The sequence below is a fragment of the Cynocephalus volans genome, chromosome X (assembly GCF_027409185.1).
Source record: "Cynocephalus volans isolate mCynVol1 chromosome X, mCynVol1.pri, whole genome shotgun sequence".
Taxonomy (NCBI): Eukaryota; Metazoa; Chordata; class Mammalia; order Dermoptera; family Cynocephalidae; genus Cynocephalus; species Cynocephalus volans.
The window spans coordinates 96,430,387-96,502,475 of NC_084478.1; positions in this window are offsets into that span (position 1 = coordinate 96,430,387).

The window sequence follows — 72,089 nt, forward strand, 5'->3', positions numbered from 1 at the left end:
TCATTTTACTGACTTTCTTGTTTCTTAAGAAATGTGTTGAAGGCTATAATTTTGCTTTTGAGTGCATAAAAATATTACAATCACTAAATAATTTTGGTGGGATTTTTCTTTTATTTTTCAATACTGTCTCTTTTCATACATATTAATACTTATTACCAGATGTTCAATTTTGTCTGATATTGGTATTGATACAACAGTTACTCTTGGTTAGCATTTGCTTGATATTTTTTCTAGATCTTAATTTTAAAATCTCATTTAATTTTAATTATTTTTTTTCTAAAAGTATATACTTGGATTTTGGGTCCAATATGATTATTTTGTCTTTTAAGTTTGTGATTACTGATTACTTTGACCTCTTTTATCTTTACCATTTTTTAATCCTCTTACTTTACTTTTGTTTTGTTTCTTATCTTCTATTTAATTTGTAAAGATCCCTTCTGCTGGTTTGGAAGCTAAAAGTTAGATATATGTTACTTTAATTGTTAACCTGTAATTTTAAATACATGTACTTAAATATCCATTTTTCAATACATTGTAAAATTAAGTATTTTCTCTCTTCTTTCTGAAAGTAACAAGTACCTTACAACAGTTTTACCATCATTCACTCTTCACTCCAATCTTTCTATTTTGTTTGTAATTGCAATTTTATTTCTTCTTAAAAACACTTTTAAAACATTCATTAGTTACTTAACTGTACAAATATATTTTATCCATATTACTCTTCATTATTATTCACTATTTCCTATGTTATCAAATAAATTCACTTCTTTTTCTGCTGAAATACATTCTGTAGTGGTTCTTTTAATGACCATCTTTAAGTGGTGAACTTGCTTTATTTTGATATGATTGAATAATTCTGAATTCCATTCTTACTCCAGAATAATAGGTTAGCTGGTTATAGAAATGTGGGTTGGTAGTTATTTTTTTCTTAGCATTTATTGCTCTTAGCATTACTGTCAATAAAAATTATCATTCTTTGAAGTTAATCTGTCTTTATTAACTTTTAAGCTTGTCCTGTTTTGCCTTGATATTATGCAGTTTTGCTGCCATGTGTATAGATGTGTAGACATTTGGTTTTCGTCAGTTTTGGTGCTGGTACTGTTTTCTTCACTGAAAGACTCATATTGTATTTCATTTTTATAAAATTCTCAATTATTGTGTCTTCAATTAATGCTTATATGGAATTTCCATCTTTCTCTTCTACACTGGCACTTCACAGCCAATTCTCTATTTTTCTTAACTATTTTCCCCCACTTTATTTATTTTTTCTCTACGTGTGCAGCTTAAAATTTTCAGTCTTTTTCTTTTACATTATTTCCAGTATTCTTCTTTTTCAAGTTTTTTTCACAACAACATAGTTTTTATTTCTGTCAGTTTTTTAAAAAATTTTTAATGAATATAATTCTTTAATTTATCCTCTTTGTGCATCTGTATTTTCATTTTAAAATCTTTACTTTAAAATTTTTGTCAGACTGTAACAGAAAATTAATTTTTTCAGGAATATATCACGCATATATATTTTTTTGTGACCTGTCTTTCTTGATACTAAATTTATTAATGTTTTTAGAAATTTTAAGTTTTAATCTCTTTTTGAGACTACAATATAACATCATTAACAGAGCGTGACATATTACAATCAGAGGGGCTTCTTATTCTATGTTTGCATTTTATGCTCTGTAAACCTGACTTTAAAGTTCTTTAACTGGTCTACACTGCTTTCCTTCCTCATTCTGTCCCTTATCTTTTCTCTCACTATCTTCACAGCTTTTTGCCACTGCTTTTTGTAATGGCCTGTTATGAAACTCTTCTTATCCACTCTCTTCTTTTTTGCCATATCTGTATTAAACCATATATCTATGCAGATACCTTACTGCTGCTTTGGTGAAATTGCCTTTTTTTTCACCACGGGAATAATTTACTGTTTATTTTCTAAATCCTCAAGTCTTAACACCTATCATGACACTTGTTATGTCTGTCTCATATCAAAAAATTATACGGATATTCTATTCACTAGAATCCAGGTCTCCTCCTTTCCATTCTTATACACTTATTACAGTGGACCATACTGCATTCCTAGTACAATAATTAAGAATTTCCTAAACTGCTGCTCTGTGCAGTGGCATGCCTACCTAGGATATTTGAAACCTGGAGTAAATCCTGTTTCATCACCTCTCTCCTCTACTTAATAAAATCGATTAATAAACAGGGAACAAAATGCCAGTAAAAAAAAAAAAAGGAATATGATACCAAAGAGAACAAAAGTAATACATTAATACCCTTTTATTATATCCATCTAATTTTTTTTGGGGGGGGAAGGGAATCTTGTAGTAAAATTGTCACCCTTTAAATTAAAAAACAAACAAACACACACAAAACTGTCCAGTTAGGTCAGTTAGTCATAGCTCAGGCTTATAACACCAAGGTCGAGAATCCCCATGCTGGCCAGCCGCTGCAAAACAAACAAACAAACAAACAAGCAATCAAAAACAAAAAACCCCACACTCCAAGTGGTCACATAGAATGACAGAATTGAAAAATGTTATATTAAATATACTATTTAATTGCAGGAAAATGCAATATCACATGGGGAAGATGTGTATAATGAACCCCTTTAATGTCTGTCCTCCAGTTCAACTTCTTCCACTATTGTTGCTGTGACATTATATTGTGCATAATTTTCTGGCAACTTTTAAGAAGTGTATAAAAAATATCTCTTTCTGTCTGTCTTTCCTTCTGTCTATCTTACTTTTTCCTTTTATAGTTATTCCTTAGCATATTAAAGCTCCTGATGAGACCTACAGTAGGTAAAACTATTTAACTTTACATAATCAATCTAGTTAATACTTATTGCTGTACTAACCAACTGTCATGAAATATGATATTTGATTCTCCCAATAGCCCTACTAGTTAGATACTGTTGTTACCAACCTTTCAGTGATGAATAAATTTAATGTCATGAAAGCTAATTTAATATTCCAAGATCAAAATGCTAGTAATTGTTTTGACTGTAGCATTTCTTTTCCTTTTTTTTTTTTTTTTTTTTTTTTAGCAGAAACAGTTCTTTCTTTCCCCCCACAGCTGATCTATTAAGAGCCTGTGTCAATCAGGATTAAGTCATGATTAAAGAGACACTAAAAGACTTACAGGAACAAGATATTAGAACTAACTAGTGTTAGTGTTAGCAGACTTGCATGAGAATTTCTGGAAAAGTGAAGTTATAAAAGAGGGATGAAATTATTAACCATAACAGTGTGAAGCAACAGCCTGAGTGGGCAGGTCATAGTCTGTAGGAAAAGCCCAGACATTATGTGTGCCTGGCTGCTGAATTGGACCTACGAAAAAAAGGTTTGTGGAGAGGTCAATCCAAGATATTGCCTCTAAGAGAATTGTAGAAAAGTCCTTGGTGTTTGGTTTGGAGCCACTCGTAGTAGGAAGGCCCAAAATTTGAAAAGAGAAGTTAGAAGATGGAGCTAGACACTAATTTCTGTTTATCACCTGTCTTACTTCCACTGTTTTCAAAAGTATTGGCTGCTGCTTTATTTTCACTTTCCAAATCTCACACAAGGTTTCTATTAAGCCAACTATAATCTGGAATATTTGGGGAAGGTGAATCTGGGCAAAAAAGTTCTTAGCTTTATCCAGATTGACACAAACAATCTAGTACATGCCTAAGTAATAATTTTCCTTGGAACGTTTGTTTGAGGGAATGTATAGTATCATAAATGTTTATATTGTATATTAATTTTTTAAAAATGTTTTTTGGAATCACAGATTTAATTCTAGGTGCTATCAGGTAAGTGTATTGAAATTAACATCTTAGCCACAAGTGAACCTAAGTACTTGCCCAACATCTACATTTCAATGAGGTTTGGGTTTTTTTTTTTTTTTTTCTCAATATTTACATTATCTTTTTTGACATAATCCTTAGAAAAAAACTTCCTGAAATAAAAACTAACTACTAGTATATTTTATTGATAGATAAACTACTACAGTGTAACACGAAAAAGCTTTCTTTGACAGTTAAAGTAAGTAATATAAAGAGAATATGTCTAGAATAAAATTATATCTAGAAAAAAATATGTTTAGAATGAAGAACTACAAGGGTTGCAACCTGTTTTTTTTTTTTTTTTTTTTTCATTCTGTTCATCAGAGGAGAATTTAATAAGAATCTTCTGAAGGGATTATTCAAATTTTTCAATAATAACTTTATTATATTTTATGAAAGAACTTATATGCTATAAAAATATTTATAAATTGGAAAACTCAATAAAATCTCTGGACTTATTATACATAAATACCAATGACCTACTGGAATTCCCCCTTTTTGTTATGTTGAATATAAAAGTTCCACATAGAAAGAAGTAAAAATCTAAGACCAGAATTCTAATACGGAACTCTAAATATATTAAAATTACCACTTCCCAAGTCACATTTGAATAAATTTTTTGTTATATTCTCTCAGCAAAATAAATTTTTGATTGTTCCTGTGTACCCACAATATCATCTTATTCAAAAAATTGTGATGCTGCAATGATTTCCAATTAATCAAAATTGAAATTATATACTAAGAAATGTGACCATGCAGAATATATGACGAAATGGAAGAGAATATATGATGTAAAGATAGATATTTTCTAAACCTTATTATCAATATAAATAATGTCAGCAACAATAAAGTTAAAATTTAAGAATTTAAAAATTTGTTTTATAGCAGAGAAATATATTGTACTTAAATGGTATATCTAACCTATGCCTGCTCTATTATTGTAATTTAAAAGTAGACATTTGATCCCACAGGCTCACTGCTGAAGAGAAATTTGCCTCAGGATGAATCATGTATTGAGCCTCACCCATGTAATGTATGGATGGGACTTTGGACTTTTGAGTTGGTGCTGGAATGAGTTAGGACTTTTGGTGCTATTGGGACAGAATCAATGTATTTTATATGTGAAAAGGACATGAGTTTTGCGGTATCAGGGGCAGAATGCTATGGTTTAAATGTTTGTCCCTCCAAAACTCATGTTGAAATTTAATTACCATTGGAACCTTCATAAAAATCTCAACTTATTTTATATAAATATTAATGGTCTACTGGAATTCTCACATCTTTACATTGAATATGAAAGTTCCACATAGGAAGTAATAAAAAGTATTAATTAAAAGTAATAAAGAATTAAGGGGTGGGACCTTTAAGATGTGATTAGGCCATGTATTAGTCCAGTCCATGTCTGTTGCTTATAACATATATACCTGAAACTGGGTGATTTATAAGAAAACAAAATTTATTGCTTACAGTTTCTGAGGCTAGGAAGTCCAAGTCCATCTGTTGGTGGCAATAGTGACCCAGGGGTCTCATGCTGCAAGATGGTGGAAGCATAGACAGCAGAGAGTAACCTCCTCATTCGCTTTCTTTTTAAAGCCCTCAGAACCATGCCCATGACCACCATTTTTAATCCATTCATTATGGCATGGTCCTACAATCTGATCACCTCGTCAAAGCCCCACCTTTCAATCACCATAATAGGATTTCCCACTCTCAACAATTACAGTGGGGAATAAGCTTCAGTGAGGTTGGGGGAGGGCACCCAGTCTATAGCATTCCACCCTGACCCCCAAAACTCATGTGCTTCTCACATACAAATACGTTCATTTTGTCTCCAAAGTCTTAACTTGCTTCAACTCAAAAGTCCAAAGTCTCAAAGTCCCATCTGTGAAATCAAAACAAGTTAAGTATTTCCAAGATACAATGGTACAACAAGCATAGGGTAGGTACCTGTTCAAAAAGGGAGAAAGAGGCCAAAAGAAAGGGGTAACAGGTCCAAAAGAAGTCTGAAACCAAGGAGGGCAGGCATTAAGTCTTACAGCTAGTAAATCATGTATCTTGACTCCATGTTCGATGTCCTCTGCACACTGGTGCAGGGATTGGGTCCCCAAGCACTTGGGCAGCTCCGCTCCTATGGCTTTCCTGGTCTCAGGCCACACTTCTGCTCTCACAGGGTGGTATTGCACACTGATAGCTCCCCAAGTCTTGGGTCTCCATGGTGGTCCCACTCCAATGGCTCCACTAGACATGGTTCTGATGGGGTTTCTCTGCAACGACTCCAATCCCATGTATCTGCTTGACATTGCTCTAGTGAAGGCTCTATGCAGTGAATCTGCCCCTGCAACTCATCTCTTCCTGGGTACCAAGGCTTTTCCATACATCCTTTGTAATCTGGATGGAGGCTCTGAAGCCTTCTCAGCTCTGGCATTCTGTGAGCCTGCAGACCTAACACCACAAGGACTCTGCCAAGGCTTCTGGCCTTTGTTTTCCAAAGCTGTGGGTCCAGCCACACCAGGGGCCAATTTAGCCATGGCTGAAGGAGTCAAAGCAGCTGGGGTTCTGGTGCTGGAAACAGCTTCCCAAGGTGGCCCTGGGCAGTGAGCCCAAAGAAGGTGCCTAGAGGCTGTTCCCTTAGACCATTTTGTCTCCCTAGGCCTTTGGGCCTGAAATGGAAGGGTTGGCTCCAGAGGCTTCTGCAATGTCTTCAGGGCCTTTTCCGCCTTCTCTTGATAATCCCTTTCTTTTGTATTAATCTTCTTAGCACCACTGCATTTTTCTTCTGAAAATGCTCTCTGTTTCTTTCTCACATGGCCAGGCTGCAAATTTTCCAAAGCTTTACACTCTGCTTCCCTTTTAAATTCTGGCTTTACATCATGCTTTTGCCACCATAACTCAACATAGGCTGATACAAGTAGCCATGCAGCCTCCTGAGTGCATTACTGCTTAGAAATTTCTTCTGCCAAATGCTCTGGGTCAGCACCTTTAAGTTTCACATTCCATAAAACTTTTGGGAATGGACAGAATGCAGCCAAGTTCCTTGCCAGTTCGTAGCAAGGGTGATCTTCACCCAAGTTTCTGCAATACTCCTTCTTATTTCTATCTGAGACCTCCTTAGAAAGGTCTTTACAGTCCATTTTTCTATCAGCATTCTGCTCACCACCACATAACCAGTCTCTAAGACATTCCAAACTTTCCCTCATCTCTTTTTCTTCTTCTGAGTATTCCTAGCTCCTTCAACCTTTGCCTAACATCCAGTTCCAAAGCTGCTTTCACCTTTTCAAGTATTGTAAGAAACACCCACTTCTCTGGTACCAATTTTCTGTATTAGTCTATATATATAAACATATATACCTGAAACTGGGTTATTTATAAGAAAATGAAAATTATTGCTTACAGTTGCAGAGGCTGGGAAGTCCAAAGTCCATCTGGCAGTGGCAACAATGACCCAGGGATCTCACATTGCAAGATGGTGGAAGCAGAGAGAGCAGAAAGTAACTTCCTCGGGCCATGAGGGCTCTGTCCTCAAGAGTGGATTAACGTTGTTATGGTGGGAATGGGTTCATACCAAAAGGGTGAGTTCAGCCCCCTTTTCTCTTTCTCTCCCACTCTCTCTTTGTCCTTCTGCCATGTGGTGCCTTCCACCATGTTATATACGACACAGCAAGGAGGCCATTGCCAGATGCCAGCACTTTAATCTTGAACCTCCAGACTCCAGAACTGTGAGAAATAAATTTATTCATTATAAATTACCCAATCCCAGGTATTCTGTTACAGCAGCAAAAAAAAAAAAAAAAAAAAAAAAAAAAAAAAAAAAAAAAAATGGACTGAGATATTGTATAAACAAAAAGTATATTCTAAAATAGAAAATTAAAACAGTACATTTCACAAAATTGCATCTCACATTGGTTCAGGCAACAAATTTTTCCCTTATCTTTTTTGCATATGCAATTTCAAATAGTGCAAAGATTCTGAATTAATGCACAACATATTCTTCTTCAAGCCAGGAAATACAATAGTCTCTTTTAATTGACACACAGTAGGGTATTTTTACACAATAAGGAAAGGCGAAGCATGGATCTATGAACATAATCTACATGGGGACATCAAATGATAGTGGGGACACAATATTGATGTCCTGAATTTATTTCCATTAGCTTCATTGATAGTTTTGCAAGAAAAGGAAGAGATATTCTCAAAAACCACTAAATGCAATGACACTTTTGCAACTCCAACTTGATTACTACAGTGAGTTGAACTATTTATTATGCACATTAAAGATAGTACACTTCTAAAGTTCACGTTTGTCATTTCTCTTCTCAGCCACTTGACGAACATCATCATCTTGTATAGCTTTGCTATAGCTTCCACTTTAAGCCAAGCTAAAACATTAAATTATTTCTGTAATATAACATAGTTTGTCATATTTATGCCTATGATTGTACATGGGATTTTCTAAATCTATAAAAAACTCCTAGCCCAACAAAATCTCAGCATCTATTTATATCACATCTTTTTACTAATGGGCAGTCAATGATCACTTTTCAAACCCTTCCAGCAAACAACAAATGTATATGTGTGTGTGTGTGTGTGTGTGTAATCTCTGTTTTCAATAATATTAAAATTTATTAAAGAAAAGACAAAGAAGGAAAATGAATCATATTTTAAAATTAATTTAATTATTATGAAAGTTAATTCAGGACGAACAGGTCAGTAAGCACGCTGAAGAAATGAAGAACAAGGTAAGAATTAATTAGAGACTTTTTGAAGGAGGCAGTACTTCTATTATTTAAAAGGGAGTAAATTCATATTTAAAGAACAAATGTGTGGCGATTTTAATTTTAACTTGGGATGCCAGATTGTTCATGGCCTGAAAATGTATGGGTTTGTTTGGGAAACTGTTAGCAAAGTGATGGATAGAGTTCTTTACAAGTCCATTTGAGTAGAAGTACTAAGGAATATCCTGGGATACATGTTTTGAGGGAAGAGCAACTAGATATGACTATCCTGGTCAAATAACGAGCCTTTTATTATCAGGATTAGGGGGACTTTATAAGAACATCATATTATTTGCCGTTTGGCTTAATTTCTCTGCCCAGTTCTCCATTAGACTTAGGGATGAACCTCTAGAGAGTAAGGAGACTCTAAGACAAAAAAGTGATAGTCATCTAACACTAATTATTCTACAAAATACTGCGATGCAAGAAGAAATGCATTGGTACCACTCCAACACTTTTCACGCTAAAGGAGAAAAAAAGGTATTCTCCCCATGAGACACTGCAGGATTTCTTTCTCCAGGACTTTATTGCTTCAGGCACAGCAGGAAATAATCGTGACCAGCAGATATATATTCATAAAGAATGAGTTGAGCAGGAGAAATACCTTGTGGAAATAGATGTTCTCATATGCGTATTAGACAATTCTTCAGATTCCATAAATATTTGTGGGGCGATTCTCGGGTTATTGATATCCTGTGTGAATAAGTGAGTTCAATAGCTATTGAAATTTGGTTTATTGCTCTTACCATGGTCCTTATCTGTAATATATAGGTTGCTGAGGTCCAGGAACGATTTGATTACACAGGAATAGAAAACAATTTAGTTACCACAATTATGTGTGTGTGAATATGTGTCTGAGGCAAAGAGATTGAGTACAAGCATGCACAAGAGTAAACTCTAGGAAAACATGTATGCTAGGGCCTAGAAAATCAGAGAAAGGCAGAATCTGAAATTAGATACTCAAAGGCCTTGCTACCCAAAGTCTGGTTCTCCAGCCAGCAGCATTAGCATAACATCACAGCTTGTTAGTAATACAAAATCTCAGGTTTAATGCCCGAACTCCTGAATCAGAATCTGTATTTTATCAAAATTTCCAGGTGATTTGTATGCTCATTAAAGTTTGAGAAGCACTCAAAAGGCATTATAATTATTGCCAGAAATTTGTGTTTAAAATAATTGTTATGAATATGACCTCAGGATGAGGAAAGGTTTAGTCATGTCAGAAGAGTGAAGAATTAGTGGAATTTGAGTCAGAGATACTTTGAAAGAGATAGCAGTTGGTCAATTGGAATGTGGTACATAAAAGACAAATAGTGAATACATTAATGTTTATTTCCTATTCAGTCAATTTGTAATAATCTGAAATATGTGTGCCATAATTAGTATGGGTAGTTTTTGTGACTAGCTTTGACAAAACTACAAGAAATTGAAAATAGAGCTATGCTTAATTAGGAACTACTGAGTTATTGATTATAAATGACGGATCTGGATAAAGAGACTACATCCAAACAGAGAAATCTAACTCAGACAGAATTCTTTAGATTTTTCAGTAAGTTTGGTTCTATGTGACATTTTAGCCTTCAGGGATTAAAACTTCTTTTCATTAACATTTCTCAGAAGAGTTATTTCACAAAAACTTGCCAACTTTCTTTCAGTTATTTTCAATATCTGTTTCTTCCAGGAAACTACATTCACTATAACTAGGGGGAAAAAAGGGTACACACACACACACCCTCACCCCTCCACACGCACACCCCCGCAGATAAATCTCCCCCACACCCACACCCAGTTATGACATTTTATTTCATCTCTTATAAACTTTCCAAACACCATTTGAATTCTGAACTTACTTGAGGCCTGAAACATCTTTTACAAAATGACAGAATAGGCTATTTCAATTATCTATAAAGCCTGTCAAGAAATTATGGCATAGCTACAGTTCTGTCTTACTTCTCCTCCACAGGAATATGACAGTTTTAGGTAGCTAAATCTCTTGAATTGTACAGCTGTTAAATGTAATTTAGCTATTTACTGCCTTTTCCAGATATTTGGTTGATGTTTTATTGAATTCACTGATTAGCATCTGTTTTATAGCTACTGAAATGTAGTCATAAATAATCACAGAATAGCTATAAAATAATGATGAAAGATACCTGTCCCATATTCAGCCTTTTGAAACTATTTGTCATATCAATGACTAGGACCAAGGGAAAAAGAAAGACTCACATTTCTTATTGTTACTTTAAATTTAAAAAGTTGTATTTACAATAAAGAGAGCACATTCATTTCATTCAATTTAGGAAAATAACTTTACAGTCCACATAACTGGGCAGAGAAGAATTTCTTTATAAAACATTTGCCCAAAGTCATTCCAAAGGCCAGAAGATATGGTCTTTAGGTAAGACCCTGTTTATTATAAGTTTCTGTTTTTTATAACCACAGTACAGTGTTGCATATTGAGGCCATTAGCATTTATGATATCCCCAAATTCAAGGGTGTCCTAATTCCCTATACTCATTGTGTTCTGTTAATGACTCCAGCAGAGGGCCTTGGTAATCTATACAGTACTTTTTATAGAATTTTGGGAGAATATAGAAATTTGCTTGCCCTAAATTTTAAAATTTAATTTTAATAAGGAGCTACTTTTTTAATTTTAGAAACTAGCACTTCCTTATTGTAATCATTTTGCATTTACATTGCTTATTGTGGAAAACTTCTAAAAATAGTAGTCTGCTAAATTTTAAATTAAAATTAAAATGAATATGATGTATTTTTCAGTTTCAGTTTCAAACCTACTCTTCTATACTCTATATCCTCATGCTCTGGCTGGGATTCTGCAAACCGCATTTCTCCATTGTCAGATGGTTCCTTTACAGTCAATGTTAATAGGAGATGAGACAAAGAAAAAGAGAGAGGGAGGCTGAAAGTCTGGAGGAGAAAGAAGGGTCAAATTATTTTGCCTCCTGATAACACAGCAATGGTTTTCACCCTGGCAGTGGCATTGATTATAATAACATCAATTGGTTCCCAGCTGTTGTTTTCAAATATCTGTAACCAGGTTTATAGAGCTCTTTCAGGGGTACCAGCACCAGCTGAGGATCAGCCCATCCTTGGCCATCTGATCCCAACTTGATGGGGACACTCCTCCAAGCTTCTAGGTTTTAATAATTTCAAGCGCTTCATTCTGTTCCCTAAGTCTCGGAATGGTAGTTGCTCTCTGCAGTTACTACCTCTGTGATACCTCAGAATCCTTTTACCTTTACAGTTTTCTGATACCTAACAGTTCTTTATATTTTCACTTTTAAAATAATTGGTACAGTATGTGTCTACTGATTAGATTCTGACCAACATATGGAGCCTGTATTCCAGTATCTAGTCCCTTTTGGTGGTTCAAGTAGAAATAATTGTTACTCAACTTAATTTAAATCTTTCAACAAGTATTTGTTGAGTTTGTTCTCTTAGCCATATATTATGCTAGTTATTTGAGAAATTAAAATCTTCAAACAGTTTATAATTTGCTGACAAACCAACACTATATCACAACAGTTATGATCACCAACTTTGGAATCAGAGAGGCTTTGGTTTATTTTCATTTCTCCTACATATTTGCTGTGGTATGATCTTGAGTACTGACAATTATTTTTAAAAAGATAAGTGAGAATATTAGGCAATATATAACTAAAGCAAGGAAAGATCATGGAGTACCTAAAGAAGACAGATATCTGTAGCAAAGTGGATTGTTGATCCTAAGTCTTCATTTCTTTGTAATGGGATTATATATTTATACCTTTTGACATGTAACTTTACAGTGTTCTCCCACTGTGGGTGGAGAATACCCCCCCAGCCCATTGACACTGGGCTTAGCTCAGTGACTTGCACTGGTCGATAAGATGTTAGCATATCAGATAGGAGCAAAATCTTTGAATATGCTTGCACAATATGGCTTGGCTTCTTATGTTCTTTCCCTTTTCCATGACACCTACATGTCCAGGGTAATTGCTGGTGCAAGGATAAGACATGTATTTTGTAGACCTAAATTCAGTGCACAACCTGAATCCAAACCCAGCTGTCTCACAGCCTTAAACAGGGCTATCTGCTCTGAAGAAAAGCCACCCAATTGGCCTTGCCTGGAACAGCCAAATAACAGCACTATAATTGTGAGAATGTTTGTTGTAGCAAGCCATTAAATTTAGGGATGATTTGTTACATAACATTATTTCAGAAATAGCTGACTAATAAAATCACCATTGGGGAAATATCTGTGAGGCAATACAAGGAGGAAGCCTGAAGAGGCTGGTAAAGCTTGCAGACTACTATGCAGAGCTAGTGAGGTTAGCTGTCCTGCTCAGGGATTCACTGTGTAATACTTCCAGTCACCTGGAAATCTGGAGAGAGTTCCCCACAAGGAGAAGGCTCTCATCAGATGTGTTCCCTGGACCTTGGACTTCCAAGCTTCCAAAATTGTAAGAAATAAATTTCACTTCTTTATAAATTACCCAGTTTCATTAACTCTGTTATATGCAACACAAGCAAACTAATACAACATGGTTTGGTTATCTTGGAAATAACGCAAGTGGTGGAATTCAAATAAGTTAGTGAATTTCAAGCAGAGTTCGTACTATATTTAATTTATTTATTTTTCTGAGTATGAGGGGTCTTCAAAAAGTTTATGGCAAGATTCATATTATCTTTTAATTCCATTTTTTTTCACAAACTTGTTGAAGTACCCTCATATGCTCAGTTTCTTCAATCAGTCAATAACCCTCCTATAGGGCAGGAACTTTTGTTTACTCTTGGATATTTCAGTGAGCTGTTAACTAAGAATCAAGAGAATTGAATTTTAGTATCCATTTTCCAATTGACTAGTTGAATGACCTTATGACCTCAAGCAAGTAACTCAGTCACTCTGGGCTTATATGACCACGGAATCCACACAGGCTCTTTCCCCATTTCAGTTTCTTTTTCTTTCTATTATCCTTTTTCCTTTTTCTTTCTTTCTTTTTTAATATTCTCCACCCACAGTTGGAGAATACTGTAAAGTCACATGTCAAATGGTATAAATATATAATCCCATTACAAAAAATTTTTCTTCAAACAAAATCGTGCTTGAAGGGACACTTCAAATCTCTAATTTCCCCCCAAAAGCCCTCATCCATGCTCATTCTGCATCTTAAATTTCTACTATAAATATAACAAGGCAGAATTTCCAGGAAAACCGTGCAGAAAATAAGGTCATTATCTTAATCATGGTACTAATGGTTAAGTTATATTTCTGGTTTTTCCACTTTTTGCCTACAAAAACAATTTCGCAAGGTTCAAAGTAATGTTAGACAAGATCATTGTGGTGGGATAATCTAAGATGCAGTGACGATGTTTTTTGCTTCTGGATAAATCTATTTTGATAATGGCATAGGTGACCTGTAGCCACTTATATAAGTGCGTATTTTTACATTAGAAATATAAAGAAAAAAATGAAATTTTGGAAATAATATTTTGAGAAAAAAATCAGAATATCAAAATCTGTGATTTTGAGTATCAAAGGGCAAGGCCCTAGAGAAATTGGCATAAAATTTTGGCTTAAACAACATATTTTGAAGAAATCATGATAATGTAAGTGAGTTTCATTGCTTCAGAAAACATAAAATTTATCTAGATTGGGGAAAGAGGAGGAATAGAAGGGAACAAGTTTACTCTGTTGTTAGTGAGTATCCTTGATAAAAAATGCTACGTCCTCCCACTGTCCAGATGAAGTCTTGGTAGAGGAGAATTAGAAACAACCAATAGGTCTGTGAAATTCTACAGTAGAAGAAATCTGTGTCTTTTATTTTTGAGTAAAGCCAATAAGAGTTTTCAAGTCTTATAGCATTCCCTGGTACACAGCAGAAAAAGAAATAAAAAGAGAAGAAATGTCTTTTTGGCTTTGTTTAGGATGAGATGGCTTAAGGTCAGTGGGTAGGACTGAAAGTTCCAGTCTTCAAATCATGTGCTTGGTTTTTCTAGCAACCAATACTTCATAGTGTAAACTCAGATATGGTAGAAAGGGGTGCATTACGAATAGCAAAAAAGACTCCTATCACTCAAGGGTTTCAGGAGATCGATACCAGGAATATATGTAATATTACAGCTACAATCACCTTGGAAAACAAAGAAAAAAAAATTAGAGACCAAGAACAAAAAGGGTTCTAAAGCACTAATATTTCCTATGGAGGATGACTCAGTGGGTCCTATGGTGGAGGAAACCAAAAGTTCAGGAGGCTGCATGAGGTCAAGTGTTAACTATAAGGGAGCACCAAAAAGGAGAAAAAGACTGCTGAGTGAAATGTGGTCTTCTGAAAACAAATTTGATCTATTTCTTATTTTTCCTAAGATTGATACTAGCTATTCACTATATGGGGGCAAATTTATGAATGGTGTTGGGAAGAATAACATCCATGTTCCCCTCGCTAATTTAGCATGATAGCTGGAATTTCCCATTACAGAGTAATTCTTTTAGCTTCTTGTCATTTTTTGGAAAAGAGAAGAGGGCTAATAGAAGAAATGGAAAGAAATCTACCAAATAAAATTTATCGGGATTTCCAACTATCGATGAGGGTTTTCTTAAGAAGAAATTACCCGAGATTCTGAATCGTCCACAGTCCCACTCCAATAAAAAAAATCACAGGCAGAATTCTGCCTGTTTAAATTTCATATTGTAATAATATTTCCCCTATGCTTTGATTTCTGTAATAATATGTATTCAAGATGAGTGAGACTCCAATTCTGTCACTTAAAGTTTAAAAAATTAACAAGGTCATCTCAATAGCTACATTTTTACACACTTTATTTTTATGATTTCCATTTAAAGTAAAAACTCTGCACAATGTCGAGATTTGGTTTCCTTTACAAAACTTATAAAGAATGATTTTCTCTTCCAGAATTCTAAGTAGCTCAGCTGCACAGTAGGCTAACTAATACAATTCAACTGCTACCAACAATAACAGGAAAACAGATTTTTCTTTGTTCCTTCTCTACAATGATAGACTGCTGCATAAGTCCAGCAGACAAGACTAGCTCTGTCGTTAAGGTTTGCAATGTTTTTCTAGTTAAAGACACACACACACACACACACAAGAGGCATAACATCTGAGAACTACATGGATCATCAAGTCCCCCCAGAGTTTATCCAGAATGCAGAGAAAATTTCAGAAAACATTATCTTCTTTTCTTAGAATCTAGCAAGACACCATCTAATACCATTTTACTAATAAACCCAGAAGTGAAATCCTAGTGGGGCATTGACTGTAGTTCTGAATCATGATCTCTTAGACAATATAATTTTTAAGAGTAAGAGAAAGAAAATCAGAATGAAAGGAATTGAGTAAAATAAGAGTATGTTAGTTCAGGGTTTTTGATCAATAGATGCTAAATGAGATTGCCAAATCTTACATATAGTGAGATTCCACTATATGTGGAAGCATTTAATTGGGGAAACATCTGTGAGTCAATACAAGGAGGAAGCCTGAAGAGGCTGGTAAAGCTCCCAGACTACTATGCAGAGCTAGTGAGAAGGTTAGCTCTCTAGCTCAGGCATTCACTGTGTAATACTCTAATCACCTGGAAATCTGGAGAGAGTTCCCAGCAAGGAGTAGGCCCTCATCAGATGTGTTACCTGGACCTTGGACTTCCAAGCCTCCAAAATTGTAAGAAATAAATTTCATTTCTTTATAAATTACCCAGTTTCATTAATTATGTTATGTACAACAGAAACAGACTAATACAAGTAAGAAGAGTCAGACTGTATCACATTTCTAAAATGGTTTCATTGAGGCCCATGGGAAGTCCTCCAGGAAAGCCACCTGTCAGAAAAATCCCATCTCATAGGAAAAAGGCTGTCTTAATATGTCTCCTGCTCTCAGTCATTGCCTGGAAATCATAGCCATATCTCATACTTGGTTAAAGATTCATAGCTCAGTAACTGGGGCTGTCAGTAATTTATGTTCCCCACGGTAGGAGATCTAAAAGGTGCATTTTGATAGCTGCTCTAAAGGGCTGTGTTAATTTGTTTCAGTGTATTCAAGTTTACTAGACTACTCTCACATTTGCTTAATTTCATTTGCGAACAAACTTTTTTAGAATTTTAAATTATGAATAATTTTCTGGTTTTATTTTATTTACTGGCATTTTTATTAATGTAAGCATAAAATTTAGGGCTTACTTTGAAGAAAATGCTTGGATTAAAAAGAACAAAGATAAATTACAAAATTTCCCCCACTGCCATGAAGTAGGTACACAGCCAGTTATTAGTTTTACAGGAATGAGGGGAAAAAAAGTGATAAATTTTCCTGATAAAACTACATTATTAGTAAAAACTAGAAAATATTTTCTCTTTTTTTCATCCTTTTTTCTCCCTTCTTTTTTCTCCCTTCTTTTTTTTTTGTTCTCTCCTTCCTTTCTTTCCCGTCCTCTTTCTTTCTTTCTCTTTTTATTTCTTTCAAGTAATGTTTATGTTTCAAAAGGGATGCCTTGGCAGAGTTAGTTATATCAACATTTATTAGTGGGAAGCTAAAAAAAAAAAAAAGGGAATAAAGCAGTGGTACAAGCTAGCATCAAGACCATTGGAAGTTTTGCCTCTCCAGTGTAGGAGAAAAATTACTCTCACACTGATAAAAACCTAAAGTGGATTTTGCTACTCAACACGTATGAGGAAAAGTAGAAATCTAGGGGTAATTTAAAGGAGGTGATAAAATATGGCATGGATAGAAAAAATTAATATTTGCTCAACATCCATGTAATAAAAGTGATTTGCATATGGCATTTGAACACATGAAGGTAATTTCTGCACATTCATATGTACAAAAATGTATACCTCAGAATTTTTTTCTTTCCAATTCAAGGAACTAAAAGACTAATTATAAGTATTGAATTACACTATATTTAAACACAAAATATTTTTTAATACAAATCCATATGTGGTGTCTAGAGGCAAAACTGTTGTTAGAATAGGTAGATGTGGTTATTTCTTTGGATAGTTAACTATAATTTTATGTTAATTTGTATCAAAAGAGTAATTGGAATCTTTGGGATCCTAGTTTTGCCACATATACTCTCTAGACATAGCTGTCGAAAGAGAATTAATACTGTGGTACTTTATCCTGAAGAATTTAAAATAACACATTTTTTACATGTGAAATATAATCTTCTATCTAATTGAAATATTAAAGCAACTGACTTACAATTATTCTATAATATAGGAACTTACTTTGTTTACAAATTTGTTAAATTTTCATGGTTGTGAATTGTATCTAGTTGTCATGGTTTTATTTTTAGTTTTCTTTTTAGGATAAATGTAACTTTCTGACAGAGCCATATCATTTCTTTAATAAGACTTGATAAAAATAAAAGACATGATGGACTTATTTAATTCAAATCAATGGGGCAAATGAAATGTGTATCTACTTTCATTGATTTTCCCCAAATTAACACACCTGCTTAAAGCAAACAAACAAAAGCCCTGCAAATATCATATGTCAAATATTAAAGCCTTATATAAATGACAAATATTTTGAAATTCAGATTAACAGATCAGTTCTTCAGTGCTACATGACATGTAATACGCTGCTGTCTTAAATTTCAAAACTTTATTGATTCTCCTTTTATTTAAAAATTCTGTGCTGAAACATTTCCACGTAAGGGTATTCTAAATACCTCAACATTACAGACCCATCTAATCACTCCCCCATACTCAAACAATTTATGTTTTGTAGAAAATATTGTATTTAAAAAACAATTACAGTGCTTTCACTTTCTGGTCCAGCACATAAGGAGCTTAGAAGTTACCATTTCATCAAAACAATAAGTAAAAAACTAAACAAACTGAAATATCAAAAATTCCAGCCCATTCTAGCCATTTGTTTACACCTAAGAAGGGGAAAAAAAATCTTTAGAAACACTGGTGAAGTTCACAGTCCAGCAGCTCAGGCTCACCAAAAGATTGAGACCTGATCATGGGACTGTAGAACACTTCAACTCCCTTCACGCCTTACCACTACATTACTAAAATTTTATTTACCTTAGTTTATCTTACCCAGTACATAATGTCCATCATTCAACAAAAAATTATAGGGCATACTAAAATGCAAAAAAACACAGATCATAGAAACTGAGCACGAATAAGAAACAAAGTCAGATACAGCAGAAATGTTGGAGTTATCAGACCAGGAATTTTTTTGAAAACTATGATAAATATGTTAAGGGCTTTAATGGAAAAAGAAGACAACATAAAGAATAGATGAATAATGTGCAAGTAGACAGATGAATATTCTAAGAGAATTCAAAAGAAATGCTAGAGATCAAAAATACAATTGAAATGAAAACTGCCTTTGATGGGCTCATTAATACTCTGGCCATTGTTGAGAAAAGAATCTCTGAGCTTGGGGATATAAGAACAGAAGTTTCCAAAATGGAGAAGTAAAGAGAGAAAAGACTACAAAAAAAAAAAAAAAAAAGCCTTGAATATCAAAGAAACTTGGGACAATTACAAATGGTGTTACATATGTGTAATGGGAATACCAGAAGAAAAAGAAAGAGATAAAGGAATAGAAACAATATTTGAAGCAATAATGACAGTGAATTTCCCCAAATTCATGTTAGGTACACAGATCCAGAAAACTCAGAGAAGACCAAGGAGGATAAATGCCAAAATAAATACACCTAGGCATATTATATACAAACATCAAAAATTCAAAGATTAAAAAAAATTTTTTTTTTTTTTTTTTGTCGTTTTTTCGTGACCGGCACTCAGCCAGTGAGTGCACTGGTCAGTCCTATATAGGATCCGAACCCGCGGCGGGAGCGTTGCCGTGCTCCCAGCGCAGCACTCTACCAAGTGCGCCACGGGCTCGGCCCAAAAAAATTTTGAAAAAAGCAAAGAAACCCCCCCCCACTTTACCTGTTAGAAAAGCAAAGATAAGAATTTGCTTAATTCTCCTGCCCACTCAGTCAGAAAGTATGCAAGCAAGAAGTGAGTGGTATGAAAAATTTAAAGTGTTGAGGGAAAAAAACACCAACCTCGAATTCTTCATCCTGTGAAATTATCCTTTAGAAGTGAAGGAGAAATAAAGACTTTCTTAGAAAAACAAAAATTGAGAGAATTTGATGCCAGTAGACCTTCCTTGCAAGAAATGTTAAAATAATTCTTCACAGAGAAGAAAAATGATATAGGTCAGAAATTCAGATCTACATATAGAAAAAAAAAAGAACATTGAAAAATGAATAAGTGGAGGTAAAATTAAAACTTTTATTTTTCATATCTTTAATTGTTTTAACAGTTAACAGTATGTTAAAATAGCAATAATGTATTAGATAATGTATGCTTATGTATATACAAGAGTATATAGAGAATCATGCACCTGGTTAATGGTTTGGTCAGGGATGGACCACATACATGACAGTTGTAAGATCAATAGTCTATACCATATAGCCTAGGTGTGTAGTAGACCATACCATCTAGGTTTGTGTAAGTACATTCTATGATGTTCACACAATGATGAAATTGACTGATGACACATTTCTCTAATGACACATTTCTCAGAATGCATCCCCATTGTTAAGTGATGCATGACTATATATACACAAGGGTACTTTAAAAAGTTCATGGAAAGATTTGTATTATCCCTTAGTTCTATTTTTTTACCAGCTTTATGAAGTATCTTGTACATATATGTCTGCTTATACACACAAACAAACATCTATGCTTATGTATAAGTTAAATGAATGACAGCAATAATACAAGAAATGAGCTGGAGAAATTAAGAATATTTTGTTAGTACTTGTAAAACCAGTGAAGTGGTATAGTGTTATTTGAAAGTGGAATTAGATTAGTTGTACGTGTATGTTGCAAACTTTAGGACAACCACTGAAAATACTACAAAACAAATTATAATCGGTATGCTAAGAAATGAGAGGTAATGGACTCTTATAAAATGCTCAACTAAAACTACAAAAGGTAGAGTGATGCTAGCACAATGGCATAATAAGAGTTCCCCAGCTCTACTCTCCCTCACAGAAAGTCCAACTACTAACTATCCATAGACAAAAACACCTTAATGAATATCCAAGAACATGGGAATGAAAAAGATCTTCTCTTGGGCCACAAAAGTGAGAAAAGCCACCTAAGAAGGGTAAGATGAATGGTTTCAACTTGACTGCTTTGCTCCTCCCCCAAGCCACAAACAAATAGAAAGATATCCCATGTTTATGGATTGGAAAAATTAATATTGTTAAAATTTCCATATTACCCAAAGTGATTTACAGATTCTATGTAATTCCTATCAAAATTCTGATGTCATTTTTTCACAAAAATAGAAAAAAAAAATCCTAAAATTTGTATAGAAACACAAAAGATCCTGAATAGCCTAAGCTGTTGTGTTAGTCCATTTATCTTGCTTATAACAGAATACCTGAAACTGGGTAATTTACAAAATGTGTCCCTTTGCAGGACACATTTAACACATAGCAGAAATCCTGAGCAAAAAGAACAAAGTTAGAGACCTTACATTTTCTGATTTTAAATTATATTACAAAGCTATAGTAATCAAAACAGCATTTTTTGGCATAGAACAGACACATCAACCAATGGAACAGGATAGAGAGTTCAGAAATAAACCTACACATTTATAACAATAGGCTTTTGATAAAGGTCCCAAGAACATAAAATGAGGAAAGAACAGTTTCTTCAATAAAAGGTGTTGGGAACACTGGATATCAACATGCACAAAAATTAAATTGGACACTATATACAAAAATGAACTCAAAATGGGTTAAAGCCTTAAATGCCGACAACTGTAAACTGCCAAACTACTGAATGAAACTTAGGGAAAAGCTTTATGGCATTGGTCTGTCAAATGATTTTTTGGATATGACCCCCAAAAAATAGGCAACAAAAGAAAAAACAGACAAATAGGACTGGGTCAAACTAAAAAGCTTCTGCAAAGCAAAGAAAACAATTAACAGAGTGAAGAGACACCCATACAGTGGGAGAAAATATTTGCAAATTGTACATTTGATAAGAGGTTAATACCAAAAATATATAAAGAACTTAACTCAATAGCAAGAAAATAAAAAACCTAATTTAAAAATGTGCAAAATACTTGAATGGACAAAGTATGAAAAAAAAAAATACATTTTTAAAGATGAAAATGGGCAAAGTACTTAAAAAAGGGGGGGGCTCAAAAAGGGCTCAACATCACTAACAATTAGGGAAATGCAAACGGAAACCACAATGAGATATCAGCTCACACCTGTTAGAATTACTGTTATCAAAAAGATGAAAGATAAGTGTCAGGGTGGATGTAGAGAAAAATAATCTCTTGTACAGTGTTTGTGAGAAAATAAATTAGTACAGCCATTATGGAAAACAGTATGGAGGTTCCTCAAAAAACTAAAAATAGAACTACTATATGATTTAGAAATCTCACTTGTAGATTTATATCCAAAGGATTTGAAATCAGTATGTTGAAGAGATATCTGCACTCCCATGTTCACTGCAGCATTATTTACAATAGCCAAGATAAGACAAACACTAAAAACTGCATGATCTTACTTATACATGATATCTAACTCAGAAATAGAGTAGCGTGGTGGTTACCAGATGCTGGAGGTGGGGAGTGGGGGCGGGGTGTGGTGGTGAGGAGATTGGGAGATACTGACCAAAACATATGTAGTTTTAGTTAGACAGGAGAAATAAGTTTTTGAGATCTATTGCGTGGTGACTGCAGTTAATAATAATGTATTGTATATTTTATAATTGATAAAAGTAAATTTCAAATGTCTCACCACAAAAAATGATGTGATGCGATAAATATTTTAATTAGCTTGATTTGATTATTCCATATTGCATATATATCTTAAAACATCACATCTTATTCCATATATATTTACAATTATTATTTGTCAGTTAAAAATTTTTAAAAAAATAAAGAACACAAATGGCAGAAAAATTATGAAAGACAAAAATAGGAACAAAGAATAAAGTCAACAAATAGAAAACAGAAACACACATGGTAGACATTGATCCAACTATATCAATAATTGCTTTAAACTTCAGTGGTCTAGATACATCAATTAAAAGATGGAGATCGTCATAGTGGATTAAAAAACAAAACCCACCCATATGTTGCTTACAAGAAACCCACTTTAAGTATAAAGACACATGTAGATTAAAAGTAAAGGGATGGATAAAACAATAGCATACTAACACTAATAGAAAGAAACTTGGAATAGCTATACTAATTTCAGATGAAGCATACTTCAGAGCAAGAAAAATTATCAATGATAAAGAGCATTACATAACCATCAAGGGGTCAATACCTTAAGACATGTATGTCTAATATCAGGAACAAGACAAGGATATTCACCCTCACTACTCCAATTCAGCTTCGCACTGGAAATCTTAGCCAATGCAATGAAAAAGTCAGGTAAAAGACATAAAAGTCATAAATCATGAAAAAAAATCTTCACAAATAACATGATATTCTCTATAAAATAACCCAAGTAATCTACAAAAAAACCCAAATAACACCCACCAAAAACAAATAAATCTAGAATTAGTGATTTTAGCAATGATACAGCATACAGGGTAGAAACAAAAAAATCAATCATTTTTATATAGGAGAACCAGCAATTAAAATGTAATACCTTTTATAATAGCTGCCCCCAAATGATATGCTTAGTTCTAAATCTATTAAAATTTGTGTTATCACCTATATGCTGAAAACTACCAAACACTAATGAAATATCAAAGGTTTAAATAAGAGTCCTACCATTTTTATGTATTGAAAGACTTAAAATGGTAATCGTGTCAATTCTCCCCAACTTGTTGTATAGATTTCATGCAAATCTAATCAAAACCCCAACACGATTTTTTAAGACAGTGACAAGCTAATTCTAAAGTATATGGTGAACATACCCTGGCTTGATCATTACACATTGTATACTTGTATCAAAATATCATTCTGTACTTCATAAATATGTATAATTTTTGTGTGCCAATGAAAAATTTAAAAAAGAAAGTTAAAAATGTTTATCAGCTTTTATCCAGGATATACACTTCAAAAATCTACTCTGAGAACATAGCAAAAACTTAAAAACGTTTTACACACAAAGATGTTCATTGAAATACTGTTTATAATATTGAAAAACTCAAAACAACTTGGATGTTTAAAAGGGAATCATTAAGAAAAAAATAGAGTATGATGCAGTCATTAAAAAAATAAAATATATGGCAAAGATACTATAACAGCTAAAACAATTTTGAAAAGAGAATACAGTAGGAGAAATCAGACTATGCAATTTTAAGATGTTTTACAAAGTTACAGTAATCAAGATAGTGTGGTATTTGCAAACGGATAGATACATAGATCAGTGCAGTAGAACGAAAAATCCAAAAATAGATCCATACAAGTACAATCAACTTTTTAAAGAGAGTATAAAAGCAATTTTATAGAGAAAGAAAGTGTTTTTAAAAAATGCTTTTGGAACAATTGGACATACATTTGCAAGAAAAAAAAAATCGTGACCTAAACTTTTCACCTTGTATAAAAATTAGTTTATAGTTGATTATAGTTCTAAATTTAAAACACAAACCTTTCAAACTTTTATTATTTCATTCTAAACTTTTCTTAAAAACATGGGAGAAAATATTCATTATCTGGAATTAGGTAAAAGAACTCTTAGACATGGCACCAAAAGCATAATACTTGTTAGAAAATGTAGATAACTTGGTGTCCGGAGCCATAGAGCCCGGCTGTTGCCTCGAGGCCTCAGAGCCTTGTTTGCTGTTATCTTCCGTCCCTTCCCCTCCTGTGCACTATGGGTGTGGGAGACTTTGCAACTTGCCATAGATAACAGGGGAGTTTTCTGTTTACTTGAACAACCCACCCTACAGTTTTCTCAGTAAACCATCTGCTGCTCACTTCCTTATCTGCTGATTGCCTCCTAATGGCTATATAAGCTGTGACCTTCTGGCTAATAAATGAGACTTGATCAGAATACTGTCTTGTCTCCATTTCTCTCCTCTCTTGTCCCATCCAATTCCCACTCCCCCCTCCAGGGTTTGCGTTGAATATCCCGTGGGTCGGGACAACTTGGATTTCATCAAAATTAATGTCTGTTGCTCTGTGAAAGACACTCTTATAAGAACTAAAAGAGAAACCACCAATAGTGAGAAAATATTTACAATATCAGACAGTATCTGTCTGATAATGGCTTGTATCAGAAATTAGAAAGAATTCTCAAAACTCAGCAGAAAAAAAATCAAACCAATCAAAAAAATGGGCAAAAGACATGAATGGAAACTTAATCAAAGAATATATATTAATGGCAAAAAAAGCATATGAAAATATGTTTAATATCATTATTTACTAGGGAAATGAAAATTAAAATGAGAGGTAACATTATACACTCACTAGAATGTCTAAAATTAAAAAAGGGTAGTAATAATACCAGCTGCTGGGCGGGATACAAAGCATCTGGATTGCTCATAAATTGCTGGTAAAAATATAAAATGGAACAGCTGCTCTGGAAAATAGTATGGCTGTTTCTTAAAAAGTTAAATATACACTTATCATAGGGATCTACCCAAAGGGGGAAAAATATGTCCACACAAAGTCTTATATGCGAATATTCATAGCAGCTTTATTTATAATAGCCCCAAACTGGAAGCAATCCAGATGTCTGTAAATGGATAAATGGATCAATAAACTGGTATACCCACACAGTAGAATACTACTTGACAAACAATAAAAAGGAATGAACTACTACTGATAAGCACAGCAACCTGGATAAACCTCAAAGGAATTATGCTGAGCTAAAGAAGCCATTTTCAAAAGTCACATACTCTATTAGACACGTACACATGGCATTATCAGAAACACAATACTGTAGTAATAGAGGTTAGATCAATGGTTGCCAGGGATTAGGCATTGGGGAAGGGTGTGACTAGAAGAAATAGCACAGAGTTTTGGGAAGATGATGGAACTTTTGTGTATCCTTATTGTGGTGGTGGTTACACAATATATGTAAAACATTAATTTTGCTCTATGATAATTTTATAAATTAAATTTTAAAACTTATGTTTATGAGAAACAACATTAGTAAATCTGGATATCCTATTTGTATTTCCAAGGATGAATAATGCTATCTGCTATAGTGAGTGAGACTCCTGGCAATCCATCAATTTAGTACCAGAAATGGTTATTTTGGTGACTGAAGAAATAAAGTGCAGACTCTAAGAATCATGAACAGCACTACAGTACCTGAAAAGAGCCTTCTGTAAAAACAGACGATGTCCGGGTCATACAAGGAACTACTTTTTCCATTCCAGATCTGTTTGGTGTTACAGATTATTTCTATGGATGTTAAACTATTACTGTTTGTCAGGCTACGACAAAGGCTACTGTCTGGAACCCTCACAGTGCCAATTGTCTAGCTCTTAATCCCATTCCTGACGCCAATTGTAAAGCTAGGCAACCATACTAGTTGTCATGGCTCTTTTACCTGCTGATAATCCTGCACCAACTGGGCCGATTGTCAAGCTAGGGCTGTGTCTGGAGCTACCAGACCCCTCAAGCCCATTCACAGACTGGGTCACAAACCCTTCACATGCCAGGTTAGGTCACCAGACTCCACACACACCGGGCTGGGCCACCAGACCCCTTCACAAGGTCTATGAGCTAGGTAACTGGCCACATGGTCCTTGGAAGCTGCAGGTCTGGAAAAAACATGGCTGCACAGGGTGGGCACCGGAGGCAGTAAAATACCAGCCAAAGTGGCCACCTTGCAGGTGCACTAATCCACCCCCACACACAATGTTTTCCAAACTACCCTGAACCTGCTCCAAGGCGAGGGGAGCCTGACCAAATTGTTCCATTTTGCCAACAATTCACCCCTTCAGGGTCCCTCACCATACAACCTATGTGTTCAGAATCTTCTGCAATGTTCCCTTAGGGAGGATAAGTGACCCTTACATTTATATAACCTATTGTCCATTCAATATGCCTTAAAGCTTGTAGTTCTGTCCATTTAACTGTTAACCACATATGTCCAATTAGTGGTCACCATTGGTATGATCCTCCACACAAAGCCTGCAGTCATACTGATGGGAAGTTCGATGCATATTCAGCAGGCTGACATGTTGATCACGTGACTCTGGTGCAGTGCCTGCAGCCAGAACACTATGGGTGAAAAGACAGAAGAGCTATTGGTACCAATAGGGGAAGTTCTTGCCCCTCTGGTAAGATACATGCCAGTTTGCATGAGTAGGTATCTTACCTGGCTTATGATACCATACTTTATCTGCTAACACTGTTGGATTTGTAGGTTCTACATGTAACAGTATAGGGGAACTCATAATTGGCCATAATGATAATACAAATGTGCCCATGGTTTTACTGCCAGCATGCTGCATTCGTTGATGTAACCACTGGGCTACATCAGCAGCTGGGGCTCTCTCCAGCCGTCTTACTTTAGCCAAGGCATCAGCTTCATCATTTCCTGGACTGGCTAAGGGGAAGTGTCCTGTGACATGGAATAGAGTTACTTCTTTCTCATGTCCCAATTCCAACAATTCTTGCCACGTGGATTGTCCGCACAGGGGATGGTGGCCTACCATCCACCACTGATATTTCCAAGTAGAAATCCAAAGGGTTAAACCTTTGTACACAGCCCAGCTGTCAGTACAGATGGTTAATGGCCCAGGCTCATTTTTTATCACCATCCGTACTGCTCTTAGTTCAGCCCATTGACTGCTTTGCCCTGTACCATTTTCATATCACATGGTTAAGGGCTGGACAGCAACAGTTATTCATGATGCTAAAGGTCCCATGCTAGAGCCATCTGTATACCAAGTTTGCTCTGTAATAGGTGCCTGTCCCTCATGGAAAGGTGTAGCCTCCACCTCCATGGGTAACAGTTGTGTCAAAGTTTCCTCCACAACTTCTACTGGGCCTAGCACAGTTTGCAACTCTTTAGACAGAGGACTCGTTGACACATTGCTCCTTTGTTCTATATATGCTCCCCATTTAGACAAAGTGGGAGTCTGAGCTACACCCATTTTAGGGTTGTTGGCCCATGTGCACAGCCAACCTATTATGGGGTAGGTTGTCCTTACTAGGACCTTGACAATTCCTGTGATAGCTTCAGTGGCTATCAAGGCAGAATACACGGCTGCTAACTGCTTTTCTATTAGGGTGTAGCCCACTTCAGCACCCTTCCAGAGCTGAGACCAGAATCCTAGAGGTGTGCGGAATCAGCCTTTTCTTTGCCACAAACCCCATCCTAACCCCTCCTGGTTTACATGTACATCTAACTCAAATGGCTTAGTGGGGTTGGCCACTTGTAAAGCTTGTACTTGCTGTATTGCCCTCTTTGTAGTCCAATAAGCTTGTTCTACTTCCTCAGTCCAATCCCAGAGGGCTCCTTTCTTTGTCAGTGCATATAGTGGGCATGCCATTTAGGCCATATGGGTTACAAAAGCTCTCCAATACCCCAAAAGTCCCAAATATGTCTGTAGTTGGGCTACAATTGTGGGCTGAGGGTATGCCTGTATCTTATCTATAATAGCTTCAGGGATGACCCTCGTCTTACCTGACCAGACCACTCCCAGGAATTTGACTGACAGCCCAGCTCCTTGCACTTTGGCTGTGTTCACAGCCCACCCACATTGTTCCAAATGACTTAGCAGCATTGGAGCTGCCTGAGTTAAATCTGCAAGAAAATCATAGGTTAGTAACACATCATCAGTGTAGTGAAACATTGTAAATGTGCTGGGCCTAGTTCACTTGGCTAGGTCCCCAGCCACCAAACCACAACCGGCCACACAGTTCTTTGAAGCTGCAGGTCTGGAAAAAACATGGCCACACAGAGCAGGCACCCAAGGCAGTAAAGCACCAGCCAAAGTGATGCTGCCTTGCAGGCGCACTACTCCACCCACACAAACAATGTTTTCGAAACTACCCTGAACCTGCTCTGAGGCGAGGGGAGCCTGACCAAATTGTTCCATTTTCCCAACACTGTTGCTTATGTCCTCAAATCTTAATGAATAATTAAGTTGATAAGTGTAGGTGTAATTGATCTGAAAAATAACCTCATTACCTCTTGATTTTTCAACCCTACATTTTCCAAATCAACAGAAATATTTTTCCTTACTCTTATAAAAAAAATACAAAATAGTTGAAATGTATTCAACTTTAAAATAATTAAAATGTTATCATTACTTTAGTAACTCAGATTTTGCTGTTTAGCTGACCTATTAGCCTACATTGTAAATCAATAGCAAAAATAGTTGATAAAAGATATGACTGAGGCAATTCATTGATTTTCACATGCACTTTAATTAATACAGGTATTAACTGGTCAGTTTACATAGTTATAATTAAACATTGTTTAAGTTGCACAGAAGACTGTTTTTCATGCAGGAATTTATGCTGTATTTCATTTCTACTCTTGTTATATGGTTGAAGAAAAATGGTTGAGGAACTACAATCTCTTGATTTTTTCAAATCTTTTGTAACACTGTGCTTAGAAAGTTAATGAGAATACTCAATTTAACAAATGATGGCTCTACTGACTTCTCTGTTGTAGCAAAGAAGGTTGTCTTTTTTTTTTCAAATCACTTCTGCTGAAATTTTATGTGTTTAAGCCACTGTGAAGGATTTCTCCTCTTCAATGAGAAGGGCTTTGTGTCTTGATATTTTTGGAATTACATACCAGTTTTTAAACTCCACATATAATTTTATTTTTCTCACAAAACCAAATTCACAAGCATGGAACATAGATATTTTTAAAAGATACTTAATTGAAAAATGTTATCCATGATCTCAAATATGTTGCTATTAACAAAACACAATGTGATCTCATTACTACCTAGTATCCATAATAGACAAAATATGTTTTTATGAATCTTTTGTAGTTAAAATACATTTATTTAATTTTTATTGAAACATAATTGGTTAAACATGCCTGTGAGGCGCAGAGTTGACTATCAGTATGTGATGATAAAATCAGGATATTTGGTATATTCATCATTACAAAACATGCACATTCTTTGTGTCCATTAACCGATTTCTTTCTAATCCCCTGCCCCCTTTCCATCCTCTAATAATAACAGTTCTGTTCTTTCCTCCTGCAAGTTCAACATAAAATACATTTATTTTAAAGACAGATATTGATAAATTAAAAAATTAAAAAAAATACTAACATACCAATATTGGTTCCTTAGTTGTGACAAATGTACTATTGTAGTGTCAAATATTAACAATAGGGGAAACTTTTGGGGTCTGTGGGAACTCTGTATTCTGCAACTTGTCTGTAAATATAAAACTACTCTAAAATAAAAAATGTATTTAAAAAATAAAAAATAAAGATAGAGATTCTCAAAATATGTGGGCGTAATCTTCATATTTTTTTTTATATCCAGGCCCAATTAAAAATTACTATCTTGCTTTTGCACCTTCCATTTATAGCCACTTAATAAATGGTAAGTACTCTACATATTCTTGCCAAGGTATTTTAAAAAGGAATTATTAGCAAGCAAAGTCACATCTCATTTAAACCATGTCTTAAATGGCAATTAAGGCAATCAAATTCCTCAAACTGGAATCATTCATAGTTTTAGAAAATTTGTGTTGTAAAACCAAAATGTGTATTACTATCTCAGACATTTTCAACCAACTGTGATATATCTAAAAGTATGTAGGAATCTGAAGACCATCCACTGCAATCCTTTGGAAATAATTATATTTTAAAGCCAAATAGAACTTAAATTTATTTCAGCCACTTTTTTTCTAGAAAATCAAAATCAAATACAGGTCTTAATTTCAAAGGCTTTTTTTTATTCACAACTAGGAAGAAACAGAATTGCGCTTTGGCTATGTAGACAGTCGCACACACAGGTAAAGCATAGAGAAAACTTTACAAACAGGCGGGGCAAGTTTCTGTGGTAGAAATAGCAAACCAATATGGTCTCCAAGGAGAATATTATAGACTTTCTTGAATCACCTTGCATATTTAAAGTATCGGTCTATAAGACAAAGTTTATAAGAGAAAGAGAAAGTTTTTTTGTGTGTATTTTAATGTTTTTAATAGATTCTCACTCATAAATGAAATTTGTAAATGCTTTGACCTTATTTTTACAAGTAAATTCTTAGAGTGTAAATACATTTTATTATGACTTCAGTAACATTAACTCCTCTGCCCTGCAAATTCAAACCCATGGAATAATAGTTAATAATTTTCTTATTTTCATGTGGTGCTTTTGGGAGAAAAATAAATTAACTCTGATCATATTACCATTAAAAGCACTGTCCTTTAGTTTAATAGGGATGTTACATTTAAGTTTTGAAGAGGTAAATTGATACAAAGGCTATTTTGAGGTAGATTTTCAAAGTTAATTTGATCATTTATAAAATTTAAAGTTTAAATATGTTATGAGTCATATTAGGAAAATAAGTTATCTTCTTAAGGAAGAAAAAATTAAATGAGATTATTTTTAAAAATCATTTAATTGTTTCTTCACATCTCTTTGATGATAATAAAGGTAAAATATTAAATACTGAGAGTCAAAATTGCTTTGCAAAGTGATCTGACCTTATCTACCTGCAGGAGAGAGTAATTAATCCCACCTATACAAAAATGTATTCTGTTATGAAAGATCTATAGAGCTTTTACCATTTCCTTCATATCTCATTTAGATGTTTAACAACCTTTAATATAATAACCAATGAAAGATCAAGTTTGAAAGGATAATTTACCTCACATGTGAAGGAAATAGTATTGGAATATCAAATAAGAGGTAAGAGTCTTAGTCTTATTTTGGCAATTCTCTTATCATGTGATCTCTGGCAAATCAGTTTAAATTGTCTGTACTGTGGCTCTTTCACCATAACTTGAAGAGTTTGGCTGAGAGATTTTATGGCCTCTTTCATCCTTGAATGAAATGATATCATGAATTCAGTGTGATTTTTATCATGCCCTAAAGAGGAGGAATGGTGATATGAACATGAACACACCCACATGGTTAGAAACACAAATGTAATAAATTCAGATATGGAGAAGAAGGTGAGAATACCCTACGAAAACCATTATCTTCTTTACCTGTGAATAAATTAATGCATTTGTTTTCTATCTTAATTTCTTATTTCCATAAATAAACAGGCCACTTTTAGTTGGAATTGGAAAACGCATCTGGTAGGTTTTAGTTAACACAAAAGGGAAGAAAAGAAGAAAGGTGTGGAGAAGCCAAAAATCACTAGTAAGACTAATGTGTGTGTACGTTCCTATGTGATTAAATCACTCAGTTATGCTTCATAGACTGCTTATATTTTTCAGCTCTTATTTTCCACTTAGAGACATGTAAAGCGAAATTCTCTCTCCAGTAATGTTCAACCGTTGCCCTTCCGCCTGCCCTTTATATAGATGAATTGTGAATGTCTTGATGAGAATACAGTCTTTGTTTACATGTGTACTTCAACTCTTTGTGAGAACCAGGATTGAATATACGTGAATTTCTGTAATTTCCACAGAACCTTGCATATAGTAAACATACAAGAAATATTTGTTGAATGGTGGATGATCTGTCTAAACCAAAGTTAGTTTTTAGGAGTTGCCTTTTTTGGATAATTCTTTCAATTTTTCCTTTCACTTAGAATGTAGGACATTCATAGTCTTCTCTATCCATAGCCTGACATGCTTGAATCATACGTAGATTATGGCTATTCTTATTCATCCTTTAATATCTCTGAAATTTCATTATTGCAATGAGGCATACTCATTACATGATTTTGGGAAGCTGAGACTTTTTATTCTAATAGAATTTTTTTTAGTCTTAGACAGTATTTTTCTTAGGACAGGTGCTTTAATATTTATTTGGCAATGTTTAAATTACATATATTTATTACTATGTAAATATTAATAAAACCTCATCAGTGTGTTTTGGTCTGAATTGAATAAGTGAGTATTAATATAATAACTGAGATGTATAAAATAATTAGAAAAAACTTTTATGTAATTGAACCATCTGGAAACACCAAATAAGATTAGACTCCAGTTACTAAACTCTCAGGGGTTCGTTCCAGATGGGGCGCATAAAAATTAGAACACTGTTATCAATGCTTTATGGAATTGGGGGATTAAAGCATATAACATTTGGTGAACATATTACGGCTTGTGAGTTTCACATCACTGCATTATTTCCATGAGGAAATACAATGATAGAACTGAATCTTGACCTTGATTTTATTAGTCAACAGTAAAATGGCATTTAATGGACCCAGTGTGAAAACTAATAGGTCATGTAGTTATTGTGGCTTTAGTTTGGGGATCGGAGGTAATATTTCCTGTTAGGCGCTAATGAAATATCCATTATTACACAGTGCATCTTAGATTTAATTTTACGTAAACTCTTGCTAATCCACTATGTCAAGAATCCCCCGGACTTTATACACCATGATTTGTGCACTTAGTGAGGCTGGTGTTGGATGCAGGTGTCCTTTCAGTTTCAGGATACCCAAGTATAGAAGGGGCTACCTAGAACATGAGCATTCTGCATTTAAGCCATAGAATAGAAAAATTGGTAGACTAAAAACTTAAGAGCAATATGGGGCCATTGTTATTTAATCAGCTGTTTATAACAAAAATAATATATTTATTGTTGAAAATGTAAAAAGTATCTATTAGAAAAAATAAAATTAAAATTAGCCATTTAATGTTTTTAAATTGCCATATTCATTTTAAGATCTAATGGAAGAATCAAAGACGTATAAATAAAAAAAAAAGATGAGAATTACTAAAAAGGAAGTTCAATCTTCGGTGGCATATACATAATGCCAGCACAACATACTGTAAAATCAGATGCAGGGGAGGATAAAAACTAGTTGAATGATTTAGAGATGGCATTTGGCAACATGATGATTACATTTTTTCTTTCCTTTATTTAGGAGATTACTATTCTGATATGTCCAGATGTAGCCTGAGATTTAGTTCAATGCTGAGTGAGTAAAGGAAAATGGAAACAGTGAGAATGATGCTATGGAAATGGTGAAAAGTTATTTTAATAGAAATATAAAATCAGTAGCAGTTTTAAAGGCACGTACAGAAAATGTGGCAAGCTTATTGTAAAACAAGCTTTACAAGTCATGCTGGTATATATTTGTGTGTTTATTTATTTATTATCCCGCCAAATATATCAAGGGCCAAAGTATGAAAGCAAAGGCGTGGCAAATTTAACTATAATGTGTGTTGATTAGGAATTGCACTTAGTGGTTGTTAACAGAGACCAAAATATAGTGGCTTAAAAATTAGGGGGGGTGGTATTCATTTTGTAAAAGACATTTGGAAACAGGCAGCTCAGAGCTAGTATGGAGGCTTCATAAAATCAGTAAGGCCTCAGTTTCTTTCTGCTCCAACACATTTAGCACATGGCTTTTATCCTTTGATTTAGGGCACAGTGTGACCCTTCACAGACATACCACCAGGACAGTTGCAGAATGCCATGATCTCAGAAGGACCCTGTGCTTGAAGTTTAATGACCCCAAGCTGCTGGCTTGAAATTCTTAATATTTTTATCTTTGAATTTATGTTTTGTAAGTGAAGTCTAATGGGAAATGGAGTATGTACTCATGACTTGGGACAGTGGCCCATAAATAGTCACACCTCTTGCCTTCCTCCTGGCTTCCAAGGACAAGTTCTCAGCTTTCCTGTCCCTTCCCCTGCATCACTACTATTGCTGTTCTGTGCCCCAGGTGGTGTCTGGGATGCATTGGTGGGGAAAGCTCCCTTTCAGTCATTGCTCTCCACCTTGGTAAGAGAGTGAGGAAGACGGGGCTCGGTGTGCACCCTACGGCATCTCAGGGAGGGGCAAAGCTGTGACGATCCCAATCCTAGCCTGGCAGCTCAGCTAGCAATTAACTGGAGCCTCTTCCTCACCCCCAACCCAGGATCCACGCACATCCAGTAGGGAGGCTGCAATCTCTGCCATGGATTGGGAAGGTGGCCCCATGAAAAGGGAAGATTGACTTTCCTTTCCTCACTCAGACCCCTGCATTCTTGTTTTGCACTAGGCCCTGAAAATTATGCAGCTGTCCCTAATTTAGGAAATATGCTAAAGGGAAGAAGAGGAAAAGGAATATTGGGTAATCAACTAGCAGTCTCTGCTGCAATGTGAAAAAGACCGATCTAAAAAAGTACAACTGTCTGAAGAGTAGTGAGATTTCTGGGGAAGTAGTAGTGAGTTCTGTGCTACTGTCCTGATTTGAGTATCATGTATTGCACATAGGTAATGATATTTGGCTCTGTACCCCACAGATATATACAGTCAGCTATGTTGCAATAATAATAATAATAAAATAAAAGTATGCAGATGGAGGGTCTGTGGCTTATGTAGTTGTTGTAGAGACAAGATAAGCATCAATGGGAGGTTTTAGTAGTTGAGCTCTACTATTCCTTTTATTCCTGAGTTACTATTATTTTAGGTGAGAAATATAGGGTTGGTAGGTCTGACTAATGTTATTGCAATTTGCCCTATAAATGTTGGAGTTGAGTGTTATAGGCTTTTGTATATTAACTATATGATCTGTTAAAAAAATGACACGTATGTCAGTATAATATCAATTTCTTAATTCCAAGAAACTTGCAACTTGCTTCAATGAAAAGACCCCTGATGATATTTACACGTGAACAAATACATACAGATTTGCATTTCTCATGCAAGAGTTAAGAAATAATTGTGGTATACTATTGACAGGTATTATCCAAGTTTATATATACATATATATATATATATATAAAATGTCATTATATATATATAAATATATATATAATGTCAGACATTCATCATATTTAGCTTGATATAGATTCATATAGTCAAAATGGCTCATGTCCTTTTAATCCAATTAACTTAGTGGCCTCAGAAATGAGTTTACTTTATATAATTCTTATATGTGACTTCCTATCAGTAAAATATAAATTCTGTTTAAATACAGGAAGTAAAAACCTGTGTTATATACCAATTAATTTCAAGTCTACAATCTTAAGGGTGAAGAGAGGTTGAGTTTGTGAGGTTCCTTAACAAAATTCTCTCATTAAACTTCTCAGTTGTCAAAAGAAAGTAAAAGGCAATGTAAAACTGCTAATTATTCATCAAGTGGAATACAATTATACACTGGGCAGTATCTTTCTCTGGGCTAGAAAGTTTAACAGTTTCTACGCCCTGGTTATTGATAAACTATTTGTTAAAGCTAAAGAATGATTTTTATGTATAGGAAAGAAATAACTCTACAATGACCCTTGCAAACTATAACTGACATAAAATAGTTATAGAGATATGACTCATCTGCCATGCTTCCATATAAATAATTTTTAGGAGAATATATTTTAGCAGACCATGTAAAACTTTTGATTTCCATAAAGATCTTACCAAACAGATGAATGGTATATGGTTGTCAGATGTAATTTCTATGATTGTTAGCTGGTAACATAATCGTATACTAGAATACCTGTGTCCTAGGACAGTTTCACATCTATTACCTAACTTGATGTGATGGAAGTGTATAGAAATATGGGTTAAAATTCTGCATAATTTTTCTGTTTTTTGCTGCAATACAAAACTTTGAGTTTAACAAACCAGTTCCACACAACAGTGGTTGACTAAAAAATTGCTTTAGTGTTAGCATAACCTGAGTCCCATGGACAGTTTCAGCCTATTTCAATAACAGCCTAACAATAGCTATAATATAGTTGAAAGGAAGGCTCACAGGAACTTTGTATGAATGTTCATGACCTTATAATGACAATTCTAACTATTCTTTTTCTGTATTTATAGCCTATTCTTTGTTTCCTCTGATCATTCCTGTGAACACTTCTTGCTCTTAAAATATTTATCAAAGTGTGACATACATTCAGAAAAGCACACAAGTGATAAGCATATGGCTCAATGAATGTTTATAAAGTGAACACACCTGTGAAACCACTCCCCGTATCAAGAAACACACAACACCCCAGAAGCCTCCCTCATTCCCCCTCTCAATCACTCTTCCCCTGTGCACAAAGGTAAGGACTATGCTGACTTTAATCACTGCTTTGATGTTTCCAACTTTTGAACTTTAAATACAAAATCATGCAGTATGTATTCTTTTGTTTCCAGCTTATTTTATTCCTAATTATGTTCCTGGGATTCTTTCATGTTGCTGCAGGTAGCAGTAGTTCATTTTTTTTCGTTATTATATACTATTATACCATATGGCTGTACTACCATTTATGTATCTAGTCTTTTTGATGGACATTTAGCTTGTTTCCATTTTTTGTCAATTGTGAACATGCATATCTATTGGATTTAAACCTTGAAGTGGATTTGTGGGTCATAGGGTGTGTGTTGTGACACTTTATGCTTCAAGCCAGCAGTGTATGAGTGGTTCAGTTACTTTGTATCCTCATCAACACTTGGTGTTATCTGTCTTTTTCATTTTAACCATTCTGCTGACTGTGTAATAGGATCGCATTGTGATTCTAATTTGAATTTCCCTGGTGAGGTCCATCAACCTTTCATATGTTTGTTGACCATTTGGAGATTTTTTTTTTCTGTGAAATGTCAGAATTTGGGCTCTTCCTTTGTGTGTGTGTGTGTGTGTGTGTGTGTGTGCGCGTGTGCGTGTGCGTGTGTGGGTGTGTGCGTGCGTGCGTGCGTGTGTGTGCGTGCGTGCGTGTGTGTGCATGTGTGTGCGTGCGTGCGTGTGTGTGCATGTGTTTGTGTGTGTGTGTGTAAATTATATTTTCTGTCATTTTCTTATTGATTTGTAGGAATTCTCTATGTACTTTGGATATAAGTAATTTGTCAGATATATGTATTGCAAATGTGCTTCCCACTCTATGCTTTGCTTTGTCAGTACTTTCATAGTATTTTTGATTAACAGAAATTCTTAAGAAGAATTGTGAACCACCTCTATGTTCTGTAAAATAATATCATAGTTTGTTCCACAGAAAATTTGTGCCATCCCATTAGCTTTCTCTCACTGGAAACCTTTCATCTGTCAAAGCTTTTATTTTTAAAAACTTCTGGTTTTAATTTATCACAAACACATTATTTTGCTTCTTCCCTAGGGAAGATAAATTGAAACAAAAAGTTCGTGATATAAAAACCAAATAAGTATTTTTTTAATCCTTTTGGAATAAATGTCAATTTCTCCAAGGCTCCTAATTATCTTCCAGTGAAATGGATATTGCTGGTGGATAGAGATAGCCCTCCTTTGTTCACTCACAACAGATGCTTTCACTATACTTACACAGCAGTGACTGACAAAAAAATCACAAATTTTGTCTTCTGAGAATATATTTGAGATGCTCAGACATAATATATATGGCCTGGAGACAGTTTCAATGCAGTTTTCCTAAAAAAAGGAGTACTCTAAAAGGTCACTATAGTAGCTATCTCCACATAAAATTATTTACATAGCTTATCAAACAAAGTTTAAAAATAAATAGAAGTTGGACTTCTAGTTTGAATGTAATCACTGACCCCTTGACTCTAACAAATCCTTACTCCACAAAAAGTAGCAGACAGAGGCAGTTTTAATATGAACAATGTAGTCCAGCAGTTCTACATCTGAATGATTTGGCTAATTTACCTTGCTGAACTTAAAAAAAAAAAAAAAGAACGTTTAAAAAATTTGGGGAAGAATGACATAACTAAAGACATCAATACAATTAATTATGATGGTAGGTTCACTGATAATGAATACGTCAGGACCTAGGCCACGGACCAATTGCCTGGCCTTGACCCAGAAGAGAAAAATTCTCCAGTGGTTGAGCCATCCAGTTAAATAGTCAAAGGCTCTCCTGAATGGCGTGCCAGACTGCCTGAGGACATCAACATCCCCATAGAAGGCCAACTATGGCTCTCTCAAAACCAGATATAAAAACTGCCACACAAATCTCATCTCTTTTCTCATAAATGGTAGTTCTCACTACACACCTTTTCTGATTTTAAATACAAACAAAAATATCACACTTTCTACAAAAATAAACACAGCATGATTGGGAAATGTTAACATTTTAGCAATGGATGCCAAACAGAACTTTAAATAGTATGGATATAATTTGTTGAAGAAAAATGCATTAGAAGTTCTTATTTTTTAATAATCCAGAGTTATATAATAAACCACTCGTGAAATATACTCCATATGGCTCAGTCAAATACAGCAAACATGAAAGTAATAGTTGAACAGTTATCCATCACATTTGATCAATATGGACAACCATATCTCATAGTTCAAGCTGAAAATGAAAAATGAAACTGGGAAATACAAGTTTCATTTACCACTATTACTATGTAAACATGGCTGATATGTTTTTAGGTAATATGTGGAAAATATTAAAATTTTAGATAATTCTGCAACCTGCAGTTGGGAGGGAGGATGGTAGTCTGATCAGTTTTTCCTTTTTCAGATTGCCTGTCTACAGTGACCAAAATGTTTATATAAATGCTTACCTCTAATTTAGCACTGGCTACTTGTATTTGAGAACAAAGGAGTGTTTGACCAGGAATAAAATCATCTATATGGTTCTAAACACTGGTTGCCAGATAAAAACACATGATTCCCAGTTAAATTTGAATTTCAGATCAATAATAAATACTTTTAGCATAAATATGTCCTATGCAATATTTGGGACGTATTTATACTAAAACATTCATTATTGATCTGAAATTTAAATTTAACTGAGTGTTTTGTGCTTTTATTTGCTAAATCTGGCAACTCTGTTGCAGGTAGCACTTTCAATTGGCATATTCATGGGAATGGCACGTTGCAATGATGAGTAGTAGCAAAGAATAGGTGGGAAAAAACATAGACCTAGGATTTACATAAATCTTAGTTTGTAACCACTTTGGCATTGGGCAAATTCTCTAACTTCTCAGACCTCTGCTCCTGATCTATAAAATGAATAATCTTTGCAATATTTATCCCATGTTTTTGGGGAGTATAAATAAGATAATATATGAGAAACCTAAATTAAAAACTAAAGTGTTAAAAAGCTCCATATAAATATAAGGTACTACAGTCTCATTTTATACTTCAGCTATAAGGGGATATTTAGGATTTTATGAACCTGGAGTGAACATACAAGGGTACTTCATAAAGTTCATGGAAAAATCGAATTAAAGGATAATAAGAATCTTTTCATGAACTTTTTGAACAACCCTCGTATATCATGCTATTTTTTGGCAAGGATTTTAATAATTTTGTTATATATACATGTGTATGAATATATATATATACACACACACATAGCCTAAATACCACTAAACTAATCTAGTATTTGATTACGTTCAGCTTTTGCCAAATACAAAATCTTTTCTTTCTCTCTTACCACTAGCATAACTATCATTAGTACACGGTGTCTTATTTTTGTTCTTGTCACTTTATCGCCCAATGTTTTATGCCACCTAAACAAAACTTATCATGCTTTTGTGCTATACACATTTACATATACAAATGTGTCTACATAATATATACATATGTATGCATGCATACTTGTGTATACATACATGCGTGTATATACACAAACATGCATGTAGACACATATATTCTTCCAGGGCAGAGTCAAAAGCCTGGGAGTGCAAGACTATTCTGTATTAAAAGTTATAATTAATCCTCTTGTTTTCTGGCTTATTCCACACTCCTGCCCTTTGCAGTCCTGAGCTGCTTTTGTTCACTTTCTCCAGAGAATAAACCTCCGGCTTTCTACGTAGGGTTTAGCTACCGACTACAGGCACTATATGTGTGACAGGTAGAGATTTTCACCTCATCTCTGCTCTTTTCTTCCTCTTGCCTCATCTTCTTTGTCCTCTATTCCAGGGCCTCCAAGTCTGAAGCTTTGCAAGGTCCTATTGGGCAAGTGTCAGCTCCGTTCTCAATCAACATTTAGGTTTTGGCTTCATCTGCTATTCCACTAAAGCAGTTACCACTTTATGAACTATTTTCCACTTTCTGAAAATGTATTGACATCTCTCATGTTATGTTGTCCCCTCTTTTATTCTCTTTTTCCATGAGGGTTGTATCTTACCATTTCTAAATTCTCATTTTATTGGTGTATAAGAAGTGAGAAGAGGTAAACATATGCATTTTTCTATCTTTTAACTGGAAGTCTGATCTCTCTCTTTTATTCTTAGATTTTAAGAGATGGTTGTCATAATGTAGTATTTTTTTTCTTTTCAAGTTGGCTCTTGCATTTATTTTACCTCCTTATTCATATGTAGCTCAAATACTAAGCCTCACAACTGACTCAGTATAGGTTCCCCCCCGCCAAATGCTTTTTGAAAAAATGGTCAGTCAAGAAAGACCAAGGGTTATTGTGAATAGGTAATAAGTCCAGAATAAGAAAAGCTGCTTAGGGAATGAGAAATCTCATATAAACAATAAGATCAACTGCACCTGAAGCTTATACAAGTTGCTTTGGAGATTGGCAGCACAAAAAAAATTGTAATGTTTTCTCAGATAGTCAGCTAATTGTGTGACTGAGAAAAATGATTTAGTATACTAGACAAAAATATTAGCATTTCTGTTACTTGTATTTTCATTTTATTACTCATATATAGAAAAAGAGATTACAATAGCAGGACCTAGTACAGTGCCTGGGGCATAACAGGTTTTCAATAAATGTTTACTCAATGAATAACTAAGACATAGAATAAAATGGGAGGCTAAATAAATCCTTTCATGAACACTGTTTTCAATAATCTGTTCATTTTCTGTTGGCATTTATTCATCTTTAATAATCATCAAGTACTATGTTAATATTAGCTGTAACGTAGAAAAACTCATGTTCCTACTGAGTTACAAAACAGAAGATATCAAAAAACATAGTTTATTTTTTTCTGAGTGTAAAATACATTTTGACTCATTAACTTTGACACTAAAAGGTGTATTTCATCAAGCTAATTCGTTTTGGTAAAAGGTTGTATTACCTTTTGTCACTTTACTTCAACACCATAACTTGTTTTGACTCAACCCTTTTTGTTACCTTGTAATTTTGTGTCTCACACTTCCTTACTCTGGTTTACAGAGTAGCTGGGAATGAACTTTCAGAAGGAGAGAACAGACTTATAGTTACTAGAGGTGGGAAGGGGGAGTGTTAGGGAGTATTTGGGCAAGGGACATAAAGAATAATTACTATGTGTTATGATGAACATGCTAACAATATTGATTTGATCATCACATAGTGTACACAAATACTGATAGTCAACTCTGTACCCCATGAACATGTATGATCAAAAATAAACAAATTAAAAAAAATAAAATAATGCCTTTGTCAGATAATTCTAAAAAAGAAAAAAAAAAAAGCTGGGAAAAGCATATAACAGTTTAAATAGGGAATATGCAGTTTTCAACATTATATTATTTCCATTATAATCATACTTTAATCAGCTTATAAGTTTAGGTTAAAAAAATCATCATTCACAGCCGTGATAGCCACTTCCCTCTATGCCATTCTTGGGTGGCTTAAATAAACATTTATTATGGACCTATTCTATTCTGGGAATTTATTTTTCAACTTTGCTTGCCTTTAAGTATATCATTGGTACTGCTTGAGTTTTCATGTCCAATGTTGTGCTGGAGCTGTCCACTACTGTCTTGAAAAGGCTAATTATTAAGTTTTCCAGAATTTTGTGAGCAGGTTATTAAACACAGCTATTAATAAAAGTTGAATTATATGAATTTTCGCTTAAATAATTTAAATTAAAAACAAAGATAAATATTCAAGACTCAACATTCTTATTTTAAAATAATTTTTTTATTATCTATGCTTTTGAGGTTATTTATGATTATTTTATCTGCATAGTGGAAATGCCATGTATTGTTGTGCTACCTCACATCTCTTCCTAACCCCACATTTAGTGAAATCAAGTTAAAAACTTGAAACTGGTCATGATTTACCAAGGAAATCAAATGCTACAAATCAGAGTGTGATTAATTGTTTTTGTTGATTGACTAGATCAGAGGTTGGATTTTGTTTTTTTCCTGGAAAGAGCCAGGTAGTAAATATGTTAGGCTTTGTGGGCTATTGTAGCCCCAAAAGCAGCCACAGACAATACATGAACAGATGAGTGTAGCTATCTTCCAATAAAACCTTATCTACAAAAGTAGGTGGCAGTCAGGGTTTGGCCTGCAGTCTACAGTTTCTGAATCTTGGTCTAGATGTAAGAAAGTTATGGAGAAGATGTTAATAATACAAGGTTAAACGCAAGCGTGTGATGTCTCTAGCCCGTGTACTGTGAATAGCATAGAAAATTGAGGAAATATTCTTCCAGTATTTGCAAACTATTATCCAATTGAGTAAAATTTTGTTCATGTCAGCAGTGAATGAGTGAAGTTCCGGAATACGCCTTCATTGTTTCACTTTTGTCTCACTCATTAACCTAAACAAAGATGTCAACCAACATTCATGCTTAAACTGCACTCATTTGTCAGTTATATCAAAGGTTGGCTATGGCTATGAGAGTTTGGCAAAAATCAAAGAGGCACTCTGTAATAATCAACTGGGCGTATACATTTGCAATAAAGAATACTGTATATTTATTCTTTTAGATTGTGTGCTACATATCTTTTATATTACAAATTTTACAATAAATAAATATATACATACATAAATAAATATATGCATACACATATATACGCATATACCTATATATTTAAAAAAATATATATATATAGGTGACACACATGCACACACACGTACACTTTTTTTTTTTTTTTTTACTAAAAACTGGTTGTTAAACATTTACCAGCAAATCATTTCATATAACTGTACTGCTCTACTTATTATCATGGCTATGTTTTATCTGATGAGATTATTTTTAAAGAGTATAACTGTTTAATGCAAATACAAGGCTTATTAAAATAGCTGCACTTAAAAATTAAATCAAAAAGTAAATATTTTTATAGATCATTCTTTTAAAGACTACTACCTAGATAGAGCCTAGATCCATTACTATTATCAACACCAATTCATTCTAATGCTAATCTTACAGCTAGAATTTTTTATTAGACTTGTTTGGTTATTAGACTGGTATAAACTGAGATAATTCAGTGGATGATCTCAGTTTACCTTTCTAGCATTGTAACTAATCACCTGTGTGCATTTGTGTGTTGTTGGGGCTCAGAGAGAGAGAGAGAAGAAATGATGGAAAGAGAGAAAATAAAACAACAAAAAATACTACAGTTTCATGAATGTGGCATGATCCTACCAACTACACCAATTTGTCAAGCTAGGAGACCACGCTAGTTGTTGGGCTCAGGCTGGGTCTGGAGCCCACAGACCCCTCAAGCCTGTTCACAGACTGGGTCACAAACCCTTCATATGCAAGGCTGGGTCACCAGACCCCTCACACACCATGCTGGGTCACCGGACCCCTTCACGCAGGTCTATAAGCTAGGTAACCAGCCAAAAGGTCCTTGGAAGCTGCAGGTTGGAAAGCATGGCTGTGCCGGGCAGATGCCCAAGGCTGATGCCCGCCCACCTGCTTCACCAAACTCTCTCTCTCTCTCTGTCTGTCTGTCTGTCTCTCTCTCTCTCTGAAGAACACAAGAATAGCAACGAAGCTAAAGATACATTGGCACACACGCACACTAACTCCACACACACACACACACACACACACACACACACACTCACACACACGCACACGCACAATTTCCTTATAATGGATGTGCTAAACCACACCCAATGGGACCTGAGGCAAGGGCCCTGACCAAACTATTCTATTTTCCCAACAATGAATCAAGCATAATTTGTTCATGTCTGTGTCCCTAATCTGAAAGGAGCCATTCCCCATTCTTCATAAACACTAAACATTTCCTTTTCTACTTATATCATTAGTTGTTAGCACTTCTCCTAAATGGTTTTTGAAATTTAAATATAATAGCACTTTTGTTAGCAGTACAAATTACCCCAGAAACTAGCTACTCTTTGTAAACCGCTTTTTTAGAAGTCATCAAGCCTTTCATTTTCAAAGAATCTTGCTTTAAAATGAGCTTAAATAGAAAACCTAACAAAGTCTTTAAAAATGATTTAAACAGGCTTCATCCATCACAAAGGCTTATGATTGCTTTACTTTATTCTTTGTAGAAGGCTCTCTCCATAGGTGTGAAAAAGATGAATTATATCTCTGTACACATGGGACATACCTTGATCCACTAAATCCATAGTATGTAGGGAAGCAATTTATAATAGGGTCACTGCACTGATTTTCTATTATCATCAGTACATTGTAATCATTTCAAAGTGTCTCGACTTTCCCATGTGACATTTCTTAATCTACCATCATAGTAATATTCCTTGTCTTCCTTTTATTTAGAAAGCAAATAACAACCAATCGTTTTTCAATTAATCTGATCAATCATGTAAAGCCCCTCATTTGTTTTTCAATCTATGTAGAAACTCACACACTGCATCTTTTGCTTTCATGTGATTCCAGAAGCTATTTTTATGATAAAGTCTCCCTACAGGATTTAGATGGATCAGATTTCTATTCTGCCTGATTTTCAATGCACTTTATTGCTCCCTATAGATAAATAAATAGATGTGGGAAGAAACACTGATTTTACGTGCCGTCTATAGAAAGTCTAAAGACCAGGTGACAGCAAGAAATAAAAAGGAAAGCACTCAAACCCAACTGATCATCACAATCATGAGAGGAATGTTTTTGGAAATATAAGATTCTGCAATCCACTGCAGACTCACTGAAATCAGTGTCTTTTAGGTGAGGGGGCTAGGAATCTATTTTTTCCAAACTGTTCAATGATTCTAATATAAATTGATTTAGCCCTTAAATTTGTACGTCAGTATCCTAGATGAGTGGTTGTCAAAGTGTTTTTCTAAGACCAGCAGGATCAGCCTGACCCAGGAAAATGTTAGCAATGCAAATTATCGGGCCCCACCCCAATCTTACAAAATCAGGAATGCTGAGGGTGAGATTCAGGTGATTCTAATGCATGCTAAAGACTGAGAACCAATGTCTAGAATATACCACACAAGATAATCAACTTCAGGTTATTATAAGGTGCCTTATGGATTTGGTACCTTATTTATAAATTTAATATTCACAAACATTTAATATTCAAAAAGTTATTTTTTATCCTTCTTCTGTAAAGTGTAGTCTTTATTTTCTTTCTGTTGCTTTATAAAATCGTTTCGTGCATATGTTTTTCAAGAGAATTATTCTGCATGGAATATAGGTAAAATGATAAGCTTATGGATTCATTCTTAAGAAAAGTAAGTTCTTGTCTCTGCAAAACTGTAATTGGAATCTAGCAGACTTTTCTCACTAGAAAAGCACCAGGACCTCATGTGATTTTGGTCAGGAAACTAAAGCTGCAATTCAATTATTATTATACTTATTAGATAATTATTGTATGGGAAATAAGTGACATGTTGATAAAAACTTTTAAAATAAAACCCAAGGTTCATGGTATTGCAACAGTTATCAAAATCTATTGCTATTTAGGGAAATCATTTTGTTCAGTTTCCTCAAGAAATTTGTGGTAACTCTGATATAATTAGTTATGAAAATGATTTCAGTTTTAAGGAGAATCTGCTTTTAAAATGGTACGGCATACTTTTTTTTTTTCCTTTTGATACATACTTTTTATAACTGTGTTGCTCTTATTCTTTTCCAGTTTGGGAAAACATGTCTTAATTCTTTCGTATTTGCCCACAAATTCTCACTACAGGTAAAAATCGATCAAGTTTTAAGACTTAGAAGATACCATGAAGATCATCTAGTCCAATCCCTCGGTTTGTAGATGGAGAATCAAATTGGACATAGATGCATTTCATAAATTGCACATAATTCAACATCATAACAATGGTAGGATTAAAAATAATCTGAGGCTAATAGCAAAGTGAAGAACAAGGACAAGTACACTGGCCTCTGGAAAGTGACAGGATAATTTTGGTAAAAATCTTCTATTTTCATTCAAATGTAAGAAAACTCTTTCTTTTCATATTATATCACTGGAGCCACATTAATGAGGACAAAATAATTTCTTAGAAACGTAAGTGTGAGATCATAGAACATGTCAAAAACACTTGGTAAGTGGAATTCTTTAAAAGTGAATGCTTCCTCCATCCTTCCAATTTAATTGAATGCATTTTGGGTTAGAAAATATATTTTAGAAAATCATACACAGAAAACCTTCCTGAGACCAATCTCTCTCTTTTTCATTCCAATATCAAATAAGAAGCAATTTTCAGCTCAAAGTTTCCACTTATTGCTTTCTTTTGTTTTCTGCCCTTTAGGTGCTTTACAATTCAATAGTTAATTTTGCTTTCATTTCATAATTCCATACCCTTGATATTAACCTTTAATGTGTAAATCTGATAAATGCTTTCTGAAAATCATATAACATCACTTTAAAGTGTCTACATTGCAATAGTATCTTCAAATATGTTCAGTGTGTTTCAGGCATGGTCTTCAGTTGTGAAAGCATTTTTACTGTTGATAAAGCTATGCTTTTCCCTTCAAAAGGTGTCTCAATTGATGTTTTCTTTTTTTAAAGGTTTGAGAATTTTCTAGTTAGTTATGGCAAGTTGATTGAGTTATGAACAAAAAGAAGTCTTTTCAGAGTAAGTGAAATCAATGTTTGTGACTTCACTTCAAAACATGCTATAAATATGAAAAAATAATTACATAGTACCATTTAGGCTAATAAAACATGTATTCATAAATAATTAAGTATTCATAAGTATTCACTCAAATTTACATACATTTGAGAAAGTATGCACTTAGATTTTCCTATATACCTTACATAAATATTGACTTTTTAATATACAATCTCCTACAATATTAAAATAAATGGTCTATATCTTGACAAATAATATTTAGAGATGTTAAATCTTTAAATTTTACTGATATATATGAGCTTATGTAGAAACTGATTTCACCACATAATGACCAACAATCCTTCTGTACTTGAACTATTCCTTGAGTGTAAATTAGGTTGTACATAAGACACCCCTAGAAGCTGTGCTAACTATTTTGTGACCACATTCCAGCAAAGTTTTGTCAAACTGGGTTCCATGAAACTATATCATTCTCCTGGAGCCTGTTAGGGCTTCATGGGTTATTTAAAAGTAGCAAACATATTTCAGTTTTGAAATTTGATTGAAAATCAAATTACTTCATTTCTTCCTTAGCCATGCACTGCCACAAATATAAAAAATATTTATGTCCCGGCCTGCGGGACAGGTAAGAACGTGGGCTCGAGGAGGACTACCTGTAGCTGGTGAAAAGGGGGAGGGACAGGAGACACACAGAATGGAGGCAAGACAAGATTCTGATCAAGCCTCAAAATTTTATTGTTAGGCGATTGCTTATATACATAGTGAAGAAGGGGCGGGCTGTCACAGAGTGTGGCAGCTTATGATAGGCGGAAAGGCAGGGGGGTGATAGTGGCGTGGTATGAGAAGAGGAGGTGGGAGGGGTGTTGGCTTGGCGAGCGCGGGCTTTTCTGAGGAGGAAGAGAAAGGCTTACATAAAATGGCTGTTATTTGTTAAAAATGGCGGCTATTGTTAAATACGGCTCCCGACATATTTACCTTCTGTGGGTATGTAGGTTTATCTCTGCACAATTTCTGAATTAATGAGGGCAAGACTTAGGAGTATATTACGCAAGGGCTTTTCAAAAGTTCATGGAAAGATTCATATTTTCTTAGTTCTATTTTTCTGCAAACATTTTGAGACCCTCATATGTTCTTTTCTCATGAGTATGTAAGAGTCTTGAATAAGATCATGGCCTCAGTTCAAGGGCATCTGAAATCTTAACTTGTGGATCTGTCTGTGGGCCACTGCTGAGTACATCCAGTTTAACCTACTGAGCTTCTAAGTTTCTGCTTCCCAGATCCCAAAACTGCTAATTCTCTTTCAGTGGGCATTGGTGTAATTTTCCTATACCCGGGGTCTTTTTCCCATATCATCTGTGACAGATCTTTCTGGAAATACATGACATTTTTGCACACCTGACAATGAGGAACCAAGATAATTCAGAGAAGCCTAGAGTCCTTCTGGCCTATCCTTTAACCCTTTATTACCACCAGGCCCTCTGTTCCCCCTCATCCCCAATACTCCTTTTGAATCCTTTGTATATTGACATTAAACTGAATGGGAATTCATTCTCTGCAGCCTCTGGAGATTAAAATTTGCAGTGTTGGCCACTCCCTGTGGGAATACAGTCAAAATGATCCTGGTTTACTCTCTTTTTCAGGGGCCTAGAGATATATATATATAATGCCCAGGTTCCAGGAAGAAGGAACTAGGCCACAATGCCTGGTATTTTACAAGCAACATGTAGTTGAATTGAACAGTTATGCTACCTAGGAAGGAATGTTTGTCCCTTATGTTTCTGAGATGAGGAAACTGAGACCGGGAGAAGTGAGGTAATTTGCTCAAAGTCCATAGAGAGTAAGTAGAAGACACTGGATTCAAACACTTATATTTTGGGTTCTAAAATTGTTGTGTTTTTTCCTACAACACCCAGCCTCATGAGTTATAACAATCTGGATATAGAAGATATAAAGTGACCAAGTTTTTTTATACACATTCTCCTCTATCTATTCAATATTACTAATTATAGTAATATGTATTTAGAACTGCTGTTATTGTAGTTGCTGTGGTTTGAGGGGAGGAAAAGGGAGATTAGATTTAATTCTTTCAGTATCATACTGAGAGAACCAAACCTGAGGACAGAAAGCAAAGAAGGAAAACATATACAAATAACCTGAACAAAGCAAACATATTATTACTTGCTATTATCACATATGCAATCACATAACCCATACTTCTTAAAAACAGAGTACCAATACCTCATGGTCTCTTGGTGTTGCTAAGGAATGTGATGGTGCTGTTAACTCTTTCTGGAACCTAGACCTTTGATTGCTTAATCTCTCTTGTGCCTGGGATTCCACAACAGCAAACAATACTTTCTTGTATGGGTTCTTAGCTTTAGTTCTTATTTTGTTAGTCAAGTACATATTGTGCACAGTACTAGTAACTCATCATTCGAGTGAGCAGGACTAAAGCTTTGTTGGGAACTAAAACTGCCTGGGCTGCAGAGGAGGGGAAGGTTTTAAAAAGGACAGTTTTTTTTCTCTCCACTCTTTCTTCCCATCCCCTGACTTTCTTATCTCTCTGGCTAAGTAGGAAATCAAGGCCAAGAAGCTAATTAGTACTTTGCAAAGCTAACAGTTCTTTATTTGAGACTTGTAGAGTTTTGAGAAATGTCCAAGACCACGTGACTGAAGCTGACTTTGGGCACCAGCCAAGTACACTGGTGCAAATCAAAATCTTGCAGGGTCCTGAGATAACAGCGAAGATGAGAATAGAAACCAGACGAGGCCTTGGCAAGATCTTATACCTGCCCCATAGAAATGGACCCCTCATAACTCACACCTCCTGCTCTCCTGCTTTTCACCTCCCACATTCCATTCCCTCAACCCTTCCTTTAAAAATCCTTCAGTAAATCTAAATCTTTGAGATGGGATAGCCTACCATCTCCTTCAGTTGAATACATCTTATTTTCTAACACCAATCATTTGATGTCTGAGTTTTTTTTTTTTTTTTCTTTCCTTCTCAAGGGGGTGGGTAGATGGGCCTGAGTCTGGTAACATCATCACCTCTCAAAGATTTGGGCATATAAAAGAAGTATAATGTTCTGTTCAAGAGCGTTCTTCTTAAGTTGCTAACTTGGACACAGTTATGAGGAGCTTTCTATATAAATTACCAATTAGTCTGTGGCTTCCGGCATTACACCTTGATAATTTTGAATGGATTACTGAATTATTATTATTTGCTCACCTTCAGCAGGTTGTATTCATACTGGTTTGTGAGTGTATACACAGCTTTTATAAACAGGTGAATATTGAATTTGCTAAATATAACCATTGTTATATTTATATAGATAGCAATGTTAAAGAAAAATAATAAAGACTGTTACAGACCAAGACTGAATGCTGAGTAAAAAAGTTTTACTTCCAAGCTGGGAATCCAGTTCAGCATGGTCTAAGATAGACCTAAGGGCTAAGAGATGAAATTCAGGGATGAGAAATGGAACAGATCTTTAAAAGGCAAAAGACAATCTGCCTTTCTTCCTGAATAAACCAGTCTATGAGCCATTAGGTGGGGCTAAGCAAGGTTGGCATCTGTGCATTTTTGGGACCAGGAGGGGAGTCACACAGAGAACTGACATAGTGGGCTGGGATTCATGCATGGTGATACAGGTATTCAAATGGCTCAGCATGGACTGTCAGTACCCAAGTGGGCAAGGAGGCATGCATATGCATGCTGCGGTGGGGTAGTAGTAGGGGGACAGGGGAGAGAATATTGTAAGCAGTGTTTGGAGATTGCTTACACAGAGGGCAGATTAAGCCAATAAGGAAGTATATTTAGGATAACAGGGGACAGATTTCTTGCTATCATAAAAGGGAGTTATGGATATGGACAGGCAGAACATTAAAATGAACACTGTAGTTTTGTATTAGAATTAAAGTTATTGGTGTGAACTGTGATGGTTTTCAATAGAGAGAAGGAGTAGGGTAATGAAAGAGGGTGGTAACAAGAGCCAAAACCCCCTCTTTGATTTGAACTTTTTCTTCAGGGCCAGAGCAGGATTTAGCTTTGGAGAAGGAGAATTCTGTAAGTGAAAAACTTGTTTAGCTAAGTAAGATTGGCTGGATTCCCAGAAGTAAACACTTGCTTATCTACAAACCTAACATAAAACTAGCTGAACACATATTTACCCAATGTTTCCTGTAATCTCATGGTCACTGAATATTTTGGTTTTTTGAGAACAAGGCAGAGTAACAGTATTTATACAAGTGTTGAGAAGTCTTTCAAGCCACCTACACCTGTGAACTTGTTGGGACCACATTCTGCCCAGGCCCCCGAAGACAAGGAAAACATCAATCAAGATGCCAAGAATAACCTGCTGACTGTTCCAGAAACTAATCAGCATCCAAAGAACCTCCCCTAATCCTCTCCCTTAAACCTGCCTTATAAAAATTGTGTCCCTAAGCCACTGAGGAGATCAGGTTATTTTAGCATTAGCTGGCCTATTCTGCTTGGTTGGTACCTCCAATAAAGCTGATCTTTCCTATGGCAGCCTCTCTTTGGTTAGAGAACTTTTTGTTTGGGACAAGAGGTGGGCAAGCAGTGGGCAAGTGAACTTTTTGCTGTATGGTAATAGTAGATTTAAATTTAGGTGTGTGTGTGTGTGTGTGTGTGTGTGTGTGCGTGTGTGTGTGCGTGCGTGCGTGTGTGTGTGTGTGTGTGTGCGTGTGTGTGTGTGTGCAATATATATATTTCTTAGCCCTGTCTGGGAAAAGTGCTACCTAATAACAGTGAGCATATCTGCATCTAGATCTCAGTTTCTAAATGCCATTGTGCCATTATTCGCTAAAAGAATCAAGGCTTCCTTAGAAAAATGGCTGATTACAAGACTGGTCCAGGGAAAAGAACAAAATGAAGCTGGAGCATTTTGTTATGGAGGAGAGCAAGGAAGTACTCAAAGAATGATGGCAACATGTCAAAAGGATAGAGGAGCCAGTTTGGAGGGGCTTTATTGGCTAAATTAGGTAAAATTTGAGCATCAAAGTAATGATAATAATGGATTATAACCCACTGAGTAAAATGAGAATTTATGAGGCTTTATTTATATAAATAAATAAATGCATAAATCGTTCAGAGAAGAAAAATCTTGTCCTTAACTGTATCAAGTTAACAAGTAAAAATGTAGATGGAATACTGGAAGTGAAAATCACCTTTTCATAGCCAATATATTAATAATTATTTCAGCTAAAAAAATACTAAAATTAGGGGGAAATTTTTTATAAGGAACAAGATATTTTCATAGTCTTAATGTATCTCCTTGCAAAATACTTATTTATTACGAAAGGAAAAAATTAACTTTGCCGTACAGAAACCTGGCAGAAATCACCTCAATCAAGCACGTAAAGTGAACATCATCAGAAATGGGAGAAATCAAAATCCTGTGCGCTGAGGATGAGCTGAGGAAAGGAGAAAAATATGACCTCAGTAATTTTCCGCAAAAAATATATAACTTGAATCACACAAACCCAAGCTGAGGGACTACATTAGTTTCCTAGGGCTGCCATCACAAATTTTCACAAACTTCGTTGCTTAAAACAACAGAAATTTATTCTCTCACAGTTCTGGAGGATATAAAGTCTAAAATCAAGGTGTCATGCTCCCTCTGAAAGCTGCAGGAAAGAATTCTTCCTTGCCTCTTCCAGCTTCCAGCAGCCCCAGACGATCTTTGGTGTTCTCTGGCTTGTAGATACATCTTTCCAATCACTGCCCCCATCTTTACATAGCCTGCTTCTCTGTCTCTGGGTGTCCTCTTCTCTTCTTATAAGAATGCCCGTCATTAGATTTAGATCCCCTCCCTAATCCAGTATGATCTCATCTCAAGTCCTCAACTAATTACATCTGCAAAGATCCTACATTCAGATAAGGTCACATTCTGAGGTTCCCAGTAGACACGAATATGAGGGGACACTATTAACCCACCATAGGAACTTTCTACAACATTTCTGGCCTATAATCATCAAATGTGTCAAGGTCATGAAAGTCAAGGAAAGACTTATAAATTGTTCCAGATTAAAGGAGACTAAAGAGACATGCCAACTAAGTGTGAATCTGAACTGGATCTTTCTACTACAAAAAGCATTATTGAGATAATTGATGAAACTTGAATGAGATCTAAAAATTAGGTGGTAGCAAAATATCAATGTTAATTTCCTGATTTTGATAGTCATACTGTGGTTATGTAGGAAAGTGTCCTTTTTTGTAGAAATTTCACACCAACACATTCAGGAAAAACAAGGCATTATATTGTACTATACTTGCAGCTTTTTTATTAGTTTAAAGTTATTTTTTAAGAAAGCTAAAACCAGAAAACTGTCTTTTCCCATATTAGGGGAGCAGTTTTGAGTTGTTGTTGATTGGCTGATAATAAAGAGTTAGTCAGTAAGGTAAGCAGTCTGGAGACAGTTGGCCGTGTACATGTGGGACACCTTTGGAACATATGGCATTCAGGTGCCTTGCTGATTATACATCTAGTTGTCTTGATTGTACGTGAGGTGCCCAAATTGGGCATATATTACACAGTCAAGGATATAGCAGTATCACCAGGCTAGGTTGGCCAAACCAGGGTTTATCCATAGCCTTGGATAAGTGAGAAAGATTCCAGGTAAGATTTAAAGATAATCTAGCCATGTCATCATTTAAATTAAATATATGTACAGCATTTCATTTTACATATAATTTTCCTCATTTATAATTTCTTTCTATAGGTAACTAGTTCCAGCCACACTAACAATCATTGGTATTTGGTACAGAAATATTTCCTAAATGTTTAAAAAGATATTTCCTAAATGTCTATGATTTTCTCACCTTGAAATATTTTTGTTAAAAATGCCACCAAAATAGTAACACAAAATATTATAGGTGTTTCCTTTGTTCAACTCAAGTATCTTCTTTTGCATATATCACTATATATATTTTTGATCTTTGTGAATGATTTTTATCAATCTTTAACAAAACGTTTTTGTTCATTATATAGTCTCTTTATTAAGTTTTCTGTTGAGTCCAGTATTGATTTACTTGTAAAATAGGCAGAAGTTTCAGTGCTAATGGATTTGAATATGAATAAAAAGAATAATACTTTCTCTTAAAGGCATAGAAACAAGTCAAAGAAAATTCTATACACTGGGTTTTCCAGTGAATAGTACTAAAAGTTGTTCAAAAAATGGATACCAATTAGAACAAATATTTTTGTCTACAATATCCTTGGCAAATACGTACATTGCCACAATGCTGCATTCCTCCCAGAGTACTTAAATTCACACACACACACACACACACACACACACACACACACACACACACACACACACACACACACACACACACACACCCACAGTGTCCCAAGGCCACACAATTTGAAGTGGAGATTTCATTGTAAATCCACAAGATTTGGGCATTCCAGAGTCTCTGTTCTTATGACTGTGTATTATGCCACTCCTGCCAAACTCTGCCATCAGAAATCAGCCTGTGGGGGAGGAGGCTGCAGGATTCAGTTTAAAAGCAAAAACAAAAAAGTACAGAGGTAGCTTTTTTTTTGACACCAACATTTAACTAATTAGGCAGAAGTTGTTTGAAAATTTTACATTGAGTTTGATCGTACTATGCAGAATTTTCTTAATGGAAACCCTTATCATAGTTTATCAATTACAGTTTACAGACAATGTTGTCTGCTTAAAATATATATTCTTTTCACACCTCAAAAAGACATATATCATGCTGAACTATTTATATTAGAAACAGGCAGTACAAGTGTCATGAATTGAAAAAATATCTAATGAAAGAACAGATTTTCTAAAACTTGTCTCACAAACAATAGTGTCAGTTGGATAAATATGAGAGCAGTGGTGGGTCCATTACTGTCCCTCTTTATGGACCAGGCAGAGGCTCAGTTTAATTTACCTTGGTCAGGGGTCCTTTATGCTATCAGCCCCTCAAAGAATATCTGATTCCTTGACCTCACTTCCAAGAGAGCTCACAAATGCCCAGTGCTGTTGGATTGGGGGTTGCCCATAGGTGAGATCAGCATAGGAGAGAAAGAATCTACTCTCAAGAAAAGTTAATCTTCAAAGTCCTTTCTTCTCTACTTCCTGGCCCTTGAAGTCAGAGGCTCTCCTTTTTACCTTCTACTACTCACCCCCACAGTCTGTTACTACCATCCTCACATTCCCCTTCCGTTAGTCCCTGTCTTATTTGGTTTTCCTGCTCTGAGAAAGCAGTTCTGTAGACGTGCAGTCCAAAAGCAATCTTTACATCTTGTAGTGGATTGAATTATGTCCCCCCAAAACTCACTGAAGCTTGAATTGTGACTCCCAAGTTTTATGTATTAGAAACTTGGCCCCCTCTATGACTGTTAAGAGGGTGGGAAATCCTATTATGGTAATTGAAAGGTGGAGCCTTGAAGAGGTGATTGGATTGTAGGACTGTGCTGTAGTGAATGGATTAAAAATGGTGGTTAGGGGTGTGGTTCTGAGGGCTTTAAAAAAGAGGAGAGTCTCTCTCTCTCTCTCTCTCTCTGCTCTCTCTGCTTCCACCATCTTGCAATGTGAGGCCCCTGGGTCACTGTCACCACCACCAGATGGACTTTGGTCTTCCCAGCCTCAGAAACTGCAAGCAATAAATTTTGTTTTCTTTCTCTGTTATCCAGTTCCATGTATTTCATTATAAGCAACAGAAATGGACTAATACACATCTGAATAATAGTTTCTTTGAATCTTTGTTTCTTCACTAAATTGGGATGGGAGGAGGGGGGAAACACCTCAGGATGCAAATCAAAAAGTGCAGGTATCTTTTTGATAGACTGATTTCATTTTCTTCAGATATATACCCAGTAGTGGGATATGTGGGTCATAAGGTAGATCTGCTTTTAGTTCTCTGAGAAACTTCCTGAGAGTGATAAGCCTACATTGATTAGACTAGGAGGGTGACATTTTGTTTTTGGATTTGTTAAATTTAAGGTGTCTATGAGATATCCACAGGAATATATCTAATAAGCAATTGAATTAATGCAAATAGATAAATGAGGGCATTGAGACAGGTCAGAGCTGAAGAAATAAATTTAGGAGTTCTTAGCAGTTGTCAACTTGTAAATACTATTTCAAGCCTTAGGAATGAGTTAAATTTTAAAAGACCCAGAACTGGACCTGGAAGAATGATTGAGGAGAAGGAGTTGGCAAAGGAGACAAAAAGAATATCCAATGAAGGAGGAGTGAAATCAGGAATATGTGTTTTGGTGTGGAAGCAAGGAGAACATAGATTAAAAAAAAAAAAAAAAAGTAAGGTTCAAAATAATGTCCTGATTGAAATGGACTGAGAATAAATGGAAGAGAGGTTGAAGATGTAGAAAACTGTGGAAAAGCTTGAGCATAAAGAATGAAATCAAAGTTTTAGATTATTATTATTTTACTTTTTAGGCTTCTGTGGAGCTCTAAGCTGTGGCTAAGGCTAATGTCGATATCCTGTCAACATTGACAATTGTAGAGCTCTTAATCCTGTTCATGATACCAATTATCTAGCTACACAACTACACTAGTTGTCGGGCTCTTTTACCTGACAGTAATCCTGTACCAACTGGGACAATTGTCAAGCTAGGGCTGGGTCTGGAGCTCACAAACCCCTCAAGCCTATTCACAGACTAGGTCACAAACCCTTCACATGCCAGGCTGGGTCCCCAGACCCCTCGCATACCAGGCTGGGTCAGCAGACCCCTCACACACAGGTCTATGAGCTAGAGAACTGGCCAAAAGGTCCTTAGAGCCATAGGTTGGAAAGCATGGCCGCACAGGGTGGATGCCTGAGGCAGATGCCTGCCTACCTGTTTCACTAAAACTCCTCTCTACTCTCTCTCTCTCTCTCTGAAGAACACAAGAATAACAACAAAACTAAAAAGGTACATTGGAGCACATGCACCCTAACTACACACACACACACACACACACACACAATTTGCTTACAAAGGATGTGCTAAAACCACTCCCAACTGGAGCCAAGGTGAGGCCCCTGACCAAACTATTTTATTTTCACACAACTATTTTATTTTCACAACAATCCACCACTTCAGGGTCCTCACCATACAATCTACGTGTTCAGAATCTTCTGCGATGTTCCCTTAAAGAGGATAAATGACCCTTACACTTACATACTACACATTCCATCCCAGTCCCAAAAGTCTTTAGCTTGTTGCAACACCAACTTAAAAGTCCAAAGTCCAAAGTCTCATCTGAGACCAAAGCAAAAGTCTTTCCAGCTGTGAGCCTCTAAAGAGTCAAAGACAAGTTTATCTACTTCCAAGATACAGTGGGACAGACATTAGGTACACATTCTCATTCCAGAAAGGAGGAAAAGAAAGGAATAGTCCCCAAACAAATCTAAAACCGAAACAGGGCAAACATTAAACACACTGGGGCACCTGGATCCCCAAAGCATTGGGCAACCTTGCTCCTACAGCTCCACCAGGTATAGCCTATTGAGCTGCCCTGGTGCCTGCAGCTTCTCCAGACCGGCACTGCACACTGCCAGCAGCCCCATGGTTCTGGTCTCCTGGTGGCAGTCCCACCATCCTGGCTCCATTAGACATTTCCTCAGTGGGGGGTCTCTGTGGGGTCTTTGACCCCACTTTTCTGCTCCACATTGCTCCATAGATGACCTCCGCAGTGGCTCCACCCCTGCAGCAGGTCTCCACCTGAGTCCCCCAGCTTATTCATACATCTTCTGAAATCTAGGTGGAGGCTGCCGTGTCTCCACTGCTCTCACATACTGCTGGCCTGCAAACTTAACACAACGTGAATGCCACCAAAGTTTTTGGCTTTTTTTCTTCGGAGGTGCTGAGGCAGAATTGCTCCAGCCAGAGCAGCTGGGATGCAGGGAGCAATTTGCGGAGGGCAGTTTCACCTCAGGTCTGTCCCCTGGACAACTCAGTCCCTCTAGGATGGGAGGGGCACTCTCCCAAACTTCTCAAATGCCTTCAGGGCCTGTGATGGGTGGGGCATCCTTCCAAACTTCTCAAATGCCTTTAAGGGCTTTTTTTCCCCATTGTCCTGGATTTTAGTATCTGGCTGCCTCACCACCAAGATAATGTCTTTAGCAAACAGTTTGTCTGCTTCACCCTTGCATTTTTTCTCCTGCTCTTCACTTCTCTACTGCATGGTCAGGCTGCACATTTTCCAAATCTTTATGCTCTGCTTCCCTTTTATATTCTGGCTTTTGAATTACTTCAATTAGCTCAGCTTACACTGGCTACTCAGTCTCAGGCAGTTTTGCACCATTTGCACACACAGTTCAGACAGCTGCATTTTCCCAGTCCATCAAGGAGTGGCTGCCCTGCCCCTGTGCATATCTGTTGCTATCTTGTAACTGCTGTCACAGAAACAGGTGTGTAGTAATGGAGACTAACTTTTCCACCTTTTCACCAGATGAAAACATACTTGAAATTCTGCAGTGGCACCCATCCTCAGGTCATCTGCCCATCTGCATGTGTCACTCTTTTCTTGGTTTTTACAGCACCCAGCTGGCCATCAGATTTAAGTGGCACCCTTCAAACCATTTGCCTTCAGACAAACACAACATGTGTTTATGTCAGGGTGCTCTCTGAGTCAGCCAGGCCCGGGCTCCAGATTTCCCTGGCTGTGACCACCGAGTGATTGCCGGCAGACTCCCTATCCCCCCCAGGCAGGACCAGATAAGTTGCCCTCTGCGGCGTAAGCCGAAGAAGGATCCCCGAAGGTGGGTGAGTGCATCACCCGCCTATTCGGCCCACAAAGGAACACTCAGACGTGGCGGGGGTTCCGTCAAGCAGTTCCGTTTACTGTCTTTTAAGCACTTGTATTTATATCTAAGCAAGCGGGGATTTCCACACTGAGAGCCAATCACTGGAAAGGTCACATGTGCATGCGCCTTACTTTCCTATGCTTAGCCTACTGATCATGCACTTATCACGAGCGCGGAAAAGCACAACTACCAATAAAACTTTTTGTGGAACTAAAAGTGACACTCCCCCTTTGCTCACTCTAGGCACCATCTTGTGTGGACCATGCAGGTGGGGAACTTAAACAGCCACCATTTGGTGTGGCCTCCTTTCACCCTAGCAAATTGCTATAGCAAGTGGAGCAGTTGCAGCCCAACATGTTTACTACATAGTCTCTAAAGCACGTTACACCATCTACCCCTAGATCTCATAGCTATAGCAGACAGCTATAGCATCTCCCTGTTTCTGCAGCTTTACTGTCTCAATTTCTCATGCACAACAGGTCATGCCTGGAGATGCATGGTTTTCCCCAACTCACCACTGGGTTGGTTGTCTTCCTTGCTGTGATAGGCAGGAGTGGCCAGTCACTGAATGTCATCCTCCAGGACATTCATCCATGCTTCCAAGGACTCTGCTTTCTGTCACAAATCTTGATCAGTTTGCAGCATAGTGATCAGCAGCCAGGCTCCGGTCAGCAGAAAAGTGGCCACTGGGAACCACATGCTCAAGGAAAGCCATATTTTCTCCCCCCTGCAAGGGGTTTCCCATTGTAATGCCTGGTCTGTGCTGCCTTGCAGTGCAGTGTGCAGCAACCAGATCCTGGTCAACAGGAAAGCGGCCATAGGGCAGAGCAGAATCAAAAGTAGCCACATTTCCTTCCTCTTCCAAAGGCTTTTGGCTCCTGTACCTGCTCAGAATCCTGTTGCAGACTATGCCAAACAGGGCATCACTGCTAACGTTGGCATCCTGGCAACTATGCCAATTGTGGAGCTTTGCTAAGCTACAGCTAAAGCTAATGTCAGCATCCTGTCAACATCACCAGTTGTAGAGCTCTTAATCCTGTTCATGATGCCAATTGTCTAGCTACACGACCATGCTAGTTGTCAGGCTCTTTTACCTGCTGGTAATCCTGTACCAACTGGGACAATTGTCAAGCTAGGGCTGGGTCTGGAGCTCACAGGTCCCTCAAGCCTGTTCACAGACTGGGTCACAAACCCTTCACATGCCAGGCTGAGTTCTCAGACCCCTCACATACCAGGCTGGGTCACCAGACCCTTCACACACACATCTATGAGCTAGGTAACTGACCAAAGGGTCTTTGGAGCCATAGGTTGGAAAGCATGGCTGCACAGGGTGGATGCCTGAGGCAGACACCTACCTGCCTGCTTCACTAAAACTCCTCTCTTCTCTCTCTCTTTCTCTCTCTCTCTCTGAAGAACAAAAGAATAGCAACAAAACTAAAAAGATACATTGGCACACATGGGCATTAACTACACACACACACACACACACACACACACACACACACACACACACACACACACACACACACAATTTGCTTACAAAGGATGTGCTAAAATCACACCCAACTGGAGCTGAGGCGAGGGCCCTGACCAAAATATTCTATCTTCCCAACAGCTTCTATTACTGTTTTTTATTTGTTTGTTTGTTTGTTTGTTTTGCTTTATTTGACCTGTATTAAATCTGTTTAGTAGTAAACCAGTCAGCCCTGGTGTGTCTCAGTTTTGTATCTGAGTAACATGACAGATGAGCTCTGTTTCTAAAGGAGTTAAAAAATGCCACCTCAAGATATGTCATTCTGGCATATTGATTATTTTGAGTTAAAGGCACTTGGAAAACAAGTGCATGAAAAACACTCTGACCTTCCTTCTGTTTCTTAAAAGCAGGAGACAAAATTTCCATATAAAAGATGCTCTTTGTCTAGCAGAATGAAAGGAACATTCTTATCATCAAGGATGGGAAGTGAGGCTGGGAAATCTGTACAAACCTTGTTAAACTAACCTTTATCTCCCTGTCACTTCTCCACCCAGTTAAGTGCCCTAGCTCAAACCTCATTGCATTGTCACATTTTTACAATTTACTACTCTTTGTCTTTGGGTCTTCATTTTCTTAGGAAGGCTCCCATGCCACATAAAACTTGTATTAAACAAATTTGTGTGCTTTTTCCCTGCTGACCTGTTTTACGCCAATTTAGTTCTGAGTCTCTGTTGAGAAAATCCTAAGAGGGCAGAGGTAAATTTTTGGCCTCCTTCATATCTCCTATGACAATCAAGAACGATTTATGAAAATGTGAGAATTACTACTTACTACTAATTACTAATTAATAGGAAGAACAACATTAAAAACATAAGTATCTCTAAGAATAATTTATATTAACATAATGGCATACATTTTCCTTCTTTGATAATTTATTTGTTTTTTTATAAAAATGTGAGATTAGTGGTACTCTATCATATACAGTGATTTTTATAAACTGAAAACCTAAAAATGCATGAAATAAAAAGAAGATGAGCAACATAAATATCTGAAAAGATGCTTTCTAGTTCTAGGTCTTTACACATTTACTGTAAACTTGGACAAATCAATTAATCTTTCTATAAAATGGGACTATTATTAGGCATACCTACTTCATGATATTGTCATAGGTTCAAATGAGAAATTTTAAAATGCTTTAAAAGTTAACAGTGTTAATCAAATATAAAATTTTGTTGTGGAAGATCTATACTGTATATTATATCTTGATTGCTCTGTCCAATATCTGTGAGAGATTGTTAACTCTTTTTCATAGAACATCATTCATTATGTATAGACAGAGAGATTAAATATTCAACAAAGCTACAGAGAAATTATGGAATCCCAGCTCAAAAGAACTTAGGAAAAAAGAAATGATGAAGATCTTCACTTACCAGGAGTCAGGGAACTAAAAAAGATATACTGTTTAGGAGTCTTTTATAGCTCCTGGGGAGAGTGTAGGCTGGTTAAATAAATATGGGAAAATTTAGAACTTGTTTTCAGGGATTATTTAAAAAATATTTGTCATTAAATGTTGAAGTAACAAGATGGTGTCAATATAACACCAACCAATTTAAAAGGCAAATTAATAAACATTCAGTACTAATTTTAGATGAATGCAAATGCAAACATTTTTGGAGAACATATTGGCTGTAGATGAAAAGAACACTTTCTTTGGGAGTTATGTAAAAAGTACAAGATTGCAGTACACAGAGATTTTCTTTTATTGAATACAATCTGATGAGAAAATCAAAAGTAAATAGTTAATATTAATTAGTTAAATTGAAGGAAATTCTCCAAAATACTTTACCAGTAATCCAGAAAATTGTCAAAGTCATTAAAAAGGAGGAAAGTTGGAGAAACTGTCATAGCCAAGAAAAACCTAAGGAGACATGGTAACTAAATATAATGTGGTATGTTAGGCTGGGATCCTGAAACACACAAAAAAGAACCTAAGGTAAAAACTAAGAAAATCTAAATAAACTATAGGCTTTAGTTCATAATAATAAATCAATATGGGCTCACTAATTTTAACAAATGTATTATACTAACATAAGATGTTAATAATAGGGAAAACTGGGTATGAGATATATGGGAATTCTGTGTAACATCAGCTCAATTTTTCTGTAAACTAAAACTTTTCTAAAAAAACAAAAATTGATTTAAAAGAAAAAAAGAGACTAGCAGTGTAAATTTAAAATATATATATATATATATATATATATATATTATCTTAGAATCTGGAAATCAGACATCCAAAACGGGTTTCACTCTAGGGGATGCTCTAGGGGAAAATTTTTTCCTTGCCCTTTCCACCTTCTAGAGCTGCATTTAGCATTTCTTAGTTCATGACTCCTTTCTTCACTTTTAAAACCAGCAATGGAGCATCTTGTAATCTCTCTCTGCTTTTGTTTTCACCTTGTCTTCTCTTTTATGAGGACCCTTGTGATTATACTGGGCCCACGCAGATAGTCCAGGATAATCACCTTATCATAAGATCCTCACTTAATTAAGTCCTGTTACCACGTAAGGATAAATTCTGGGGATTAGGACATGAACAGCCTTGGATGGGCCTTCATTCAGCCTGTAACAAGTATTATACAGAAGACTTTCACTGCCCTAAAGCAGCCCCTGTGCTGCACCTATTCATATCTGCCCCTCCTTCCACTGAACACCTGGAAACCACTGATCTGTTTCCAGTCTCTATAGTTTCACCTTTTCTACACTGTTGTTACCTAGACCCCAAAGGTCCGCTTGCTCGCCACTCAATAGCCAATAATTGTGAGACAAGTGTTGCTGTAAGGAAAGGTAGCCTTTTAGTCAGGAAGCAAGCAGCCTGGGGAAATGGTAAACTTATGTCTCAAAGACCATCTCCACCTGTCCCAGGTTTGCCAAAGGGTTTTATAGGGGTATGCGGTGGCCAGTTGATTCATGGTGACCATGTAGGGATGTGCAGACATGCTTGATTGAGTGTTTCAGATAATCATCAAGGAACTTCCTGGGTGGGAGTTGACCGGTGTCATACTTCATTCTCCGTGTGCTCAATTCCTGTTATTCTCAAATAAGATCAAGTTAGTAAGCTACTAACTTTATATACTGCACAATGATTCACTTAGGGTAGACAGCATAGTTTTGTACCCCTTAGTCCACTCCTTCTCTTCCTGCCACCCCCTTCTCTTCCCAGCCTTTGGTAACCATTATTCTATTCTCTACTTGTATGAGATCCACTTTTTTAAAAAAAGATTACACATATGAGTGAGACCATGCAGTATTTGTCTTTCTGTGCCTGACTTACTTCACTTAACATGATGGTTTACAGTTTATTTTTCCTTTGCAATTGATGAATAATTTTTCTGAATATAAGATTCTAGGATATAATTTGTTTGCTTGTTTCAACACTTTGAATATATATCATTCAACTCTCTTCTTTCTTGCATGGTTTCTGTCAAGAATTCTAATATAATTATTGCTATCCTTGTGTCTCTTTATTTTTATTTTATTTTATTTTTTTATTTTATTTTATCAATATACATTGTGGCTGATTATTGCTCCCCATCACCAAATCCTCCCTCCCTTCTCCCTCCCCCCTCCCCCCCAACAATGTCCTTTCTGTTTGCTTGTTGTATCCACTTCAAGAAATTGTGGTTATTATATCTTCTTCCCCCCCCCCGTTTTTTTTTTTTTTTTTTTTTGTGTGTGTGTGTGTGAATTTATATATTAATTTTTAGCTCCCACCAATAAGTGAGAACATGTGGTATTTCTCTTTCTGTGCCTGACTTGTTTCACTTAATATAATTCTCTCAAGGTCCATCCATGTTGTTGCAAATGGCAGTATTTCATTTGTTTTTATAGCTGAGTAGTATTCCATTGTGTAGATGTACCACATTTTCCGTATCCACTCATCTGATGATGGACAATTGGGCTGGTTCCAACTCTTGGCTATTGTAAAGAGTGCTGCGATGAACATGGGGGAATAGGCACACGTTCGACTTGATGATTTCCATTCCTCTGGGTATATTCCCAGCAGTGGCATAGCTGGGTCATATGGCAGATCTATCTACAATTGTTTGAGGAACCTCCATACCATTTTCCATAGAGGCTGCACCATTTTGCAGTCCCACCAACAATGGATGAGAGTTCCTTTTTCTCCACTACCTCGCCAGCATTTATCGTTCAGAGTATTTTGGATTTTAGCCATCCTAACTGGAGTTAGATGGTATCTCAGTGTGGTTTTGATTTGCATTTCCCGGATGCTGAGTGATGTGGAGCATTTTTTCATATGTCTGTTGGGCATTTGGATATCTTCCTTAGAGAAATGCCTACTTAGCTCTTTTGCCCATTTTTTAATTGGGTTGCTTGTTTTCTTCTTGTAAAGTTGTTTGAGTTCCTTATATATTCTGGATATTAATCCTCTGTCAGATGTATATTTTCCAAATATTTTCTCCCACTCTGTTGGTTGTCTTTTAACTCTGTTAATTGTTTCTTTTGCTGTGCAGAAGCTTTTTAGTTTGATATAATCCCATTTGTTTATTTTTCTTTTGGTTGCCCGTGCTTTTGGGGTCGTATTCATGAAGTCTGTGCCCAGTCCTATTTCCTGAAGTGTTTCTCCTATGTTTTCTTTAAGAAGTTTTATTGTTTCAGGGTGTATATTTAAATCCTTAATCCATTTTGAGTTGATTTTAGTATACCGTGAGAGGTATGGATCTAGTTTCATTCTCCTGCATATGGATATCCAGTTATCCCAGCACCATTTGCTGAAGAGGCAGTCCATTCCCCAGTGAATAGGCTTGGTGCCTTTGTCAAAGATCAGATGGCAGTAAGTGTGTGGGTTGATTTCTGGATTCTCTATTCTATTCCATTGGTCAGTGTGTCTGTTTTTATGCCAGTACCATACTGTTTTGGTTATTATAGCTTTGTAGTATAGCTTAAAGTCAGGTAGTGTTATGCCTCCAGCTTTATTTTTTTTGCTCAGCATTGCTTTGGCTATGCGTGGTCTTTTATTGTTCCATATAAATGTCTGGATAGTTTTTTCCATTTCTGAGAAAAATGTTTTTGGAATTTTGATGGGGATTGCATTGAATTTGTATATCACTTTGGGTAGTATGGACATTTTCACTATGTTGATTCTTCCAACCCAAGAGCATGGGATATCTCTCCATCTTCTTGTATCCTCTCTAATTTCTCTCAGCAGTGGTTTGTAGTGCTCATTATAGAGATTTTTCACCTCCTTCGTTAACTCAATTCCTAAGTATTTTATTTTTTTGGTGGCTATTGTAAATGGGCAGGCTTTCTTGATTTCTCCTTCTGCATGTTCACTATTGGAGAAAAGAAATGCTACTGATTTTTGTGTGTTGATTATGTATCCTGCTACTGTGCTGAAATCATTTATCAATTCCAAGAGTTTTTTTGTAGAGGTTTTAGGCTGTTCGATATATAGGATCATGTCATCTGCAAACAGGGACAGTTTGACTTCATCTTTTCCAATCTGGATGCCCTTTATTTCCTTCTCTTCTCTGATTGCTCTGGCTAGTACTTCCAACACTATGTTGAATAGGAGTGGTGAGAGTGGGCATCCTTGTCTAGTTCCTGTTCTTAAAGGAAAAGCTTTCAGCTTTTGCCCATTCAGGATGATATTGGCAGTGGGTTTGTCATATATGGCTTTAATTATGTTGAGATACTTTCCCTCTATACCTAACTTATAGAGGGTCTTTGTCATGAATGAGTGCTGAACTTTATCAAATGCTTTTTCAGCATCTATAGAGATGATCATATGGTCCTTGTGTTTGAGTTTATTAATATGGTGTATCACATTTCTTGATTTGCGTATGTTGAACCAACCTTGCATCCCTGGGATGAATCCCACTTGATCGTGATGAATAATTTTACGTATGTGTTGCTGTATTCTGTTTGCTAGTATTTTAGTGAGGATTTTTGCATCTATATTCATCAAGGATATCGGCCCGTAGTTTTCTTTTTTGGTTATATATTTGCCTGGTTTTGGTATCAGGATGATGTTTGCTTCATAGAATGAGTTTGGGAGATTTGTGTCCGTTTCAATCTTTTGGAATAGTTTGTAAAGAATCGGTGTCAATTCCTCTTTGAAAGTTTGGTAAAATTCTGCTGTGAATCCATCTGGTCCTGGGCTTTTCTTTGTTGGGAGCCTTTTGATAACAGCTTCAATCTCCTTTATTGTTATTGGTCTGTTCAAATTTTCTACGTCTTCATGGTTCAGTTTTGGGAGCTTGTGTGTGTCCAGAAATTTATCCACTTCCTCTAGATTTTCAAATTTGTTGGCGTATAGTTGTTTATAGTAGTCTCGAATGATTCCTTGTATTTCAGATGAATCAGTTGTAATATCGCCTTTTTCATTTCTAATTTTGGTTATTTGAGTCTTCTCTCTTCTTTTTTTTGTTAGCCATGCTAATGGTTTGTCAATTTTATTTATCTTTTCAAAAAACCAACTTTTTGATTCGTTGATCTTTTGAATTGTTTTTTGGTTTTCAATTTCATTCAGTTCTGCTCTGATCTTAATGATTTCTTTCCATCTGCTAACTTTAGGTTTGGATTGTTCTTGTTTTTCTAGTTCTTTAAGGTGAAGTGTTAGGTTGTTCACTTGCCATCTTTCCATTCTTCTGAAGTGAGCATTTAATGCGATAAATTTTCCCCTCAATACTGCTTTTGCAGTATCCCACAGGTTTTGGTATGATGTATCATTGTTTTCATTAGTTTCAATAAATTTTTTGATTTCCTGCTTGATTTCTTCTTGGACCCATATGTCATTAAGTAGAATGCTGTTTAATTTCCATGTGTTTGTATAGTTTCCAGAGTTTCGTTTGTTATTAATTTCTAGTTTTAATCCATTGTGGTCTGAGAAGATACACGGGATAATTCCAATTTTTTTGAATTTATTGAGACTTGATTTGTGACCTAATATGTGATCTATCCTGGAGAATGATCTATGTGCTGATGAGAAGAATGAATATTCTGAGGTTGTTGGGTGGAATGTTCTGTAGATATCTGCCAATTCCAATTGGTCTAGAGTCTTGTTTAGATCTTGTGTTTCTCTACTGATTCTTTGCCTAGATGATCCGTCTAATATTGACAGTGGGGTGTTCAGGTCCTCTGCTATTATGGTATTAGTGTCTATTTCCTTCTTTAGGTCTAATAGAGTTTGTTTTATAAATCTGCTGCTCCAACATTGGGTGCGTACATATTTATGATTGTTATGTCTTCTTGATGGATCAGTCCTTTTATCATTAAGTAGTGTCCCTCATTGTCTCTTTTTATGGTTTTTAGTTTAAAGTCTATTTTGTCAGATATAAGAATAGCTACTCCAGCTCGTTTTTCTTTTCTGTTTGCATGGTAAATCTTTTTCCATCCTTTCACTCTTAGTCTGTGTGAATCTTTATGGGTGAGGTGGGTCTCTTGTAGGCAGCATATAGTTGGGTCCTCCTTTTTGATCTAGTCAGCCAGTCTGTGTCTTTTGATTGGGGAATTTAAGCCTTTTACATTAAGAGTTGTTATTGAAAGGTGTTGATTTATTCCTAGCATTTTATTGGTTGTTTGGTTGTCTTAGGTTTCTTTTGTTCCTTGCTTTCTGATTTACTGTTTGGTTTCTGTGTTCGTTGGTTCCTTAGGTTGTAGATAGTGTTTTTGTTTGCTTGTTTTCTCTTCATGAATACCATTTTTATTGTACTAGCGGGTTTAGATTTTTCTTGGATTTTTATGGCAGTGGTAGCTATTTTTCAGGAACCAAACCCAGTACTCCCTTGAGGATTTCTTGTAAGGGTGGTCATGTGGTAGTGAACTCCCGCAGGTTTTGTTTGTCTGAGAAATATACTATTTGCCCTTCATTTCAGAAGGATAGCCTTGCAGGGTAGAGTATTCTTGGCTGGCAATCTTTGTCTTTTAGTATTCTGAAAATATCATCCCATTCCTTTCTAGCTTTTAGGGTTTGTGATGAAAAGTCTGATGTTAGCCTGATTGGGGCTCCCTTATAGGTGATTTGACGCTTCTCTCTTGCAGCTTTTAAGATTCTCTCTTTGTCTCTGAGTTTTGCCAATTTGACTATGATATGTCTTGGAGAAGGCCTTTTGGGTTGAATATGTTTGGAGATCATTGAGCTTCCTGGATCTGAAGATCTGTGATTTTTCCTATACCTGGGAAGTTTTCTGCCACTATTTTGTTGAATATGTTTTCAATGGAATCTCCATTTTCCTCATCTTCTGGAAATCCCCTGACTTGGATATTTGAGCGCTGAAGGTTGTCTGATATCTCTCTCAGATTTTCTTCAATGTCCTTGATTCTTTTTTCTTTCTTTTTGTCTGCTTGTGTTATTTCAAACAGCCCATCTTCAAGTTCAGAGGTTCTCTCTTCAACTTCGACAAGCCTGCTGGTTAAACTCTCCGTTGTGTTTTTTATTTCGCTGAATAACTTCTTCAGTTCAGCAAGTTCTGCTACATTTTTTTTCAGGACATTGATTTCCTTGTACATTTCCTCTTTCAGATCTTGTATACTTTTCCTCATTTCATCATGATGTCTAGCTGAGTTTTCTTGTATCTCATTCAGTTTCCTTAGAATTATCACTTGAAATTCCTTATCAGTTATTTCAAGGGCTTCTTGTTCTATAGGATCTAGAGTATGAGATTTATTAACTTTTGGTGGTGTACTTTCTTGATTTTTTGTATTTCTGGTATCTTTTTTTTGGTGTTTATTCATTGTGACAGGGGGTTTCACAGTCCACCAGTTTGAGACTAATGACTAACTAGGATGTTGCTGTGGTTGCCAATTTCATATGGCTCCCTCCGTGACTGCTCAGTTGGCCTCTAGTGCCTTGTGTGTGTGGTTGCCTCAGGTCTTGGGCTTCTCCGGGGAGCCACCTTTCTGGTCAGCTTGGACTCTGCTGGGCTGGTGGGTCACATACCACAGGGTGTGTGATCTCTGTTGAGCTTTCACTTCCTGTGCAGGACTTCTCCCTGCTCCGTGTGCTCTGGCCCAGGCTGTTGGATCGTGCAGTGGCGACCCCACCGGGTGTGTGGTTTCTGTCGAGTCTCCACCTCCCTGGCCACATGTCTCCCCACTCTGTGCGCACTGTGCTGGGCTAGGGCATGTCTTCTGCACCCCTCGTCTATCAGCTGGGCCTTCAAGACCCTGCTCGGCACCGCCTCGCCCAGGAAGTCTACCAGGTTTCTGCCAGGCACAGTCGACTGGTCGCTCTGGGTGCCTTTGTAGCACTGTGTAGATCTTTCTTGGGACTTGTTCACCTTTGTATCCCCCCGGCATAGACCGAATCTAGCACCCACCTGCAGCCAGCTCTCCGGCAGGTTCAAGGGGACCTGGGAACTCTCCTACCACACTATTCCCAACCAGAAATTGGTTAGGCTTTTTTCTGAACTGGTGGCTTCAGAGATGGTATCTGCCTCCCAGTAACAGGAAGTTTACCGGGGACCGGAGTCCAGGGTGTGGTGGAGTGACAGTCGGCCCGCTTGTACTTCCTTGCCCTCCCGACACTGGCCAGGGATGCCGCACGCCACCAGCCCTGCCAGAGAACCGCGGAGGGAGTTGTACGGGAGGCCGGCCCGCAGGCTCCGGAAAGCCCCGTGCCGGGCCAATCAAGTGGGAAGGCTCAGTGATGGCCGAGCCGGGAGGAACTGCCAGCACCTGGGAAAATGGAGGCAGCCCTGGGGCAGTGAGTGAACCGGTGATGCAGGCGGGAGCCGGGTGGGCGTCAGCCCCCTGAACAGAGCTGGGCCAGGGGTCCCTCACAGTGCTGTGCCAGGTCGGGCGCTCACTCTCTGCCTCTGGTTTGCTGCCTTCCCCGTTCTCGGCCGCTGCCGCCTCAGCCTGTTCAGTCGCAGCGCGGCTCGGGCGCTCCCAGGAATCTTCTTTAATGCCGGCCTGAAACCTCGAATCCTGAATAGGGCAGCTGGCCACCTTCAGCGCGGCCCCAGCCTCCGGGATCCTGTCTGCATCCACAGCAGCCCTGGAGCCGTGTTCCCTGTTTCGAGACTCGCTTTTGCAGCTAAGAAACAGTTCTTTTCCTGCTCCACACTTCAAAGCTGTTGCCTGTAAATGAGGCAGCCTCTCCTGCCGGGGGCAAAGTGGCGGTCAGCCCCCATGACTGGCCAGCAGCTGCGGTCCTCCCTTAAGAGATGGCAAGAGGAAGGTCCACAAGGTTCCCGGCTGCCTGAGGCCCAGTGGCCACCTTTTCCACCTCAGCTACTCCACGCCAACCACCACAGCCACCGCCATCTTGAAACCGCTCCTTGTGTCTCTTTAGATAAGGTATTACCTCTCTCATCCCCCACTGGATTTTTTCAAGATTTTTTCTTTGTCTTTCTCATTTTCTCCTGTTGTAGTGGGATAAGCCCTGGTGTAGAATTCTTGGTATGTATTCTGCTTGGTGTTCACTGAGATTCTTTAATTTGTGGTTCAATGATTATCATTAATTTTGAAAAGTTCTCAGTCATTATTACTTTAAATATTTTTTCTGCTCCGTCTTTCTTCTCCTTCTTGTATTCCCATTATTTATATGTTACATCATTTGAAATCAACCGAAAGTTCATGGATATTCTGTTCTTTTCTTCTTCTTTTTTTCTCTTTGCTTTTTACTTTGGTAAGTACTTATTGACCTATCCTCAGTTTCACTCATTCTTTCCTCATCCATGTTCAGTCTATTCATGAGTTTGTTGAAGGCATTCTTCATTTCTATTTCTGTGGTTTTGGGTTTTAGCAATTTCTTTTGATTCTTTACTATAGTTTTCAAGTCTCTGCTGACATTACCCATCCTTACTTGCATATTGTCTACTATTATTTATTATAACTCTTAACATATTAAACATAATTATTTTAAATTCTCTTTCTGATAATTGCAATATATGTGTCATAGCTAAATCTGGTTCTGATTCCTGCTTTGCCTTTTCAGAGTGTTTTTTTTCCCTTGCTTTTTGTTGTGTTTTGAAATTTTTTGTTGAAAACAAAAAATAATATATTAGGTAATAGTAACTGAAGTAAATTGGTTTCTATCATGTAGATTTAAATTAATCGAGATAGAAAAAATTACATTAAGTGAAATAAGTCAGGCACAGAAAGAGAAATACCACACGTTCTCACTTATTTGTGGGAGAAATACAAATAAAATTACTTATTAAAAATAAATAAATAAATACACAAACAATTGATGGGGGCGCAGGGAAGAAAACACAACAATCACAATTCCTTGAACTTGTTAAGACAAGTGAACAATATGATGTTGATGGGTGGGAGGGGGGAGAGGGAGGAGGAAGAGAGGAATCGGTAAAGGTACGTGAAAATAAACTACATTGTATATTGATAAAATAAAATAAAATAAAAAAGAGTAGAATAGAAAAAATTAATTAATTAATTAATTAAACCAGATAGATATTGGGTTTTTAAAAATTTTTGTTGTACCTGTAGGTGCTGGAGGCTTCAAATTTCTCTGGTGTCCTTGTTCTTGTCTTCCCTATTGGCTTTCCTTCCCTAAGAACTCCGCCATAAATAGAGTCTGTACCTTGTACC